At 44.6% G+C, this 72,089-nt stretch overlaps 2 long non-coding RNA genes and 1 pseudogene across 4 annotated transcripts; all 3 read right to left on the reverse strand.

Annotated features, from left to right (window-relative positions):
• Window positions 1-4,882: 4,882 nt before the first annotated feature.
• Window positions 4,883-40,452, reverse strand: LOC115306814. Of its 3 annotated transcripts, none has more exons than XR_003915446.1 (4): window positions 40,282-40,452; window positions 36,367-36,528; window positions 27,454-27,496; window positions 4,883-5,195 (listed from the first exon to the last, which is right to left on the reverse strand). It is a non-coding gene; the product is annotated as an uncharacterized LOC115306814 (long non-coding RNA). The 3 variants fall into 3 exon arrangements; XR_003915445.1 differs by lacking the exon at window positions 4,883-5,195 and adding an exon at window positions 16,035-16,118; XR_003915444.1 differs by lacking the exons at window positions 4,883-5,195; window positions 36,367-36,528; window positions 40,282-40,452 and adding exons at window positions 16,035-16,118; window positions 33,492-33,536.
• A 9,569-nt stretch (window positions 40,453-50,021) lies between these two features.
• Window positions 50,022-55,715, reverse strand: LOC115272782. The gene is made up of 2 exons (XR_003900456.1): window positions 55,500-55,715; window positions 50,022-50,292 (listed from the first exon to the last, which is right to left on the reverse strand). It is a non-coding gene; the product is annotated as an uncharacterized LOC115272782 (long non-coding RNA).
• On the reverse strand, window positions 55,414-55,535 carry LOC115272924 (annotated as a pseudogene).
• Window positions 55,716-72,089: the final 16,374 nt, after the last annotated feature.

The following is a 72,089-nucleotide window of genomic DNA, read 5'->3' on the forward strand; positions in this document are numbered from 1 at the left end:
AAAAATCTATACATCCTTAGTGACATTTTAAAAGATAAAGAGAGCAATACCTATCAAAATAACACCAGCATCCTTCACAGACTAAGAACAAACAATCCTAAAATTCATATGGAACCAGAAGGCCAAGCCAAAGCAATCTTGACAAAGAAAATCAAAGCTGGAGGCATCACAATCCCGGACTTCAAGATGTATTATAAAGCTGTAATCATCAAGACGGTATGGTAGTGGCACAAAAACAGACACTCAGATCAGTGGAACAGAATTGAGAACCCAGAAATGGACCCACAGATCTATGGCCAACTAATCTTTGACAAAGCAGGAAAAATTATCCAGTGGAATAAAGACAGTCTCTTCAGCAAATGATGCTGGAAAAACTGGACAGCGACCTGCAGAAAAGTAAACCTGGACCACTTTCTTACACCATACACAAAAGTAAACTCAAAATGGATGAAAGATCTAAACGTAAGACAGGAAGTCATCAAAATCCTAGAGGGGAAGCAGGTCAAAACCTCTTTGGCCTTGGCCACAGCAACACATCTCCAGAGGCAAGGGACACAAAAGCAAAAATGAACTATTGGGATCTCATCAAGATAAAAATCTTCTCCACAGTGAAAGAAACAATCAGCAAAACTAAAAGGTAAGTGATGGAATGGGAGAAGATATTTGCAAATGACATATCAGATAAAAGGTTAGTTTCCAAAATCTATAAAGAACGTATCAAACTCAACACCCAAAAAAACAAATAATCCAGAGAAGAAATGGGCAAAAGACATGAATAGACTTTTCTCCAAAGAAGACATCCAGATGGTGAACAGACATATGAAAAAATGTTCAACATCACTCATCATCAGGGAAATACAAATCAAAACCACAATGAAATACCACCTCACACCTGTCAGAGTGGCTAACATCAGCAACTCAGGCAACGACAGATGTTGGTGAAGATCTGGAGAAAGAGGATCTCGTTTGCACTGCTTGTGGGAATGCAAACTGTGTAGCCACTCTGGAAAATAGTGTGGAGGGTCCTCAAAAAATTAAAAATAGAACTATCTGTGACCCAGCAATTGCACTACTAGGTATTTATCCAAGGGATACAGGTGTGCTGGTTCGAAGGGGCACATGCACCCCAATGTTTACAGCAGTGCTACTGACAATAGTCAAAGTATGGAAAGACCCCAAATGTCCATTGACAGATGAATAGATGAAGATGTGGTGTATATAAACAATGGAGTATTACTCAGCAATCAAAAAGAATGCAATCTTGCCATTTGCTACTATGTGGATGGAAATAGAGGGTATTATGTTAAGTGAAATTAGTCAGTCAGAGAAAGACAAATATCATATGGTTTCACTCATTTAAGGAATTTAAGATACAAAACGGTGACCATAAGGGAAGGGAAGCAAAAATAATATAAAAACAGGGAGGGGGACAAAGCATAAGAGACTCTTAAATACAGAGAACAAACAGAGGATTGCTGGAGGGGTTATGGGAGGGGAATGGGCTAAATGGGTAAGAAGCTTTAAGGAATCTACTCCTGAAATCACTGTTGCACTGTATGTTAACTTGGATATAAATTTTAGAAATAAATAAATTATTAAAAAATGAATAAAAAATAAAAGATAAAGAGAGAGGAAACGGTAGGGAGAAAGGAGAACCCTGTTCTTCATGAACAATGTCAACAAATAAGTGTAGAAATGATGATAGAAAAGTCTGTATTTTGTAACTTTCAGTGTAATGGCAGATTCAGGTAAGAAAATGAATAGATATTAAAATCATTGATGGAAGGGCCATTACGGAATAGGATATTGACATTATTTCAAGGTATCACTCACAGATTATTTGTTAATTACAGAGGGAGAAACAAGCTGTTACATTGGAGAGACCTGGTAGTTTCCACTTTAACCAGGAGCTCAACATTGGCAGTTGTTGGCGGGGGATGAGGGGTGTCTGACTTGTGACTCCTGAGAGATGGCAGGTCCATATCACAACCAATGAGGTGCTCTTGTCAGGAATGTCACCTGAATCTAAGCCTGAGGAAGTAGACATTTATCCAGAATGTGGGACATTCTGCAGGACCAGTGGCCTAAGCTCATTAAAGGACCCAGTACCATGAATACCATGGATATCAGAATGAGCAAAGGAATGTTCCACATTGGGAAAAGTAGAGAGAGACACTAGTGAAATGCAATGCTAGACTTTGATGGGATCTTAGATCAATAAACAAACAAACACACAAACAAACAAATAAATCTGCCCTAAAGGACATTTTGGGAACAATTTGGGAAAGCTTAGTATGGGCTCAATGGTGGATGTTATTATTGTATTAATGTTGATTTTCTTAGGTGCTGCGATTATGTAAGAGAATGTTCTTGTTCTTGGGAGATGCAAGGGGAAGCTTTAAAGGGTGCAGTGTCATGATATGTTTGAATAGTTTAGATCAAGGGCGGTATATGTATCAACATGTACCATGTGAAGTAAAGGGGTGTGGTGAAAACTTGTCCACTGATGAATCCAGGTAAAGGGACACATGGGTATTTTTTGTATTATTCTTTCAACTTTCCTGTGAGTTTGAAAATTTTCAAATTAAAACAACAACAAAAAAAGAAATGATACATAAACCTAGCAAATTATTTTGAGTTCTCTCCAGCAGTAGCCATACGTCTTCAGGAAAGATGGCAAATGCTAGCAGGGGATGGACCATGGCCTTGAGCAGAGCTAGCACAGCCAGAGATGAAATTGGAGGTACAGATTTTCCTAGTCTAGGCAGCAAGAGCCCAAAGCCTCAGAACCATTCTTGCTGCTTGGCTTCTTGTTCATGGACTTTTTCTCTTTCTTGCCATGATTCACGCTTTTTATATATCCAGATTTAGCTAGTCATCGCTAGTTAAGAGCATCAACATGGTTGGCCTTTGAAATCTAACTGAAGTGGTTTTTCTCCAGGATGTTCATGGACAAAGCAAATTTTTCTATAAGTAAGGGATCTTGAGACCATCTCCAGGGACATGCTATTCCCTGAAACAGGGCTGCCTCACTCCCACACTGACCTTATTAAATACCACCTAACTCTCCCTCATTAAAGCTAGTGTGTTTAAACTTTTCTCTAGAGAAAAGAATGTTCTAGGTATTTGTAATTCTATTTTTGGTCCCCTCTATTTTCAGGAATGTCACCATCCCTCACCTCCTGTGACTAATACATGCTGTCTGTCCCTCAGAGCCGATCCACTTCCCCATTTAGAAAGTGGCTGCTGGTGAACGTCACCAACAAGTGCTTCTTGGAGCACATCTGGTGAAAGTTCTGGGAAGCTGAGTGACGCTTGATGGGATTGCTGAATGGTCACTTCGTAAAGTGGTGCTAGTGTTGTGGCTTGCTTATCTTTTGGTCTCTTTTGAAAAAGAATCACTCATTCACTTGTTTTGGATGAGTAACGATCCATGATGAATGAATAACAACTTGTTGATTTCACTTCCTGTGCATGTCTTCTGCATCGAGGTCTGACTGGTAGAGAGAAGCATCCCAGAAATGGTGTGGGCACACACAGCATAGTCAGAAGAAGTGAGTAGCTTCCCAAGATGCCCTGCTATGTTGGGGGAATGTTTATTCCTGTATGTTGGCTTGCAATATCAATTTTGTTCTTTATTTTATAGTCAAATCTCCTATATGGACTAGTAAAATATACACAAGGATAGTGGAAAGAGACTAAAGTTTACTTATCACCACTTTCACACCAGGTTGTTTACATGGATTGGTTAATTTAATCCTTATACATCCCTGCAAATAAGGGTATACCGTCTTCATTTTACAGATGACAAAATAAGTGCAGAGAGTTAAGGGACTAAACCTAAAATGCATGGTTAGAAAGACCAGTTACTGGAATCCATGCTCTGTCTACTGTCTCCAGTAACTTCTGGTCAACTCTAGTAATAGCCAGCAGGGTGTAAACTGCTAATTTCCTTTCACCCTCAAACACACATCTGAGCATCTTCTCCTCATGACCAACCAGCATCTACTCTTGGTGAAATGATCTTTCGTAAAATCTATAGAGAAGAATAAGAATATGCATTTTCAAGCCAGATATTAATGTTTGTGTCCATATTTGCTGCTTGTCTCCATTACTCTGAAAAGTACATTTGAATAGCTCCATTATTGTACCCATCAATGAAATCACTAATTTCAATAATTCTCAATCCTCCTGAAGTTGATAGATATTAAGATGTCACCACTTTCCTTAAGAAATGTTGTAGAAGTGGGGCGCCTGGGTGGCTTAGTCGGTTGAGTGTCTGACATTGGCTCAGGTTATGATCTCACATTCGTGGGTTTGAGTCCCATGTCGGGCTCTGTGCTGACAGCTTAGAGCCTGGAGCCTGCTTCAGATTCTATATCTCCCTCTCTCTCTGCCCCTCCCCTACTCATGTTCTGCCTCTTTCTCTCTCCCAAAAATAAACATTAAAAATTTTTTAATAAAATATATGTAGACATTACACATTAGTTCTGAGAACTATAATAATAACAAACACCTCTATGCTAAAAACAACCATTGGACATGTTCAGGAGACCACACAGAATTTAAAAGTGTGAACTTTGCAATCAAATATCTGAACTTTTTCTTTATAAGTAGGCTTCACACCCAGCGCAGAACCCAGCACAGAGCCCAACTCGGGGCCTGAACTCAGGACCTTGAGATCAAGACCCGAGCCGAGATCAACAGTCAGATATATGACTCTTCTACTTAGAGTAACTGTGCTATTACTGTTTCAGCTCAGAAAGTAACCTAAACTCCATAAACTCTAGTTTTGTGTGAAAAAACTAGAGATAATAGTATACTAACTTCTTAAGTCTCTTGGGATTGATTATTTTATTCAGGAATGAAGGTCAGAGTGAGCACATAGAATAGTCCACAGACTTAAAAACAATACAGATGATCTCCAACAGCAGTGGTGATGGGGTGAAGAACAGAAGCAGGTGAGTGGGGAAGAGTGAGGTAGGACAGGACACTGGCGGGGTGGGTGGGAAGGCCGTGTGGAAGAGGCGGCATGGATGCTCTGACCTGAAGATTCAGCGGGAGGCAGACACGCCGGCGAGTGGCCGCGGTGCCCACAGCCTCGACGGAGAAGCCCTGAGCCTGAGTCCCCGTTCTGTGACTTCTCGCCTCGTTCATCGTTCAGCGTGGGCAGGTCTGGATCTCACGTTCCTGGGCTGCAAAAGGTAAGCAAAAAACCCCTCAGAGAGCCGTGAAGATTAAAATAAGGCGGTGTGTTCGTGTGTGTTGCAGACTATAAAATCCCACAAAAGGTGAGTTAGCCCATCACTCTTCCTGTACTGGCAAGAATACTATTACTTTCGTGTATTCACTCACTGATACTTTTTAAAAAATATTTATGTATTTATTTTGAGAGAGAGGGTGAAAAAGTGCAGAGAGAGGGAGAGAGAGAATCCTGACATTGACAGTGCCAAGCCTGACACGGGGCTCGATCCCACAAACTGTGAGATCATGACTTGAGCTGAAATCAAGAGTTGGATGCTTAGCTAACTCAGCCACTCAGGTGCCCCTAAAGTTTCATTTTTAGATATGACACTGACCTTTTATACTTATACCTTATCTTTCTTTAAAAAAATTTTTTTTAACATTTATTTACTTTTGAGAGAGACAGAGAGAGACAGAGGTGTGAGCAGGGGAGGGGCAGAGAGAGGGAGATACAGAATTCGAAGCAGACTCCAGATTCTGAGCTGTCAGCACAGAGCCCAAGGCGGGGCTGGAACCCACAGACCACAACATCATGACCTGAGCTGGAGTCAGACTTCCACCCAACTGAGCCACGTAGGCGCCCCTTACCTTTCAAAATAAGATTTTAGCCAGCACTGTCCAACTTAAATACAATATAAGCCATGTACGTAATTTTAAATTCTCTAGTAGCCATATTTATTTATTTAAAAATATTTATTTATTTTGAGAGAGAGAGAGAACGAACAGGGGAGGGGCAGAGGGAGACAGCTCCACGCTGTCAGCACAGAGCCTGACACGGGGCTCAATCCCACAAACCGCGAGATCATGACCTGAGCTGAAATCAAGAGTTGCGGACGCTTATCAGACTGAGCCACCCAGGCACCTCCCCCTCTCGCCCCCCCCCCACTGATTCTTACCATTTCTTTATTTTCTCATCATTGTCATGCTCCCTTCGGCAGCACAGGCCCCCATTCATCGTTTGGGGTCGACGAAGTCGTGCTGCGAGCCGGAAACGAGGCAGGCGTTGGACTAGCTCTCATATCCAAGTGCTTTCCAGTTATCGCATTCATTGTGTCCCCAGAGCCTTGGGAAGTTTGCCACTTGCTGCCGTTGGACAGACGAGGAAGTTGGGGATCACCTTTCCGACACGCTTGGAATGACAGTGTTTACATGTGAGGCAATCGCAGGTCTCCACTGCTGGGTGGGATCCCCTTCAGGGCAAGGATCTGGGCTGTGGATATTCACGGAGGCCTCTTTTATCTTCTTAACCTCTCCTCGGTATTGAGGCCTCTACAAAATTCTCAGGAGATGAGGGTGCGCACTGCAAAAATGAAGGCAAGGCGGACACAGCCAGCCTGGCTTTCTGCAAGAAACGTAGAGTGGCCAATAAGCCCCTCCAGGCCCTGGGGCAAGGTACACAGCCACCTGTAAACGAGGTGACTGAATTTTCTGAACCCAACATCCACTGACGATAAGACATGATACTTAAAGTCAGATTGCCCCTAACAGTCAGACGGTTGGCATATGGTGGCTGTGGAGAGAGGAGTCAAGGCTTTGAGGGGGGATTGGGTCCAGCTGACTTGCTGATGGCCAGGAATACCGGGTCAGACTGGCAGGGAGGACGGGAAAAGAGGAAACAGAACAGACCAGTTCGGGAGAAAACAGAGGCGTTCGACTTCGGCTCAGGTCATGATCTCACGGTTTGTGGGTTTGAGCCCTGTGTCGGATCCTGTGCTGACAGCTCAGAGCCTGGAGCCTGCTTCGGACTGTGTCCCCCTCTCTCTCTGCCTCTCCCCTACTCATTCTCTGCCTCTCTCTCTCTTTCTCTCTCTCTCTCTCTCTCTCTCTCTCTCTCTCTCTCTCAAAAATAAATAAATTAAAAAAAAAACCCTGGGGAGGATGGTTCTCAGTGCATTACCAATCCCCCTGAGGTAACGGCCATGAACGAAAACTGGTGCTGGTTTGGCACGAATGATCTGTAAGAAATGAAAATAAGGAAGTTTCTCGAAATGACTGGCAGCTTCGAATCTCCTGGGCCCATCAGAGGGGACAGAGGTTAGTTCCAGAAGCCCCCTGATTGTTGTCCCTCGCTGTTAGTCTGAGGGGGGTTGAGAAGCCTTGATGTTTTCAGAAGGCAGGGATGGAGGAAACGTGGGAAGGAGAGAAGGAAGGAGATGCAGCAGAATTGGCTCCTTTAACTGCTTCCTTTTGTTGTGGTGGCTCTTGCACTCCTAGAATCTGTGGTAGGATGTGAAGTGGGAAGTGTTTTGTGGTCGCAGAACTGCAGCTGTGGGGGGTGGCGTGGGCCGGTGGACGGTCTGGAGAGACACAGCTAGCAGAGGACAGGAGGAGGCAGGGAAAGAGCCAAGGAGGTGGGAGCCGAAGGCAATCTCCCCTCCCATCAGGTCTGCTTACTTGTCTGTGAGTCCAAGGGTTTCAGATCGGTGCCTACAGTTTGGTGTCCGGAGTGGGGGGGGGGCAGTCACTGGGTTTAGCGTTTGATTTGGGTTCTCTGCTTTCACGCAGGGTGGTCTTGGGTAAGTCATATCACCCCTGGGCCTCAGACTCTTCCCCTATGAAGTAGAGATGATCCCATCTAGAGCATAAAGTTGCTGAAAATACACGAAGTGCTTTGAGGGGCACCTGGGTGGCTCAGTCAGTTGAGCATCCGACTTCCAGCTCAGGCTTGTGAGTTCTAGCCCAGTGTTGAGCTCTGTGACTGCTCAGAGCCTGGAGACTGCTTCTGATTCTGTCTCTCTCTCTCTCTCTCTCTCTCTCTCTCTCTCTGCTCTTCCCCTGCTCATGCTCCATCTCTGTCTCTCAAAAATAAACATTAAAAAATGTTTGAAAATCAAAGAAATGCCTTGCAAACCGAAATACACATGCATGGAAGCTACTCTTGGAGTTTTCTAGAAATGCCTAGAAGGCATGATGGTGCAAGAGGGCTCCAGAAGGGCAGCAGCTGGTGCAACAAACCCAGTAAGGGCACACCGTTCGCTCCTCTGCAGCTTACCAGTGTTTTCTAGCCATTTCCCCTTTAAGGGCATCAGGTTCTCCACTGGGTGTCGCCTATGCCAGCTGGTGACCTGGGTCCTACTCATGTCTCCTCTCATCCCTGCAAGCCCCCTTCCTCCCACTCTCTCCTTACCTGGCTACAGAAATACTGAAGGAAGATGCAATGTCTGCTCTTTGATGGCTTTCTTCAAGGGAGGCTAACTGGGGGAGAAGGGAGGCAGGAGGGAAAAAGGAAGAAACGAAGGAATGGGGGTTGGGTCCCCATTTACTTATGCTGGCTGCAGCCTCTACCCTGCTCACCCTAACAATATCATCCCCAACACCTTCTTGGATCACGGTTCATGGATCGCCCCATGGTTCCGAGTCCCTCGAATCACCTGAGCTATGCAAACAGGGAGGTGATCACAAGGGAGAAGTAATGGCAGCTGCATGAGCGTTTGAACCCCATGGTGCAATTGACAGTCATTCTGTGTTCCTGACATCACCTGAGACCCTAGAAAGCCTCTTACTATCATCACCTCCATCGGGCAGGTGGGAGACTGGGGTCCAGTGAGGTGAGCAGAATGACCTAGAGGCACACAGCTTGTAAGTTCCAGAATGGGGCTCACCCCTGGGGCCCCCTGACTTTCCCCCTCTTCTATGTCTGTCCCAGGAGTGAAGTGGTAAGTGTTGAGGGGGGGGACAGAAGGGGACAATTCCCTGACGAAATTTGTACCTTAACAGAACTGGAATAAGAATGATCTACAAAATAGTGGGAAAGTGGGGCACCTGGGTGGCTCAGCTGGTTGAGCGTCTGACTTTAGCTCAGGGAATGATCTCACGGTTCGTGGGTTCAAGCCCCGCATCAGGCTCTGTGCCGACAGCTAGCTCAGATCTTGGAGCCTGCTTCAGATTCTGTGTCTTCCTCTCCCTCTGCCCCTCCCCTACTCAGTCTCTGTCTCTCTCTCTTTCTCTCTCTCTCTCAAAAATAAAAATAAAGATGTAAAAAAAATTTTTTTAAATAGAAAGTTCTAGACAAACACCCCCTCTCCCAACACCCAACCCAAGCACTGTCTAGTTTCTCAAGGGAATTCAGCATCACACTTTTGGAAACATCATAAGCATTTCTCAGTACTTAGTACATTTAAGGAGATCCCTAAAAACTTAGTATCTTACGGGAATGAAGGTGTCCAGCCTTCCCACTTGGCTCCATTCAGAGTGTGAGGTGTGCAGATGCCCATGGGTCCTGAATGTGGTAGTGCCTTCCATCTCCCAGGGGTAAGGACAGAATGGGAAAATGTCACCATGTGACTTAGAAGCCAATAGAACAAACATGAGCTCAGCCATCCACATGTGTCCACTTAAAATGGGGTTTTTGCACTTGTATCAAGGTAATCATAATATGACCCAAATCTAAGCAAGAGCATAGAGCATTATTAGTGTTAAAAGGGCTGGCATGCTATCAATTAAGTTAGCAATGGACTTGTAAATTAGTGTATTAAGTCAGGGTCTTTTGAGAGTGTGAGCAAAAGGGAGCCAAATGGTAAAAATTAGCGTTCCCTGAGCCCCATGCAGAAGCCAGGACATCTTGATTTCTAGGACAAACACTTGGATCTCTGTCTTAGCCCGTTTCAGCTGCGGACAGATACCATAGACTAGGGGCCTATAAACAACAGAAATGTATTTCTCACAGTTCTGGAGGCCAGGATGTCCAAGATCAAGGTGGTAGCATATTCAGTGTCTGAGGAGAACCCACTTTTTGGTTCCTACATGGCTGTTTTTTTGCTGTGCCCTCATATAGCAGGAGAGGCAAGGGAGCTTTCTGGGGTCTCCTTTAAAAGGGCACTAATTCCATTCATGAGGGCTTCATCCCTATGACCTAATCACCCCAAAGGTCCCACCCCCAGATCTCATCACAGTGAGAATTAGGTTTCAAGATGCAAACTGGGGGAGGAGGTGAAGTACAGATACTCAGTTTATAACAATCTCCAAGCCTGTTTTTGAGATAATAGTTAGATTATTTTCTGTTCCCTGAGAATTAACCCTTAGAAACTCCCCAGTTACTCCAGTTCTAGGCCTTTGCTCAGCTCAAATGGTATTTCAGCCATGAAACATCTCTAATTCTCTTCTCCCCTTTCTGAAAAACAAAAGCAAAAACAACCAACCAAAAAACACACTTTTCCTCTTCTCTGAAACTCAAAGTCACTTTTATTTTATTTTTTTAAGTTTTTATTTTTATTTTTGAAAGAGAGAGAGACAGCATGAACAGGGGAGGGTCAGAGAGAGAGGGAGACACAGAATCTGAAGCAGGTTCCAGGCTGTGAGCTAGCTGTCAGCACAGAGCCTGACATAGGGCTTGAACCCACGAACCATGAGATCATGAGCTGAGCCGAAGCTGGATGCTCAACCAACTGAGCCACCCAGGCGCCCCAAAGTCACTTTGATTTTAATCTTCACAGCAATCTTGTATGGAGGTTAGAGCCGGAAGGATCTCACCCCAGGTCCCACAGCTGCCTGTAGTCGAAGCAGAAATGACCCTCGGGTGTCCTAACCCTGGGTCCTGTTCTCTGCACCATACTTCCTTATCTGGAAGGACCACGGCCCCTATCGCCACATGAGCAGGTTAGTGAAGTGCTGTCCCGGGACCAGTCGGCTTTGGCAAGGGGTCGGGGTTCAGAAGTGATCTGTGGAATGACCCTGAGTAGGGCATGCCTGGTGACAGTGCTGAAGGGGGGTTGGGAAGGGAGTTAGTCTTGGCTGTCATCCATCCTCTAGGTAAAAGCTCTCCCTCTGAGACGTACTCCTGTCCTTCCCAAACTAAAAGACCTTTCATTTTTACTTATTTTTAAATTTATTTGAGAGAAAGAGTATTTAGATGTAGAGAAAGAGAGTATTCTGGAGTATTTGAATGACCACACCGTGTAACAGAATTCTGCCACTCAAGTTCAATGTTCTCGCGTTCATAGACAGTGTTGCCTGAGCATCTCCTATGTCTCAGGAGCACTGGGCATGCGGCAGTGGACAGAACTAAGGTCTTCCTCTGCAAATTTGAACACTAACTGAATATTGAGAAATTATTGGGGTTTTCTTAAGGCATAGTAATGATAGGTGGTTATGTTTTAAAAGTTCTTATCTTTTAGACACACTAAAATATTTATATATGAATCTACCTGGTGTCTAAAAATAGCTTCAGAAGTGACCAGTGTGTGTCGGGGGCAGGGGGAGAGGGGGGTGAGGATGCACAGTGAATAAGATGCTTGAGGATTTGATGGTTGTGGTGGTTGGGCAAAGGGTCAAAAGAGATTTATGATGCTACCCTCCTTACTTTTGTGTGTGCTTAATGTTTTTTTAAGAAAGAAAGAAAGAAAGAAAGAAAGAAAGAAAGAAAGAAAGAAAGAAAGAAAGAAAGAAAGAAAGAAGGAAAGAAAGAAAGAAAGAAAGAGGAAGGAAAGGGAGGAAAAACACCCACACTTAGGGAGTGTACTTTCTAGCATACAAACTTGCGGTTATGTGGTTTGATGCCAGGTTAAGGCAGCCTGTCACCAGGGCATGTTGGAAAGCAGGTTACGTAAAGGGGAGCGAGGAAACAGTCCCCTGGCACAGGGAAGGGCGGGCATCCTGGATTCCAAAGAACCAGCTGGAAACATGGAGCCTCTTGAAAGTAGAAGTTTCCAGAACATCCTGTCTCTCTACATTTTCACTTGCAACTGTGCATTAGTAACTAAATAAGAAAGCATTAATATATTCATTATTGAATTATTGGGTACACTATTAAAAATCATGTAGTGACAGTTTCAGAAGTGATTATTCTTTTAATCTTTCTTAAATGTTTATTTATTTATTTTGAGAGAGAGAGAGAGCATAAGCAAGAAAGAGAGAGTCCCAAACAGGCTCTGTGATGTCAGCACAGGGCCGGACAGAGGGACTCAAGCTCACCATCCTCGAGACGACCTGAGCTGACATCGAGATCCTGACGCCTTACCGACTGAGCCGCCCAGGACACCCCAGAAATGTTTATTCTTAAACAACGTGACAGTAACTCAAAGTTACTTTCAGTAAGACAATACACTGAATTAAGATTAATGTTTCATTAGTTTTGCCTGTCTAATTTAAGGTAAAATGTTTTGGTTTCATGGTAGAAGAACCGTAAACATATTCGTAATTAATTATATGTTGGCTTATACTTAAATAATATCATAATAAAGAAAGAATTACATCAGCACTGAAGGGCCACAGGATTTTTCCCCACTCTGATATAAAGTCAGCATCCTTTCAGGGATATAGAGAGATTGATTATAATGTTACAAAAACTCAGGTGGGCACATTGCCTAGGTTGTTGGTGGTGCAGAAGAAAATGAAAAGTGAAATTCCAGAGCTATTTTGGAGGTAAATCTACACCTTGTAGAAGATCAGAAATGACTTGCATACAGGGAGTGAATGAAAACTGTTTGAGTCTCAGAAACACAGAAAATCCCATTTTCAGAACCCGGAGCCTCAAGAAGAGAAACGTAATTGGGGGCAGGAGGAGAGGGGTTTGTGAAATTAGTTTTGGACGTGTCGCCTTTGAAAAGCCAGCACAGTAGCAAGCTGGAAAGATGAAGTGGAAAGACATGAAGTCCTCTCTTCAGAACTAGAAGACACACCACCCACACTTGATTATGTTTGGGACGCGGTGTCTCTGGACTCCTCACACTGCGGATCAGGTTGAGTGTGAACCCCACAAACAAGGCTGGTTCCCAGTCGGCCCAAACAAAGCCCTGTACTGGAAGGGTACGGGGCCAGCAGGAGCCTGTGACCGAGACCACATGTGGGTGGGGCAGTGCCCCAGGGCTCCCCCTTACCCTGCCCCAAGCCAGAGGGAGTTGCTGGCGCTGACTTCCAGCCATCCGTTCTGTGAGCTGTCACTTGAAGGCAATTCTATCTACCTCCTGTTTTTGGTTCAGATTACAAATGGTAAACAACCAAAAAAAAAAAAAAGTTTCCGGTTTGGAAATCGAAGACCATCTGTTTCTCATTCTATTTTCCCTCTCCTCTGGCTTTCTTTCATTCTCCCCTCTCTCCCTCTCTCGCTCTCCCCCACCCTAGAACACACAGCTCAGCTGGGAGCACAGTGACCTTATTTGACTATCTTTGCTTTAATGCGAGTGTTGGGTTTATCATTGGGATTAAAGCTAGAACATTCCGTGTTCCTACTCAAAATAGGTGTCTTGGATTGTGTACTTATGCATCGTCTTTTTCATTAAAATGAAGTGTCTCTATTTAATCTAAAGAATAAATATGTCTAAACAAAGTAAAATAATAATAATAAAATCAGGTCTGATGAACCAAATGCCATTTGGGTGAAGGCAATGGACACATTCCTTAATGTCCAGTTAACAGACTCCTTTGTATTTTACTCAAGGCTAATAGTTGCCTTTTAAATCAGTTATGGATAAAAATGAAATCTTGAACTGGGTGAATTGGCAGCCACTGTACTGCCTGGATTGCTTCTCTCCTGGGATTCAAGAGCGGGCAGGCGGGTTTTCAGCCAGCTCTGCTTTCCTGTAGTCCGGTGTTACAGGCCCCTCTTGCGTTGGTTATTAACATTGTCTTGTTTCCATCTCTGGAATCATGAGAACATCAGGATTGTGCACTGCAGTTCATCAGGCTATTGCATCCAATGTCGCACCCATCACCACCATCATCTCTGCCACCATCACCATCATCATCTCCACTACACCATCGGCATCATCGCCGTCTGCATAATGGGAAAACGGTGTACGGTAGCTCACAAACCTGTGCTTTGGAACCAGACAAATCTGAATTTGAATTCCTTCCTCCCTGAGGTTCCCTTGGGCGCGTTGCCTCCACCCTTGTGTGACAATTTCTGCCTTGATTAAGTGGAGGTCATGATGATGCTCACATCAGTTTTCAGGAGGAAATTGGATAAAGTATGTAAAGTGTCTGACGTCCAACCTCAAAAAATATTACTCCCTTTCTCACTCATTTTTTTCTTTCTCTAAGGAAGACAGAAATTCTCGCAAGGAAATAGCTACGAGGTAATTGAGACAAATCGGATATAATGCGAACTAATCAAAGGGTTGAGTAATCTTTAGGTTGCTTACACAATAACAAAGCAACCAAACTTAACAAATGGAAGCTTAGTCAGTGATATTGTTTTTGTTCACTCTTATGTCCAGAGGGGGACCTTTTGCTCACTTCCTGTTTTCCCGTCTCCCTGCCTTCAGTGTCACTACATAAGACGTCCCATTTCTCCTGCCTGTTTTTCTGTCCTACAGCCTTGCTCATAGCAAGGCCTCACGTCAGAATACAAACACATTTTCTTGAGATTAGTCAGGAGAGTTGTGTGCACAAAATATTCACCAAGGCATTACTGCTTATACATAATTATGCTCCTGCTCAAAGAAAGGATTGCTCCTTCTTCCAAATGCGTGGGGAACTCGTGCAAAGAACTCAGCCCTCAGTGTACACCGTTTTGTTGTTTTATACTGTTTGCTCGAATGTATGCACCTCCAGGACCCTTGGGGCTGTCTCAGTTCCTCCTTGAATTCCTACTGACAAGCATGGGCTTCACCTCAAAGTCAGCTTTAATAAATATTTATTGAATTAAGTTGAATTGCATATCTTGTTTGCCCAAGGATACTGCAAGTATTTGAAAAGCAAATATTTCAAATATTATTCTCTGCTTCTTTGTACCCCCTTTCTTCTCCTCTTACCCCACCGTGATACTCAAAAAATAAACAATAAAAAATGATCAATACTATTTGGTAATATTTATGATAAGTGACAGAACATAGCTGAATCCTCATACTGCAAGGAACCTTCACAAACATCCAGTTCCAGGCCTGAATTCTGTGACAACAGTCCTGCCAAAGATCATCTCTTTTTTTTTTTTTTTTTTTTTTTTTTTTTTGGTCAGGGCAATTCTCATGCCTGGGAATGTCAGAAAGAAAGTTTTCTGTCTGTTGATCTACAATTTGTCTCCCTTTACCTTTCATCATTGATCTAAAATTCATCCATTGGAAGAAAGCAAAAATACTTTTTTTTAATGTATATTTCTTTTTGAGAGAGAGAGAGAGAGAGAGAGATAACGTGAGTGGGTTGGATGGGCAGGGGTGGGGGGAACAGAGGATCCGAAGAGGGCTCTGTGCTGACAGCAGAGAGCTGGATGTGAGGTTCCAACCCATGAACCATGAGCTCATGACCTGGGCCAAAGTTGGATGCTTGGCCCGCTGAGTCACCCAGGCACCCAGAAAGCAAAACACTTTTGTTGTTGTTGTTGTTGTTTGTTTGTTTGTTTTTGAGAGATAGAGAGAGACAGCACAAGCAGGGGAGGGTCAGAGACAGAGGGAGACACAGAATCAGAAGACAGGCTCCAGGCTTTGGGCTAGCTGACAGCACAGAGCCCGATGCGGGGCTTGAACCCATGAACTGTGAGATCATGACTTGAGCTGAAGCCAGACACTCAACCGACTGAACCACCCAGGCGCCCCAGCAAAACACTTTTAAGCCCCCTTTCCACATGACAGTCCATCACATATTCAAAGAGAGCTCTTGAATCTGTTTTTCTATGACGAAAACTTCAGTCCATTACATGACTTAATGTTTTTTTCCAGTTTAAGACCATTTCCTTTTATGGTCTCCAGCTTAAAAAAAAAATTCCATTTTTAGGAATGCAGGGGACGTGTCTAATGTATCAAAGTCATGTCCAGACCTGTTACAGTCACCGTCATGTGGTACACCAGGCATATGCATGTCTACATGTTAACTGTCCACAGGCATGCACCTAAGATTCGTGGGGCTGATGTTCCAGTTACCTTGGCAACATGGCCGGAGAAATGGAAGAAGTGAGCAGGTGTCTGGTGGGCTGGGGGAGTCTCTGGGACACCACTCACGAGTTCCTGAAAGAAGTGCAGATTCGAGGTCACGGTGGCCAAAGGCCAGGGGTGGGGGGTAGGGTGGGAAATCAAACCAAACCAAGGCAGTGCCAAAGCCATAGGTGATGCCAAGGGTTATTACCCAGTGATGAGGTGAGAAGATGAGACTCAAGTTCTAAATTCAGGAAGATTGGGAACGGAACACACAGTGGGACAGGGTGAGAGGTTCCAAGAGGAGACTATGGACAAGGAAAGGGGCTCATTTCTGGGGCAGAGGGGGCCTCAGAGTCAGATCTCATCGTCTGAAGGCAGTAGGGATGTCCACACAGCAATAGGGAACCAACGCTGTTTTGTTTTTACTGGTTTGACCTGTTTTTAGTCGTAGACTTTTTTTTCTTTCTCCAGGGCTATCCTGAAATGCCTACTGAAACAATTCATGTTCTCAACCAACTGCTTCATCTAGCAGAAATGGTACCATGTGGGCCGGGATGTAGGCTGAACTCTGTGACCTCTTCGCTGGGAAGGACGGTGGTGACAAAGTTCATCCCTGGGTCACTCCTTCTGAAACACTGGGAAGGAGTAAGCCTTACTTTTTCCTGCTTTTATTTTTAAAATTTATTCATTTATTTTGAGAGAGGCAGAGCTAGCACAAACAGGGGAGGTGCAGAGAAGGGCGGGGGTGGGGAGAGAGAGAAGCCCAAGCAGGCTCCCTGATGCAAGGGCAGAGCCTGATGCAGGGCTCGAACTCACCAAGCTGCGAGATTATAACCTGAGCTGAAAGCAAGAGTCAGATGCTTAACTGACTGAGCCACTCAGGTGCCTTTTTTCTTGCTTTTAAAAATTATGACATCTTAGACTCACACTGACGTATTTTAGGTGACACATATGTGCCAAACATTCATACTCAATGGAGAATTTGAGATGAAGCAGAGGAAAAGAATAAGTTGGGGGAGGGAGAGAAAGATTTTTTTTTTTATGTCTGTTTTTGAGAGAGAGAGAGTGCGAGCAGGGAAGCAGCAGAGCGGAGAGTGGACAGGGGATCTGAAGTGGGTCCTGCCCTGACAGCAGAAAGAGGCCGATGTGGGGCTCGAACTCACGAACTGTGAAATCCTGACCTGAGCCAAAGTCAGTTGCTTAACCAACTGCACCACGCAGGCGCCCCGAGAAAGATTTTCTAATTCATAAAATTATCAGATAAATATAATATTTTTAACATGGTAAAATATACGTAACATGAAAGATACATGACATAAAAATTTCAGAAGTTTTTAACCATTTTAAAGTGTACAGTTCAGGGGCACCGGGTGGTTCAGTCTGTTGAGCTTCTGACTCAGGTCATGATCTTGAGGTTTCCTGAGTTTAAGCCCCACATCTGGCTCTGTGGTGACAGTGTGGAGTCTGCTTGGGATTCTCTCTCTGCCCCGCCCCCACTTGCGCTGTCTCTGTCTCTCTCAAAATAAATAAACTTAAAAAAAAATTAAGCCTACAGTTTAGTGATATTAAACAGTCATATTGTTGGGGTGCCTGGGTCACTCAGTTGGTCATGTGTCCGACTTTGGCTCAGGTCATGAGCTCGCCGTTCATGAGTTCGAGTCCCATATAGGGCTCTATGCTGAAAACATGGAGCCTGGAGCCTGCTTTGGATTCTGTGTTTCCCTCGCTCTCTACCCCTCCCCCACTCATGGTCTGTCTCTCTCTTTCTGTCTCTCTGTCTCTCTGAAAAATAAATAAACATGAAAAAAAAATAGTCACATTGATGTGTAACAACCACTACCCCCACCTTGAGAATTGTTTTCATCTTCCCAAGTGAACCTCTGTGTCCATGAACATGAACAATAGCCCCCTGCCCCAGCCCCTGGCAACCACATGTTCTACTTCCTGTCTCTCTGAATTTGACATTCTCTGTTCCTCATATGAACGCCTCCAGACTGTTGGAGGCAGGAATCAAAAAGAACAGTCTGTTTGCCAAGGGAATGTGTCTGTGCAGAAACACAGAACTCTGCACAACTGCTGCAGTGAGAGAAAATCCTAGCACCTGCCAACCCACCAAGCCCGCTCCCAGCTTTCCCCCTGCATTGCCTTCCGCTGCCGAGAATAGCCCATGGTTATTCCAGATCACAGGTAAACGATTATTTGGGAAAAGGAGAGGATGGGCCCGTAACTGCTGTCTGATCTAAGAGCTAATTTGTACTTGAGCAGAAGATGCAAAGTACTGGCTCTAGTGACCTCAGGGAGTTGAAAGCCACAGGGTGAAATTTTAATGATGTTTACATTCTCTAAGATATTTTATCCAGGACTTTTAACTGAGGAAATCTGCCATTAAGTATAAACCTAGATAAAGAAATTTCAAAGCTAAGGAAAACTAATGAAGCCCAGAGCAAATTTTTATTGCTTATCTATTATGTTCCAAGGGCTGTGCTAGGTGATGTAGGGAAGTTAGAGCTGGCTTTACTGGGACCTGATTTTTCTTTTTAGCCTCTACTGAGTTTAGAAAACAAACACAGCTGGGGGGCCTGGGTGGCTCAGTCGGTTAAGCTTCCGACTTCGGGTCATGTCATGATCTCACGGTTTGTGGGTTTGAGCTCAGAGCCTTGAGTCTGCTTCAGATTCTGTGTCTTCCTCTCTCTCTGCCCCTCCCCTGTTCACACTCTCTCAAAAATAAACTTTAGGGGCACCTGGGTGCCTCGATCAGTTAGGCATCCAACTTCGGCTCAGGTTATGATCTCACAGTCAGTGAGTTCAAGCCCCATGTCAGGGCTTCTTCTCTCTCTGCCCCTCCCCTGTTTATGCTCTTTCTCTCTTTCTCTCAAAGGTAAATAAAACATTTTAAAAAACCCCCACAAATATGGGTGTTTCATTTGGGTTCTTTATGGATCCTGGTGCTATGGCCTGTTATTGCGCTCAGAATTAGAACCAGCTGATGTGTATAGGACTAAAATTTTAAGAAAATTTTTTAATGTTTATTTATTTTTGAGACAGAGAGACAGATCATGAGCAGGGGAAGGGCAGAGAGAGAGAGAGGGAGACAGAACCCGAAGCAGGCTCCAGGCTCTGAGCTGTCAGCACAGAGCCTGACGCAGGGCTCAAACTGTGGACCGTGAGATCATGACCTGAGCCAAAGTCAGACGCTTAACTGACTGAGCCACCCAGGGGCCTCTGAATTTTTTAAATAAATGCATTTGTGTATATATGTACTTACTCATATGCATTCATCAACCATATTTTGGTCTCCAGCTGCAATGTTTTTATTGTGGCAAGAATACTGAACATGAGATCTACCCTCTTAAATTTTTAAATGTATTGTACAGTGCCGTTGACTGTAGGCACAATGTTGTACAGCCATTTCTAGACTGTATTCATCTTGCATGATTGAAGCTATACCTCTGGACAGGGACTTCCCATTTCCCACTCTCCCCAGTCCCTGCACCTACGATTCTACTCCTTGTTTCTATGGGTTTGACTATATTTATTCTTTATTTATCTTTGAGAGAGAGAGAGAGAGAGAGAGAGAGATAGGGAGACTGTGTGAACACGAGTCAGAGAAGGGCAGAGAGAGAGAGAGAGAGAGAGAGAGAGAGAGAGAGACTGTGTGAACACGAGTCAGAGAAGGGCAAAGAGAGAGAGAGAGAGAGAGAGAGAGAGAGAGAGAGAGAGAGAGAATCCTAAGCAGGCTCCATGCTGTCAGCACAGAGCCTGATTTGGGGCTCAAGCTCACAAACCAGGAGATCCTGACCTGAGCCAAAATCAACAGATGGACGCTTAACTGACTGAGCCACCCAGGCACCCTTGGACTGGACTATTTAAATACTCCATATAAGTGGAATCGCAGTATTTGTTTTTCTGTGTCTGGCCTATTTCACTTACATGTCCTTCAGGGTCATTCATGTTGTTGCATGTGGCAGGATTCTATGTATCTATGTATCTATCATCTATCTATCTATCTATCTATCTATCTATCTATCTATCTATCTATCTATCTATCTATCCATCTGTTCATCCATCCATCCATTCATCTACCTACCTATCTATCTTAAAAGTTTTTATTTTAATTTATTAACATACAGTGTTATATTAGTTTCAGATGTATAATATAGTGACTCAACAGTTTCATACAACACCCAGTGCTCATCACGTGCCCTCCTTTATCCCCATCCCTTATTTCACCCACCCCCCACCCACCTCCCCACTGGTAACCATCGGATTGTTCTCTAAAACTAAGAGTCTGTTTCTTGACTTGTGTCTCTATTTTTTCCCCTTTGCTTTTTGTCTTGTTTCTTAAATTCCATATATGAGTGAAATACGGTGTTTGTCCTTCTCTGACTTATTTCACTTAGCATTATACTCTCTAGCTCCATCCATGTTGTTGCAATTAGCAAGATTTCATTCTTTTTTTTATGGCTCAATAATACTCCTTTGTATACATATACCACATCTTCCTTTTCCATTCATTAATTGATGGACACTTGGGCTTCTGTATCTTGGGTATTCTAAATAATGCTGTGATTAATATAGGGGTGTATGTGTCTCTTTTGAATTAGTGCACTTGTATTCTTTGGGTGAATATCCAGTAATGCAATTTCTGGATTGTAGGATAGCTCTGTTTTTAATTTGTTGAAGCAGGATCTACAAAAGCCACTGTCCTGAGATCCATTAGGGAAGCCCCACTTCATTCCAGAGGAGAAGGTCTCACTTCTGGCTCCTTCCTTAGTCCTGTGATCTTTCTGTCACTCTGCGCTTTAGCCAGCTGGGCAGCGAGCTGGAGTCTGCCCAGTGTTGCATATCTTAGGGAAAGGAAGAGCTTGGGTGCTGTGGTTCATAGTGCATATTGGTGTTCGCTTCATTTTCAGTCTTCCCACCAGTGAGAATTGCTATAGTCCGTTCCTTCACTGGTTGACCAGTTAAACAAGAGCATTCCTTGAAGACAAACACAAGATTTTTCCTGAAGGCAGTACCATCAAAACTCACACATGGAAAATTATTTCCCCCAGGAAGCAAGGCTATGTGTTTGTTCTTTTTGTTCTAAAACCCTTGTCCTTGTTATGACACCAAAAACATTTGGATTTTTTTCTACTTCAGTGGAGAGGCCTGGCCAGATCACAGAAGGATGACACTAGCTTTTAATGGTTCTCTGTTTCTACTTCTCAGGGAACAACCCTTAAAAAGTCCTCCGGCTTCAGAGTCTCTCTTTGATGGAGGTGTGTGGCCACGGGGGATGCCGCCAATTCCTCCTCCCCTCCCTGTTCCAGGAAGTGGTAGAAATGGGGCATAGGGCAGGATCTCCTCCAACAAGTTTTTATTAGGGGTTCCCTCGGGGAAGTGTTTTGAGGGATTTACAAAAAGCCGGAACAGCCTCTTGCTTCCTGCGGCAAAATAAGAATAAATGGTCTAGGATACTGACACGTAGGGACAGGGCTGGAGCACTAGGGGTTGATCTCTAAGGGGCTGGTCTGTGAGAACGGCTGAGGGACCTCCTAAGAAAGGACTTACCCTGAGGGAGATAGGTAGAAGGCTCGAAGACAGAAGTCAACACTATGTCCCCCGGGGCAGAGAAGAGAGTGTGCCACTCAAATTGTCCTCACCCTGCCCTTGGATTCTACATCCATGAAGGGGGGTCAGGGGAAGGCAGGGCCTGCAGATGAAGTGACACAGAAGTAACAGTTTTATCAAAGACTGAAAAGATCTACAGCATAAGTGTGTTGGAGTCTTGCAAAGACTAACCAGGCGAGCAAAGTTTTCCATCTTGTCATGGCGTCTTCTACAGAACCTTCTGCCGACTGTCAAACCAGTGGGCTTTCCATCACCCCACGCCGCCTCTTCACACCACCCTTCAACCTCAGATCCTCTTCATTGTCTTTGTCAGGGGGACACATATGGAAGGGAAAGGCTTTGCTTCCTTACGCACTTTGTTCCTCCCCCAGACACCCTCCCAGGCCCTTCCCCTAGCAGCCGGGACATTGTTCTTGCAGCAGTCATCCACAGGCTCCTGGAGACTTACTCCAGAGCAGCGTGACAGCCTGGGCCTCCAGCTGCTCGATCTTGAAATCCCATCACCATATCCATGCAGGGGCTGCTCCAGCCCGTGACAAGTGGCAGGGGCACTAAGGCGGCTCTCTTCCTGAAAGATCTAGAATTCTTGCATCTTCTGACGTTGGCTCAAGGCCTCCCAGATGGTCTTCTTGAAACATCTGTTAACTGCATGGCAGTTTAGAGGGTGAGTGGGTGGCTCAGTAGGTTAAGCGTCTGACTCTGGCTCAGATCATGATCTCATAGTTCATGGGTTCAAGCCCTGCATCAGGTTCTGTGCTAACACCTCTGAACCTGCTTTGGATCCTTTATCTCCCTCTCTTTCTGGCCCTAACCCACTGGCTCTCATGCTCCCTCTCTCTCAAAAATAAGTAAATAAACATTTATTTAAAACACACACACACACAAAACTGCCTAGTAATTTAGGATGCTTCTATCCAACTTTTTCTCCCTCTCTCTTCCTTCACTCATGGTCTGACAGCGTTCCCAGCCTCCTCCGACTCCATCCCTATTTCCTTCACCAGTGTCGGACTAACACAGTTCTGTTCTACTTGGACTTGAGATCATTAGCTTAGGTCAGCTATGATTATCAGACCGTAGACTGAGATATCTATTGTTTCTCTCTCTGGACCCAAGGCCCATGATGAGAAACAATCTCTTGGGGAGAGGACACATTCTCTGCTGATAGCGATTCTCTACCTTATAGATGCATCCAGAGTATATGTTGAGGTGGCAATTTCATTTTTCCCAGAAATGTTGACTTTCTCCAATCTAAGCAGAGGGACAGGCCCTCCATACTCATTTGCCTAAAGAGAGGTGGGTGTTGAAGAATCGGCTTTCAGAGGTTGCTTGAAAATATCTTCTCATCCTGTCCTTTGGGAAAATCTTAACACATTATGCTAGGTGTCTCTGAGGGAGAGAAGCAATATTTTGGAGAAGGGAGAACAGAACAGAGATTTCTCAAGCTCAAGGAGGGGACAGTGGTCCATGGGTTCTGCTCGAGTGGGGCCATGAGATTTGGTTTATTTAGAGAGGAGCTGTAAAGAACTCAGAGTTGAGTGGGGATGGCTCTGTGGGCTCTGAGAGGCCCCAGGGTTCCAAGATGGTCTTAGATTCCCATGCCTCACATGTGGCGTGTAAGTAATAGAGTCAGGAGACTTCGAGGTACCTTGTTGGGCAGGACAATGAGGAGATTAGCAGCCATTGTTAGAAAATGAATAACAGGTGGCTCCTTCAGTTAAGCTTCTGACTTCGGATCAGGTCATGATCTCACGGTTCATGGGTTCCAACCCCGTGTAGGGCTCTGCCCTGACAGCTCAGAGCCTGGAGCTTGCTTCAGAGTCTGTGTCTCCCTCTCTGCCCCTCCCCATCTTGTGCTTTGTCTCTGTCTCTCAAAAATAAATAAACATTAAAAAAAAAAAGAAAATGAATACAAGGGTTCTTTCTAGGTCCCTGTCAGCCTCAAGGACTCTTGTGTACTTTGAGGGACGCTTAATCATCATGGAGCCTTAAGAATGCCTGAGATGGAATTCCCACCAGCCTGGTAAGATGGGAGTTCAGGGTCAGATATGATATGATGTTTGTCTCAGACAATTTTGAGATGAAATTCATGTGTCCTAAAACTCATGCTTTTAAAGTATGTGATTCAGTGGTTTTTAGTGTATTCACAGAATTGTGCAAACCACCACCAGTAATTCCAGAACATTTTCATCAGTCCAAAAAAAAACCCCACCCCAAATTGTACACATTTTATCCATCACTTCTCCCAGCCCCTGGCAACCACTAATCTATTTTCTGTTTCGATTTTCATTTTTGCCTATTCAGACAAATGATATAAAGGAATCATACAACAGGTAGCCTTTGTGTCTGACTTCTTCCATTTGACATCATGTTTTCAAGGTTCATCAACATTGTACAGTGTGTCAGGATTTTACTCCTTTTTATGGCTGAAAGATAGTCCATAGTGTTTGAGAAGGAAAGCTGGGAAAGAGCAGATAAAAACAGGCAGCCAGATGTCCTTGCGGGATACTCCCCTTGCATGCTTTTGGCTTCTTCAAATCTTGCTTGCCTCTTGCACCAGCCTGTAGCCAGGAACCAGACGCTTGACTGTACTGGCCCCGCCCAGCCCAGAAGCACATATGTATAAAAGACCAGTAAAACCCAAATAGGATGCTTGGGGGTGACTCCACTGGGCCGGCACCGATGCGAAATAAACAGTCTTCTGATTCCCGAGTGCTTGTTGCTTGTCTCTTCCTGGGTGCTCGTATTTGCTGTGACACATTAACATCCCACTTCTTGTTTGTCCGTCAGTTGATGGACATTTGCATGGTTTCCACAGTTTGGTTTTTATCATGATGTTGTGATGAACATTCCAGTCCATTTTTTTGGTTTTTTTTTAAAGTTTATTTATTATTTTGAGAGAGAAAGAGAGAGAGAGAGAGAGACACAGTGTGAGTGGGGGAGGGGCAGAGAGAGAGGGAGAGGGGACTGTAAGCCGGCTCCACACTGGCAGCACAGAGCCCAAAGTGGGGCTTGATCCCACAAGATGGTGAGTCGAAATCAAGAGTTGGATGCTTAACCAATGAGCCACCCACTCTATGTTTTGCTTTTTGAGGAACTGCAAAACTGGTTTTCAAAGAGGCTGCACCACGTTAAATTCTGACCAGAAGTGGATAAGCACTCCAGTTTCTCCATATCATCACCAGCACTGACTATCCTTTGTCTTTCTTTGATTGTAACCATCTTAGTGGATATGAAGTTGTACCTTGTAGTGCTTTTGATTTACATTTCTCTAATGACCATGGGTGTCTTTCCATGTAATTTTTAGCTAATTGCATAGAGTCTTTGAAGAAATGTCTTTTTTTTAAGAAACATCTGTTCAAAATTTTAGCCATTAAAAATTTTTTAACTTTATTTATTTTTGAGAGAGAGAGAGAGAGAGAGAGCAAGTGGGGTAGGGTCAGAGAGAGAGGAGACATAGAATCTGAAGCAAGCTCCAGGCTCTAAGTTGTCAGGCAGGGCTCGAACTCATGAGCCTGAGCAACCAAAGTCTGACACTCAACCAATTGAGCCACTCAGGTGCCCTGAGTTTGTTTGTTTGTTTGTTTATTTATTTATTTATTTAGAGGCAGAGAGAGTGTGAGTGGGGGAGGGGCAGAAGCAGAGGGAGACTGAATCCCAAGCAGGCTTCATGCTGCCAGAGCAGAGCCCAGTTTGGGGCTTGAACTCATGAAACCTGGAGATCATGACTTGAGCCAGAATCAAGAGTCAGATGCTTAACTGACTGAGCCACCCAGGCACCTCCAAATTTTGGCCATTTAAAAAAAAGTTTGCCATTTTAAAAATTAAATTATTTGTCTCTTTATTGTTGAGTTAGAAGAGTTTTTATATATTCTGGCTATTAGTCTTAATTTGATTTTGATAAAATAAGGAAATCTAAAATTGCCTGTACTTGCAAGTAATGCAGATCGAGAGTTATACCTCTTATACTATCTATTCACTCATAGCACACTTTGTGTGATATATTTTACAATTATTTGCTTTATATTGATTCTTCTACTTAGACTATATGCTACATGAAGGCACGACTTATGTTTTTCTCTTTATCATTGATTCTCCAGCCCCTTGAATATAGCCGACACTCAATATTTCCTGAAATGGGGACGCCTGGGTGACTCAGTCAGTTAAGTTTATGACTTCAGCTCAGGTCATGATCTCACAGTTCATGGGTTTGAGCCCCGCATCGGGCTCTGTGCTGACAGCTAACTCAGAGCCTGGAGATTATCTTTGGCTTCTGTGTCTCCCTCCCTCTCTGACCTTCCCCTGCTCATGTTGTCTCTCTCTCTCTAAAAAATAAATAAAACATTAAAAAACTTAAAAAATATCTCCTGAAATGAAAGGAAAGACTAATGAATAATTGAATGAATGGATAGATGAATGAATGTGCCTGATCAGGCTTTCACTATTAGCACAGGACCTGTATATTCCCTTTCCTTTGTTCTAGGTCCCCTGGGTAATGGCCTTTCTGCAGTCCTACCCTCCCAGCCCCGCACTCCACCCCCATTCACCCAGAAGCAGTGCCAGACTCCCCCCCACCGCCTCCACCGCTCTCAGACCTGGGAGGCTCATTATGGCACGTACATTAGGCTCTCTCTGGGACAGGCCGCTAGGCTGCATTCTGAAGTCAGCCGATGCCTGTGGCTCAGGTGAACTCAAATTTATGTATATTTCTATCAATTCTCTCATCTTCTGAACATAGTTTAACTTCACCTCCTCTAGAGGAGCCTTAAAACCCATCCAGACCAGGGGTGCCTGGGTGGCTCAGTCAGTTAAAAGTCTGACTTCGGTTCAGGTCATGATCTCTTGGTTTGTGAGTTTGAGTCCTGTGCTGGGCTCTGTGCTGACAGCTCTGAGCTTGCTTCAGATTCTGTGTCTCCCATTCTCTCTCTGCCCCTCCCTCACTCATACTCTGTCTCAATCTCTCTCAAAAATAAATAAACATTAAGAATTAAAAAAAAATCCAGACAACAATTTGACAATAAAATATGGGGAAAAAAAATAATAAAAAAAATCCAGAATGTAAGAAGTCCATCCCCACCCCTGTAATTTCTCTGTCTCTCCTAAATAATAAAAGCAAATCTGTGATAAGCCAGAGGTGAGTCTTTCCGCATTTACTCCTGGCCCATCATTTCTTAGAGATGGTCACTGTTAACATTTTCTTTTCTGCCCTTCCAGAAATACCATTTTATAAATATACCAGAGCATATTTGTGTATCTCCATCTTTTAAAAAATGTTTATTTATTTTTGATAAGAGAGAGCATGCATGCAAGCAAGTGGAGGAGGGTCAGGTTCCAGGCTCTGGGCTGTCAGCACAGAGCCTGGCAGAGGGTTCAAACCCATGAACCACGAGATCATGACCTGAGCTGAAGTTGGACACTCGACTGGCTGAGCCACCCAGACGTCCCTTAACCTTTTTTGACATAAATAGTTGCAGTCTTTTTCTGTATTTTTCCCCCTTAATATTACATCATCAAAATCTCTCCATGGCCATGCTATAGCCCCACCTTATTCTTTTTTAAAGAGTTCTACAGTATTTCATTATATTGCTATATCATGTTGTATGTGTGTTTCTGGATTTTTATACTACTAAAGGTTTTGCAATTAATATTCTTCTACCCACATATCCGGGCACAGATAGATCTCAGAGGTCAATCCTAGATTGAAATTGCTAGATCAGGGATATATATCTTTTAAATTTTGATAGATACTGCTAATTTCTTTCTAAACAAATTATATCAAATTACAGTCTCAGCAATAGTGTAGAAATGTTCATACCTTTGCCAATAGATGTTATCCAGTTTTTTAAATCTTTGCCAATCTGAAAAACAAAAATTGAAATCTAACAGATTTGCTTTGCATTTATTTTATTTGAAAAGGTAATAATAACAATAAAAATAACAGGTAGCAGTTAAATAAGCACTTTCTAAATACTTTGTATACATTTAAACATCTTTTAAATACTTAAAAGGTGTTTGTGTTTCTTTTTTAAACTGTATTCTTGTCATCTGTCCATTTTCTATTAAGGAAATTGGACATTGTTTAGACTGTGAATTGAAAATACTTTCCCTCCACTTGTAATTTGTTTTTCAACTTTATGGCACTTTTTTTTTAATGTTTTATTTATTTTTGATACAGAGAGAGACAGAGCATGAGACGGGGAGGAGCAGAGAGGGGAGACACAGAACCGGAAGCAGGCTCCAGGCTCTGAGCTAGCTGTCAGCACAGAGCCTGACACGGGGCTCGAACCCACGAATGTGAGATCTGACCTGAGCCGAAATCGGAGGCTTAACCGACTGAGTCACCCAGGCGCCCCTATGGCACTTTTAAAGTGTAGGTTTTACATTTACTTATCTATGGCTTTAAAATTTATTCCTTAAAAAAAGGTAAGGACTGCTGGTTTCTGGTTCTGCATGTACCAGTAAAAAGCTGAACAGACTGAAAAATCAACCGCTTCTCTCGGATCTGTAAGAGAGCTGAGGACACACGGCCAACCACGGCCCCCAAGTTGGTAGAGACAGATGAATACAGAGAGTCATAGCTTCCCAGGGCAGACACTCCGGAGTGGAAACCAACTTTGAAACCAGCACTGGGCTACGAAATCCTGAGCTGCAACTGACAAACTGTTGAAGGTTCCGTGTGGGCAGGTCTGAGAATGAAGACTTCAGGGAGACCCAGTCATAGGGGGACCCCCACAATATTGTGAGATTTACCTCCAAGGGCTTGATCAGGTTCCCAAAGTAAATTTTGGAGAAAAACTCCTAAATGCTCCTTGCAGTTGGAAGGGAGGAGGAACTATTTTGAAATAACCCAGAGCCTTATATTCTCAGCAATGCCCACCCTGAGGGAAAACTGGTTAATAAGAGTCTAACTTGCTGGGGTATTCTGAGAGCCTAACTGACCTGGGGGAGAGAAATGTCCAACTCTAGCCCACCCCGGCCTTCCTCTCCCCACTACGGGGGAAGGAAAATCTTAGAAACACTTGTGAAGCTCACATCCAAGGGCTCAGGCTCAAGTAAAAACTGGACCTAATCACAGGACTATAGAATGCCTCCCCCTCCCACACCTCAGCACCACATTACCAGAGGCCTATCATGCCCCACTATCAAGAAAAAAAATTACCAGACAAACCAAAAGGCAAAACCTACAATTTCGACAGAACAAGCCTCACAACCAGATATGGAAGGGATGTTGAAATTATCGGACTGGGAATTTAAAACAAAAATGATTACTATGTTAAGGGCTTTAAAATATACCATGCTAACACTAATAAAGAGGAAGTAAAAGGGGCGCCCTGGTGGCTTAGTAGGTTAAGCATCCGACCTTTGCTCAGACCAGGATCTTGTGGTTCCTGAGTTCAGGCCCCATGTTGGGCTCTGCCCAGTTCAGAGCCTGGAGCCTGCTTTGGATTCTGTCTGTGTCTGTCTCTCTGTGCCTCCCCAACTTCTGCTCTGTCTCCCTCTCTCTCTCAAAAATGAATAAAAATTAAAAAGACAGTAAGGGTAGCTATATTTCAGACAAAGCAACTTCAGAATAAGGAAAGTTGTTGGGGATTTTTACATATCATTACAAAATGATAAAGGAGTCATATCTTTTAATATTTTTTTTAACATTTATTTACTTTTGAGGGAGAGAGAGAGAGCATATGCACCTAAACATGCTTGAGAGGGGAGGGACAGACAGAAACGGACAGAGGATTCAAACCAGGCTCTGTGCTGACAGCAAAGAGTTCGATATGGGGCTTGAACTCATGAACCACGAGATCATGATCTGAGCCAAAGTCGGACGCTTAATCAACTGAGCTTACCCAGGTTGCCCAAGGGGTCACATCTTTACTGTGTATGTGCCTAATAACAGGATGTCAAACTACACGAAGCAAAAACTGATAGAACTGCAAGAAGAAATAGATGGATTCACCATCACAGTGGGAGATGTCAACACCCGCCTCTCTGAAATGGACAGATCCAGCAGGGAGAAGATGACTAAGGACAGAGTTGAAATCAACAACACCATCAGTCATCTGGATACAATTGACGTTAATAGAGGACTTCATCCAACAACAACGAGTCACAAGCTCACATGAACATTCACCAGCATAGACCACACTCTGGGCCATAAAACAGATCGTAACAAATTTAAAACAATAGAAATCATGTAGTGTCTGCTCTCAGGCCTTAATGGGTTTAAACTAGAAATCAGTACCTGAAAGATAACTAGAAAATGCCGAAATATGTGAACATCATACAACACCCTTCTAAATAATACATGAGTCAAATAAGAACTTTCAAAAGAAATTTAAGTGTATGTTTAAATCAAAAGTTGTGAGATGCAATAAAAGGAGTGTTTAGAAGGAAATATATAGCACTGAACACATTTATTAAAAGAGAAGATCTAACATCAATAAGTTTTCACCCTGGATCAAGAGCAAAAATGAACTATGGGGACCTCATCAAGATAAAAATCTTCTGCACGGCAAAAGAAAAAATCAAGAAAATGAATAGGCAACCGATGAAATGGGAAAAGATAGTTGCAAATGACATATCAGATAAAGGGCTAGTTCAAAATCTACAAGGAACTCACCAAACTCCACACCCAAAAAACAAATAATCCAGTGAAGAAATGGGCAGAAGACATGAACAGAAACTTCTCCAAAAAGGACATCCAGATGGCCAACAGACACATGAAATGATGCTCAGTGTCACTGATCACCAGGGAAATACCAATCAAAACCACACTGAGATACCACCTCACGCTAGTCAGAGTGGCTAAAATGAACAAATCAGGAGACTATAGATGCTGGTGAGGGTGTGGAGAAACGGGTACCCTCCTACACTGTTGGTGGGAATATAAACTGGTACAGCCTCTCTGGAAAACAACTGGAGGTTCCTCAAAAAATTAACACTAGAACTCCCCTATGACCCAGCAATAGCACTGCCTGGGATTTACCCAAGGGATACAGAAGTGCTGATACTTAGGGGCACATGTGCCCCAATGTTCATAGTGGCACTTTCAAGAATAGCCAAATCATGGAAAGAGCCTAAATGTCCATCAACTGATGAGTGGATCAAGAAGATGTGGTTTGTATACACAATGGAGTACTACATGGCAATGAGAAAGGATGAAATCTGGCCATGCGTAGCAACGTGGATGAAACTCGAGGATGTCATGCAGCAGAGAAGGACAGATACCATATGTTTTCACTCATAAGTCTAACAGGAGAAACTTAACAGAGGATTATGGGGAGGGGAAGCGGGGAAAAAGAGTTAGGGACAGGGAGGGAGGCAAATCATGAGAGACTCTTGAATTCTGAAAACAAACTGAGGGCTGAAGGGGGAGGGGGAAAGGGAAAGGGGGATGATGGATATGGAGGAGGGCACTTGTGGGGAAGAGCACTGGTGTTATATAGAAACCAACTTGACAATAAACTACAAATTAGAAAAAACAAGTTTTCACCTTGGGAAACTAGACAAAGAAGAGCAAATTAAATCCAAAAGTAAGCAGAAGAAAAGAAAAAAATGAAAAGAACTAAAGCAAAAGTTAATGAAATTGAAAACTGGAAATCAATAGAGAAGTCAATGACACTCAAAGCTGATCCCTTGAGGAAAGATAGTGGCAAATGACATATCAGATAAAGGGCTGGTATCCAAAATCTATAAGGAACTCACCAAATTCCACACCCAAAAAACAAATAATCCAGTGATGAAATGGGCAGAAGACATGAACATGAACAGACTTCTCCAAAGAGGACATCCAGATGGCCAACAGACACATGAAATGATGCTCAGCATCATTCATCATCTGGGAAATACAAATAAAAACCACACTGAGATACTACCTCACGCTAGTCAGAGTGGCTAAAATGAACAAATCAGGAGACTACAGATGCTGGTGAGGGTGTGGAGAAACGGGCACCCTCCTACACTGTTGGTGGGAATGTAAACTGGTACAGCCGCTCTGGAAAACAAGTGGAGGTTCCTCAAAAATTAACACTAGAACTCCCCTATGACCCAGCAATATCATTGCCTGGGATTTACCCAAGGGATACAGGAGTGCTGATGCTTAGGCGCACATGTACCCCAATGTTCATAGCAGTACTTTCAAGAATAGCCAAATCATGGAAAGAGCCTAAATGTCCATCGACTGATGAATGGGTCAAGAAGATGTGGTTTATTTATACAATGGAATACCACATGGCAGTGAGAAAGAATGAAATCTGGCCATTTATAGTAACATGGATGGAACTCGAGGGTGTCATGCTAAGTGAAATAAGTCAGGCAGAGAAGGACAGATACTATGTTTTCTCTCACAAGTAGAACAGGAGAAACTTAACAGAGGACCATGTGGGAGGGGGAGGGGGAAATAGTTGGGGGGAGGGAGGGGGGCAAATCATGAGAGGCTCTTGAATACTGAGAACAAACTGAGGGCTGATGGGGGAGGGGGAGAGGGGAAAGGGGATGCTGGGCATGGAGGAGGGCACTTGCTGGGATGAGCACTGGGTGTTATATGGAAACTAACTTGACAATAAACTATAAAAGAAAGAAAAAACAACTGGTACCTTGAAAATATCAATAAAATCAGCAAGCCTCTAGTCAGGCTGACTAAGAAAGAAAGAGAATGTAAGTTACTAGCATTAGGAATGACAGAGGAGACAGCATTACGGAGACCATGGGCATTAAAAGGACAATAAAGGAATACTATATAAACAGCTGCATGCCCACAAATTTGAAAATCTAGATGAAATGGACCAATTCTTTGAAAGACACAGGCACCAAATCTCACATAAGAAGGAACAGATGAACTGAATAGTCCTGTATCCTTTCAAGAAATTGACTCAATAATTAATAACCTCCCCAAACGGTATATGCCAGGTCCAGACAGGTTCACTTCTGAATTCTACCACACATTTAAGGAGGAAATGACACCAAATCTCTAATTTCATTCCGAGGATAGAAACTGAACTCTTCTCATGCCACGAGGCCAGCATTACCCTAATATCAACCCAGACAAAGATATTACCAGAACACTACAGACCAGCATCTTTCATGAACATAGATGCAAAAATCCTCAGTAAAATATTAGCAAGTCAAAACCCACAATGTATAAAAAAAGGTATAAAAAAAGGTATAAAAAAAAGACCCAACAGGATTTATCCCAGGTGTGCAAAGCTAACTGAACATTCATAAATCAATTAATGTCGACATTCATAATCAATTAAATTAATGTACTCCATCCCAGCTAAAAAAGAAAAATCACACGATCATACCGATAGATACAGAAAAAAAGCATTTGACAAAACCCAAGGCCCATTCGTGATGAAAGCTGTCAGGAAACCAGGAGAGAGGGGGACTTCCTTAGCTCAATAAAGACCATCTAGGGGCATGTGGGTGGCTCCGCAGGTTAAGTGTCCGACTCTTGATTTTGGCTCAGGTCACTATCTCATTGTCCGTGAGCTCTGTGCACACAGGGCGAAGCCTGCTTGGGATGCTCTCTCTCCCTCTCTCTCCGCTCTCCCTCCCCTGCTCACTCTCTACCTCTCTCTCCAAAAAATAAATTAAAATAAACTAAAAAAAAAAAAAAACAGAATATCTACGAAACACCCATAGCTGTCATACTTCATAGTAAGAAACCTGAAGTTTTCCGTGGAGATCAAGGACAAGGCAAGTCCCCCCTCACTACTTCCTGTTCTCGTGCTGCAGAACATCCCATAACCTAGGACCTGCAGAGACGCTCAGAGAGCAGCCTACAGTAAGCACACGGTATTTTTACATTTATGTTTCCAGAAAGCTTCCCTCTGGCCCCCGCCAAGAGTGACTCACATGTTCTGTAGCAGCTCTGCTCAGAGAGTATTTTGTAGGTTTTTAGGAATTTCGTGTTTCAAGTAAATTGTTTCTCTTGTATGTTACACAATTATCAGCCTGTCATTGGTTGGAAATTTAAAAACAATGTCACAACACAGTTCAAGGAGCACTACTCTGTCACATGCTCTGCGACACGCTGCGTGGACACGGCACACGCCTTGCGCATCTCTTCTGACGCCTCTGCGCAACTTACATTCCTTTTCTGTAACTTAAAAGTGGGGGACAGTTAACTCCCCATGGGGTGACCTCTGACCAATGGGAGACCAGAGGCTGGGGGAGGCAGGGCAGACTGGCCCCTCACTATCTTCTTCAGACAGATTTCCTGGAGATTTCCCACATGCCAAATAAACACCTCCTCAAAGGTCTGCTCCTCCTCATTGTGGTGGTCATGATGGACACATTGCCTTAAACTTTTCCTTGTCCTGTTTTCCTTTGACTGCAGCTTGCCTGCCCTGCATTTGAATCTCACAAAGTATCCGGCCCCTAACTAAACACAGCTGTGCAGAGATCATAGTGACTCCGCAGCTTTCAGAATGATTGTCCCATATGTAAATATAAACCTAGAGATATAAGACTATATATCTTATTAAGTAATTAGTTCATTTTTTACAGAGAGAGAGTAAGAGCATGGGGTGGGGGAAAGGGGCAGAGGGAGAGAAAGAATCTTAAGCAGGCTCCACACTCAGCATGGAGCCCGATGTGGGGCTTTATTTCAAGCCCATGAGATCATGACTCGAGCTGAAATCAAGAGTCGATGCTTACCTGACCGAGCCACCCACGTCCCCCACCTTTTTTTTCAGTTCAGTGCAGGACTTGAACTCATGACCCTGAGGTGAAGACCTGAGCTGATATCAAGAGTCAGACACTTAACCAAGCCACCCAGGCACCCCAAGACCATAGATCTTTATAAATATATCCTTATATAAGTGTATGTAAAGATAGAGATCTTTAGGATATATAATCTGAATTCTAAGCACCATGGTAGGACTTTTGAGAACTGTTGACCTTCATTCATTCATTAGTCATGTTGTGAGGGCCTCCCCTAGGCTGGGTTTGATGGGAGATGACAGATGTCAGACTAAGACCTCATTCGTGTGCTTAAGGAGGCTGCCGTGTTGTGGAGGACACAGGCAAGCACAAGGCAGAAACACTGTTGGCAAGTAAGTGTGGGTACAAATACACACGTGTGTGACGGGGCACCTGATGGGCACCAGACCCACAGGATGGGGTGGTGGCCAGAGGGCGCCTCTCAGAGCTGCGTTGTAAATGATTTCAAGTAAGTCATGGGGGGTGTGCACAGGAGATGGGGGCGCTCCAGGCAAAGGGGCATCCAGGTGCAGAAGTGTGGGAAGTGGGCCAGGTCATGGCACATTCAGACAGGGACCCAAGAGTCATTTGGTGTGACCGACGCTCAGGTGTGAGGTGGCGAGGAGTAGAGGTGAGGAGCAGAGGCAAGGAGGCCTGAGGCTGAGATCCAGCCAGCCAGTGGGCAGGTCAGGGAGGGCCCTGAAAGCCTGCTGAGGAAGCCTGAATTTCTTCTGAAGGTGACAGGGACAACCGATGGATGTTACATTAGGGATGGTGTTTTAAACTATGTGTTCAAGGTCTGTGACAGTGTTGTGACTTCATAAAATTAATATATGTCAAGTAGAATCCCAGGATCTTGGATGGGTCAAAGAAAGACCACAAGGGAACCTGACATATTTATCACTGACAGGTCCTGGAAAAAGCGTGCAGGCAGAGCGAACGGCAGGACCTGGAGGCACGCCTCTGGTAGGGTCTGTTAAGGGAGTGCTTAGGGCTCCTGAGCTATGGCCGGAGTGGACGATTCAAAATAGTGTGGGGCTTTGGGTAAGCTTTGGGGGTACACAAAGGGAGGGCCCTGGGGGGCTGGGCAGACTTGCTCACCAGGGCCGCTGGACAGCTCACATCAAACACTTACACTTGTTGGGCACCTGGGTGGCTCAGTCAGGTAAATATCTGACTCTTGATTTCACCTCAGGTCTTGATCTCACGTTTCATGAGATTGAACAGCGAGTTGGGCTCTGTGCTGATAGCAGGGAGCCTGCTTGGGACTCTGTCTGTCTCTCTCTCCCTCTCTCTTCTTTTTTAGTGTTTATTTATTATTGAGAGACAGAGAGAGACAGAGCATGAGCATGCGAGGGGCAGAGAGAGGGGGAGACATAGAACGTGAAGCAGGCTCCAGGCTCTGAGCGCTCAGCACAGAGCCTCATGCGGGGCTTGAACCCACAAACCGTGAGGTCATGACCTGCGCTGAAGTTGGTCGCTTAACCGACTGAGCCACCCAGGCACCCCTTTCTCTCTCTCTCTTTCAAAATAAATAAACTTGGAAAACAAAACACCTTACACCTGCTTGTATCCCTGAGGGCTCCTGTCCAGGACATGCACTTGTGCGAGGGGCTAGTGTCAGTTAAAGGCCCTACAGGCCACTGGGCCAAACAAAATGGAAGCTGAGGCAGCAACATTGCTGAGTAGTTCAGCTCAACTCCTTTTTTTTTTTTTTAAATGTCTTTTAATGTTTATTTACTTTTTGAGAGAGAGAGACTGAGCGCATGAGTGGGGGAGGGGCAGAGAGTGAGAGGGAGACACAGAATTTGAAGCCTACTCCAGGCTCTGAGCTGTCAGCACGAAGCCTGACGTGGGGCTCGAACTCATGAGCCACAAGATGGTGACCTAAGCCAAAGCAGGACACATAACCGACTGAGCCACCCAAGCACCCCAGCTCAGCTCAGCTCTTGATCGATGCTCTTCCTTTCAAAACATGAAGTCGAATTCTCCTCCTTGTGAATGTGGACCCAGCTTAGTGACTCACTTGTACTGAAGAGAAAGTGGTGGGGATGACACCAAATGGCTTTCAAGGCTCCGTTAGAAGAGACAAGACAGCTTCCAATGGCTGTCTCTCAGGCTCTTGACCTTGGAGCTCTGCGCGACCATGCAGGAAGTCTGGCTGCTCACAGCTGGCACACTGGAGAACCTGCAAGTGGAGACCGTGTGAAAATGGAGAGCACTGCTCAGGAGCCCCAGCGGCTGGGACCTTCCCAGTCGTGGGAGTCAGCAAGGCTTCGGGTGATATCCTGGCTGCAGCTATTGTCTGACTGCAACCCCGGAGGGACCCTGAGTGACATCCATGGAGCTGAGCCCGGTCCGACTCCAGGACCATGAGAAATAATAATCATGGGTCGGAGCACCCGGGTGGCTTAGTCGGTTAATCATCCAACTTTGACTCAAGTCATGATCTCACGGTTCGTGAGTTCGAGTCCTACATCGGGCTCTGTGCTGACAGCTCAGAGCCTGGAGCCTGCTTCAGACTCTGCGTCTCTCTCTCTCCGTGCCCCTTCCCTTCTCGAACTCTCCCTCTCTCTTTCTCTCTCTCAAAAATAACAAACATTGAAAATATAAAAATAATAATCATGGATCATTGTGATTATTTTTAGCCACTCCGTTAGGTTGCGTGGTGCCTGGGAACGGATAAGAAATACAAGCTGTGTGGCAGGGATTGCATTCTAGAAGCCCATTCTGGCTGGAGGCTGAAGAATGAAGGCAGAGAAGAGGACAGCCTGTGGGAGAGAAACGCTGAACCAAGAGACGCCAGAAACGACCTGTGGGCTCCTCCTGGCTTGGGAGTCCTCCGGAGACAGCAGGACTGCCTGATCCGCCCTGTATCTATGGGGTTACAGAACACCTATTCTGACCCAAGAAAAATCGGCCACTGATGGCCCCAGGGTCCAAATCAGCTTGGCAAGTTGGAATGGATTGTAGTTTTGTGATTGGCGCCACCTGCTCACCTCCAGTTTAGAAATCTGGTCTCCTCCTGATAGCTCAGGGCCCCTCAGCATTGGTGACAATGCGGAGTTAGCCCAGACTGGCAGATGCCTGGGCACAGGCTTGCTGTTTGTCTCTCTCAGCCTCCCTCTTTCCCTTGGACCATAGGTTCGACCTACAAGCCATAGCCCCAGGTAGTGGCCACAGCTGCTGCCGCTCCCCTTTCCGCTGGTCCTGGCTCTGGCTTCCCTCCCCCGCTGTTTTCCTACAGCGCTCGGACACCCTCTGTCTCTTCCCAAACTAGGAACGGATGCCTGTGGCTTCAGAACCTACTCACTGCTCCATTTCTGGTCTTGGGCGTGTCAAGAGTAATTTTTTGTTGTTGTGTCCAATTCTTGGTTTTGGCTCAGGTTGTGATCTGATGGTTCCTGAAATCGAGCCCCACGTCAGGCTCTGAGCTGACAGCGTGAAACTTGCTTAGGACTCTCTATCCCACACTCTCTGCCCCTTCCCCACTCACACGTGCACTCTTTCTGTCTCCATCTCTTTTTAAAAAAATTTTTTAACATTATTTATTTTTGAGAGACAGGGAGAGACAGATCATGAGCAGGGGAGGGTCAGAGAAAGAGGGACACACAGAATCCGAAGCAGGCTCCAGGCTCTGAGCCATCAGCACAGAGCCCGACACGGGGCTCAAACCTATGAACTGTGAGATCATGACCTGAGCCGAAGTTGGCCACTTAACCTGAGCCACCCAGGCCGCCCCTCTCTCTCTCCCTCTCAAAATAAACAAATAAACTTAGAAAAAAGTTTTTTATTGTTGAATTTGGAAAACAAAAGGATATTTGAAGATGCACGTACCTTGACAACAGGTTGAACATCAGTTGTCTGCAGCTCCACTGAAATACAACTGCTTTTTCTTTGCTGACACTTGATAAGGTAACTGTTACTTAACCGTTAAGGGGAGGGGATGATGAGCTTAACATATCAGATGAGGACACCGCGATTCAGGAAAACTTCCCATGATGCATTAGTCCTATTGAAATCCATACTGAAAGTCGTAAGATCATATGAGTTGTGAAAAAACATAGATCAGAGGTGCCTGGGTGGCTCAGTTGGTTAAGCACCTGACTCTTGGTTTCAGCTCAGGTCATGATCTCACGGTTTGTGAGTTTGAGTCCTGAGTCGGGCTCTGTGCTGAGCGCATGGATCCTGCTTGGGATTTTGTCTCCCTCCCTGTCTCTGCCTCTCCCCCACTTGTTCTCTCTCTCTCTCAAGAAAAAAAAAAGGAAAACAGAAAGAAACATATTAGAATAAACTATGACTAATGGATACTTCCCTGCCTATCTGAGTGCTTTTGGTGATGGCGTGCTAATAATCCTACAAGTTAACTCATAAGCATTAGAAACAGAATGCTTTTGGGGTTGGGCAAAAAGAAATCACCCCCAAAACATGTCCACCTATGGGTTTGCAAATAAATCCACTTCTATGTGATGTGAAATATATGTCCTTGAGTTTTCTAATTTGGGTGAAATGCTCCCTGTTTCTTTGACAGCATAGAGTAATGATTTAGAGCAGGGTGTCTGTAATTAGGCTTATGGCCAATAATTTATTTAGCCCAGTGGCTGGCAGTCTTTTTCTATAAAGAGTCAGAATAGTAAACACTTGAGACTTTGCAGGCCATACAATCTCTGTTGGGATGACTTAGTCTTGCAATTGTAGTGTGAAAGGAGCCACTGGCAACATGACTGTGTTCCAATAAAACTTTATTAACAAAAACAGGGGCAGGCTGGAATTTGGTCGGTCGTCTGTTGATCCCTGACTTAGCCGGTTCTCTCATGCCCATGTTTGATCAACTCTCTTTCCCTCTACTCCCTCTTAAATGTGGCCTCCAGATTTGAGGAGGACACTGCAGATGAGGGTGACAAGCACACAGTCTGACAGGCTTCTTGCCTCTCCTGTGCACATCGATACGGGAGGAGAGCACCATGCTGTCGGTTAACGCACAGAGAATACTATGCCCGCCACGCGCTGGCTGTGTGCCCTTGAGCTGCTCTTCAGCTCGTCCTGAACCTTGGCCTTCTGCATTCTTAAAATCAAGACCCATACCTATCCCGCAGAACTGCTTTGAAGAACTGGAATAAAGCATGTCATGTCCACAGCATAGTGCCGGGCACTTAGAGAGCAGCTATAAATATGAATGGTTAGAAATGCTGGCGCACTGGTAAATTCTGTTGTGACTGAGATTCTCGGCCCAAACCGAAGGAAGGAGCAGGAAAATTCCACTCTGTTTAAAATTAGGTTACGGCAGTCAGCTCCTGCCCTGCTCGCTCTGCTGCTCAGTCCACCCTCTGCTCTTCCACCTGTTACCCAATTAACACCCTAGGATGCTGAACACCTGTGCGGAAGCCATTAGCGGGCTCTTGTCCAGCCCTTCCCTGCCACCTCGCTAACCCAGAGCCCCTGCATCCACCGTCAGGGCTCGTAGGTGTTAGCCTGCAGCAAGGCTTCGGGGTTTGCAGAGTTTTCTCCGGGATGAGAAATTAATATGGTAATTAATGCAAATGTCTTTGCAGTAGCTACTCTCCTGGGTCCTAATCAGAAGAGAAGGTCTTCACATTTCTTTAACTTTGAGATTCCGTGTGTGTGTGTGTGTGTGTGTGTGTGTGTGTGTGTGTGTGTGTTTATGTGCGCGCCCGTGCATGCGCACAGGTGCGTGTGTGTGTTATTGGGGGTGGGCAGGGCAGGAGCACGTTGGGTGAGGGAAGGGGACAGGAGAGGGGCCAATAAGAAACACAGAAATGACAAGGAGAGGGCAGAGGGAAGGAGCCAGCTTCCTAATCTGTACCAGGTGGTGAGAAGCTCAGTGATACCAGCTTTTGAAATCCCCGCTCTCCCCGTGGTAAGGTCACACTGCTCCCATAACGTGGGGTAACCAGCCACTTCCTAAGGAGCACCCACATACCTCATTCGGCGCTGGACCCGCCATAGTTGAGGTACTTGTCTTTGTTGATCCGCGTCTGTATAATCTCGGTGTCCAAGACTTGCACGGACTCCCCCACTTGCTCGCATGCTGCCTAAAGTCTGCCGAACAAGATGTACTCACATGGTCATTGTCTGGAGAACCTCATGGGTGGAGGGGAGCTCCGAGAAGGCTCCTTTTTCTTTTTTAGTTTTTTTAAATTTATGTTTGTGTGTGAGAGAGAGAGGGAGACAGCATGAGTAGGGGAGGGTCAGAGAGAGAGGGAGATACAGAATCCTAAGATAGGCTCCAGGCTCTGAGCTAGCTGTCAGCACAGAGCCCGACACGGGGCTCGAACCCAGGAACCATGAGATCATGAACTGAGCTGACGTTGGACACGTAATCGACTGAGCCACCCAGGCGCCCCAGGGCTTCTTAAGTAGAGTGTGCAGATGATTCACTGGAACCCTGGTTAAAATGTAAATTCTGGGGGAGCCTGGGTGTCTCAGTCAGTTAAGCTTCTGACTTCAGCTCAGGTCATGATCTCACAGTTCGTGGGTTCGAGCCCCGTGTTGGGTCTGTGCTGACAGCTAGCTCAGAGCCTGCCCTCGGATTCTGTGTCTCCCTCTCTCTCTTTCTGATCCTCCCCTGCTCATGCTGTCTCTGTCTCTGTCTCTCTCAAAAATAAATAAAACATTAAAACAAATGTCTTAATGTAGATTCTGATTCAGTGCCTCCAGGGAGAAGCCGAGCTTCCCGGCCAATATCCATGCTGCCGGGCCACACTTGAATCCCAAGATTATAGACCATTCTGAGTCAGTCTGAAGGATTGCTGCTTCTAGTTTTAAAAGACTGTAAAGATCAGTATCAGTAGGCTCAGGGCTTATATATGTGTGTTGAGCACTGAGTCCCGAGTCCAACCCTGATCCTTCCACACTCGTCTATAATCATTGACTCTGACTACGGACCTGCTTTTGATCTATGTCTCATTTTAGAAAGTCTACTTTAAATCTGACAACCCTGAGACCCCAAGGTAAGGGGCAGCTAAGTTTCCTAAAGGCAGAAACGGCAATTGTTCTGAATTAAACTTGAAGAGGAAATGAAGTCAAAAGACCAGAATTGAGTCCACAGAGACTCTGCTATTAACTAGCAAAACCAGACCTTTCCTGGATCTCAATTTTATCCTCTGTGAAATAGGATAACATACAACATCACCTACCTTGTGAAGGCTTACAGACAAAGAAAAAAATCCCTAAGACCATGAATTGGGATACGACATGTGAGAGAGCCCTACAAATAGTATTATTTTGAGACAAAATGCATGGATGTCTCATCTCTGCAGAATTAAACCAGAGAATAAGAATTCATGTGACGTATTGCTCTTTCAAGGGAAGGATGAGGATGCAGTTCGGGCACCCCATGCAAGTCTAAGAGATTTATGTCAACCGAGATTGTACTCTCTGATCTAACTACCTGGACTGTAGTCTGACCAGAAAGATGTATTTATGGGGACACTGGGACAGAACAATTAGCCTAAGCTATGTCTTGGAAAACCTGAACTTTCGATTTCTCCATAACCACACCACCTCTGCTCGTGTGCTGTTTTCCCTGTCATGTGAGACGTACAATTCCCACTACTTCTGCATCCTCTCCAAGAAACTCACTCAGACGAGGTTATGGAACTCCAGGGAGCTGCCAATTTCTGAGGCTGCCTGGCTCCACGTGGCTTTTCTGTGAGTCAGATCATGGAATCCGTGAATCTGAGAGCTGGAAGGATCCTTCGAGATGGTCCCGTCCAAGCTCCTCACTTTCCAGATGAGGAGTGGGCATGGCCGGCCAAGACCACACCGCTCCCTGGCTCCCTGGGGGACAGCCAGGGCTGGGATCCATGGCCTGAGCGGGACGCCTTCCTCCGCACCAGGTTGTCAGTCATTGTTTAGGAACTTAGGGAAACCCAGCAGGACCACCCAGGCGCTCAGGGCAGTGCGTCACTTTGTACTGAAAAGTTCGGGTATCCTCATCAGGAAGGCCAATCAATCGGGTGCTCTGGGGAGCGAGCTGGGGATGGAAGAAGGTTAATGCAAGAATTTCTCTCTTGCGAGGGGCCCTCCACAAGCCCACATTGTTTTCTTGTCTGCGGGCAGTGCTGCGGCCATCTATCTCCCTACCTATATTGTAAATGTTAGCGGTAGTAGTGAGTTCTTTGTCACATGATAATAATGTTTAGAGAATTGTGATGGCCCTTTTGTAAAAAAGTTTATTTATTTACTGAGAGGGAGAGAGAGAACAGGCATGCAGGGAAGGAGCAGAGAGAGAGGGAGAGAAGGGTCCCAAGCAGGTCCCACGCTGTCAGCACAGAGCCCGATGTGGGGCTGAAACTCACGACCCATGAGATCATAGCCTGAGCTGAAACCAAGAGTCCACTGACTCAGGCAATTGACGAAGCCACCCAGGCACCCAGCACTTTTAACTTTCCTGAACATTCCATAGGATTCCTGAGTTTTTACAGTTCTGGGTCTGCTGTGAACTGAACGTATGATCTTAGGACAGTGATTTCACTTTCTCGAGCTTCAGGTTTTTTACAGTGTAGACCTCACCTCTATTGCCAGGATCATGAAGTAGGTCCCCCCTCCCTTTCCCTCTCTGCGTCACCCCCTCCCCAGTGGTTTTTTTTTTTTTCTCCCGAGCAGCTCAAGTTACTTTTTAGCTTTGCTGTTTGCTTTTATATTCATGTCAGAATGGCAATCTGAATTTGAGGCCACAGAAAGAGGAAGAGGCTCAGTTCTGTGGGGTTTTTGCCTGGCTGTGAATTCAAAATTGGACCCCCACTGCCTCCAAATTTTTCAGATTCTGCCATTCAGACAGAAGGTCATGTTCAGTATGGACACCGTGGCTCCTGCTGGAGGACAGCCACGCAGTCAGGTAGCCCCAACATTTGCTGCTCATGAGAGTCTCTTCAGGCGTTTTCGGAAGTCCTGAGTCCCAGCCTTCACTCCGTCTCAGTAGATCAGCATGGCTGGGCCGGAAGCCCTGGCACCAGGGTTTGCTGAAGACTCAGAGTGGTCTCAACATGCATCAAGTCTGTGACTCACCGAGATGGGCGACACACCCTTGCCCAGGAAGCAAAGCCCAACAGGATCTTCGGCCTTGTTTGGATTGATTTTCTGATTGATTTTTACAAAGGATGGAGAGGAGGGGGAAGTGCTGCACACAGTACCCATTGCAGAAATTGGAGTGAGGAAGATGGTCAGATTAGAGAAGGTATAAAGGAGGAGGGAGGGAAGGGGAAGCAGCAGGAGGGAAAAAGCGGGGGAGGACTCCAAAGTTTGTAAGAAGAACTTGGGATGAGAAGAAGGTGTAGGAGGGTGCGGAGAAGAGCGTCTCTGAGGGATAAGGTGCAATGTGGGTGTGGAGAGAAAACAGCTGGTACATGGCAGGGCTCTTCTGGGGATATTGGCGTGTCTGGGTACTCATCCTCCGGGACAAATTCAAAGGAGGGAATCCTTTCTGAAACACTTAGGTCCCCCAGAAGGAATTTATACACCAGGTATGACGTATCCACTTACTGGCAGACAAGTGAGGTGGTCAGCTTTCAGTCGGCTGGGCGATGCCCTCCCTGGGGCTGTATGGTCCACGCCTGGAGAGCAGATCAGGAGGCCCGGGCTTGGGGGCCCGTGCAGCGTGAGCTCTTCCGTGGGGGACATCAGAGAGGGGGCCGTTAGGTGCTCTGGGGAGAGTACGTGAGGTTGCACAGGCTCTCTTCCCAGATGGTTCGGCATCAGTGAGAATGACAGGCTGTGGAGCTGGGCAGGCAGCCCCCTTGTACGGGTTAGTTGGCTCTCTGATGGCTCCCAAGACCCTCAGTTGTCATTGTTCACCTGTCTGTGTCCTCCATGGACAGCACGCCCTGTGCGGGGGTGGGGGTGGGAGGTATGGGGTGGGGGGTTCCATAATGCCTATCTGTTGAATGAATGAATACCTGCTTCTGCAGATTACAGCTGAGTACGCTTGGTTGGGTGACTCACCCTCTCTGAGCTCTAGTTGTCTTTATCTGAAAAATGAGGATAATAATACATGCCTCAGGGTGGGGAGTGTGTGTGTGTGTGTGTGTGTGTGTGTGTGTGTGTGTATGAATTCGATACACTTCACATAAAGGGCCTTTTGCGAGTGTGGCCTCGAGCAGGTCCTGTGCGGGATGGTTGTCCCAGGTCTTGTCCCACTAGCAGGCACAGAATTTCTCTGCAACCCCATCCCTGCAACCCCCAGGTTTGCACGAACCCTACTTGCACTGGGCTTCGGAACATTTGCCCTATAACATGGATCGGTCACAGTGCACGTGTGGACTAAGCTTGGGTGTGAGTTTTCCACACGTGGCATGGAAGGTCAGTGGTCTGCCACGGTCTTTACGATGTTCTCATTCAAGGTGGGCCATTGGGCTCACTGCCACCTTGGTTCTGGAGCTCTGGGGTCAATAGGACCCAGATCAGCAGCCCAGCCTTGTAAACACACTTTCTCCAGCTCCTTGTACATACCAGTTTCCTGCTTGTTTCTAGGGTCTGATGTAATCTTGTGTTTTAGGGCAGACATCTTCCGGGTTCATCTTCCCATCCTAGCTACCCGAAGGAGGACAATTTCTCTCTCCAAGTCTCGGACTTGGGGCCAGAAGATCTGAGCTCTGGTTCTTTCTCTGCACAAGTGGCTACCCTACAAGGGACCTTAGTTCCTGCCTCTGTTAAAGGGAAAGATGGGGCTAGAGTGATTGTATACACGCTGTCCTTCAGAAGACTGAGATGTTCTATAGAACTTTCGGGGCCTTTCCAGAGAAAAAGATGGAAGCTTAGTGTTTCTTCAGGCTCAGCTGTAATCTTTTTTCTGCTTTACCCATTAAGTAATGATTCCTTTTTCTTTCATATCTTTTTTGCCTTCTATTCCTTTCTCCTTTTTTTTTAAAATGTGAGATTTATAGATAAATAAAGATTGAAAACACTGGACTAGGAGAATCTTTGCATTTCTAACATTCTGTGGTTCATTTTTTAAAATGTTTTTTTTTTTTTAATTTATTCTTGAGAGACAGAGAGAGGCAGCACGAGTAGGGTAGGGTCAGAGAGAGAGGGAGACACAGAATCTGAAGACATGCTCCAGGCTCTGAGCTATCAGCACAGAGCCCGATGTGGGGCTTGAACCCACGAGCTGTGAGATCATGACCTGAGCCAAAGCCAGACGCTTAACCGACTGAGCCACCCAGGCACCCCTAACATTCTGTGATTCTGATCACCCCTCATGTTAGTGTCAAGCAGTAGTAAAAACCCTAAGAGATTTGACAATTCATAGAGCCCTGATAATGCAAGGGAAAACGGCAGGCAACTTACACTTTCCTTCAGACCCTGCTTCCTACAGAGCTCCTCCAGGAAGGATATAGATGGTCAGACACTAGCATTATAACCTTTCTATTGTTCTTCTTGTATATTTTCTTCTTCTTGTATATTACTTTTTTCCCTCCAATGTCATCTCCTTGAAAATAACCAGCTTCACCTGTAATTACATAGAGGAACTTGCTTCCCTCCCCCCACCCCCTACAAAAGACTGAACTTAACGGTATCTTCATACACCAAGAGCAAGACAAGTCCCCTCTAGATTAAGGGGTAACAAGAACCTGTTTCTGCGTCTGTCTTATGTGGCCATGTTTCACAGTCTGCTAAAACTTGGGAGTCCTGTGTTTAGCCCAAATCATAATTTGATTATTTTCATTGCAACGAGGACATCAAAACGTAGTGTCAAGAAATGCCTCTACATTCTGTACTCCATTCCTGCCCCCTTTCTGAAGGTGGAGGTCTTCGATCACCCAAATGGCCCAGGGCCCCAGAATAGGTACAATTTACTTGGTCTTTGAAGGCAGATGACAGAGGAGAGGGCTGTTACATTTGCAGCCATGTCCTTGTCACATAACCCATAGCCAGGGTCCACCTCGAAGGAGGGAAGTGTGATGACCCCTTTCATTGTGCGTCTCAGTGCAGAAAGTGCAGGCTAATTGTGTTATTCGAACGTAAGTCTCTTACATAACTCGAAGCAGATTTTATAGAGACATCACATCCCTGCTTGCTTTTTAAAAACGTCGTTTGGACACTGAGAGATTTTCCTTCCCAACTCTTTAACGAAAGCTTCAGAAAACACATTCGTATAATTTCTGGGCAAAGATGTACTCTTCACAGAAAATTTGCAAACATGATATGCTCTTGTCTTTGCTGCAAATCTATGGCTTCCCTTCTGGGAAGGCATTCGCAGATCTTTCTAGTACTTTACTTGCGAACAATAGACCATTGTTAGAGTCTGTTAACCTGGGCTGATTCCCATAAGAATGAAGAACTGTCATATGATGCTATCAGTGGGTCTTCAAGGCTTCCTTCTAATTGGTTTTTCATGGTAATAGAGGGTGTGATCATGTAGGGTGCTGGGGAGTGCACATAAAATCTTTTGAAAACCCTCCTAAGTGATTCAGACTGAAATGGAAACATTACCTAATTTCCATGGTGTGTTGTACTAACATGATCTCATAAATCATCTGACCAGAATCCTGATCCCAGGATTCCCCAGAAGTCAGAGTGACCAAAACTTTGAGGACAGGTCTTGGTAGCCAAGATGGTGGGCAAAATCTGTCAATCAGTCTATGAAATATAAGGTTCTTTTTAGAATGTGACTTATGGTCTCTGTTATGGATGAATTCTGTCCCCCCTCCCCAAATTCATATGTTGAAGCCCTGACTTCCAATATCTAAGAATGTAACCATATTGGGAAATAAGATCTTTAGGGAGGTAATTAAGTTAAAATGAGGCCATGAGAGTGGTTCTTCATTCAACATGACTGGTATCCTTAAAGAAGATGACATTTGGATATAGACATGTCAGTCCAGGGAGGAAAGGCCATGCGAGGACAAAGCGGGAAGACCGTCAGTCATCCGCAAGCCAAGGAGACGGGCCTTGGAAGAGACTAACCCCAATGATACTCTGGTCTCTACAACTGTGAGAAATCCATTTCTGTTGTCCATGCCACCCAGTTTGTGGTCTTTTGTCATGGGGGTCCCAGCCAACAGAGACAGTCTCTAGTACGTTCTTATGCTGTTAGAGTTTTTAAATTATAAAAATTAAGTGATCATATAGTAACGTGTTAAAAACTAGATTGAAATGAATTCACTGGGTGGTTCATATCTATTCAACAAACTACAAATAAGAAAATGTGATTAACAGAGATCTCCTGCAGTGTAGTGATCAGAGGTGGCCCCATGGTGGAGTAGAAAATGCTCAGGTCTTGTAGACATGCACATTTTGGTCAGAATCCTTTATCTACCCTTACCACCCAAGTGGTTTTGGTCAAATGTCTAAATCTTTCCGAATGTTATGCTTTTCATTTGTGTATCAGGGAAAAATAGTATTTATTATGTGCAAAGGCTCCATGAAAATAAAGATCACATAGGTGAAATGTGTAATTCTTTTTCTGGCCATAGAATGCACTCAAGAGTTATTGGACGTAGCAATAATCGCAAAGATAGCATCCTCAACTGATTCTGATCTCGCTAGGGTGCTCATGAAGCCCTGGTCAGGGGAATGGCGGGAAAGGTCTGGTTTGCTTTTTTGGTCAGAGTTCTCTCATCCTTCCCCCCCTCATTCTCGGATTTTCCTCTGCATGCCCCCCAACAGTGCCCATCACACTTCTAGCATCACGTCTGGACACACCAGTCGCTAAGGCTCTGGCTTATTCACCCTGGAACTGCTTCAAGTTCACCATCAGGATTTGCGTTTCTTTAGACGTTTCTGCTCTTCTCATTGCATCCCAAGCCTCTGAGGTTGTTAAGTCAGGGGATTTTTAGAATGTCTGAATTTTGGCAGGGGCAGAACTCCCAGCTCCATTATTCCTGAGAGATTTTCATCCTACAACTGTAAACTCTTTACCCCACAACTGCTGCCTATGTTTCCCTCTTAAATATCTGTCCCTCTGAAGCAGCTGGGCTTGAGAACTTTAATTTCTCATTGCTGTTTTGTGGCTTAACCTTTTCACGAGCGCATCTGTGTAGAGGACACGTGAGCGTGAATTGTCTTTCCAGGAGTCAGGGTGGATTTCTGCTGTCCCTTGCATACTGCCTGCTGCAGAACCTAGTGTTTGCATGCTCAACAGCCACTCACTTCTTACCTGCTGATAAATCCCAGTTCTGTTTCAGGCAGAAATGTGCACAGCCTCAGATCAGATAATCACTTTTCCAACCTCTCCTCCAGATACTAGTGGCCAACACACAGTTCTGGGCATCCAATTATGTAAGTGGAAATCTTTCCTACAAAGTATTTGCTTTCTAGGAGGAGAAAAGGATAGATGTGACTGGCAGCTGCAGTCTGTTATTTGTCTCCTTCCCAACTTGAAAATTGCTAGCATGCTGCAGCTGGGCGTCCATCTTGCTTCCCGGAAGCACCGGGCATGAGAGAGAAGGGTCTCAAGGAATTTGACCCTGACATCGCTAAGCTGCTGAACTAGTGCTGCTGACAACTACTCTCCTTCAGATTTTTGAGAAGTCAGGAAATTGAACATGAACCTACGTTTTTATTTAACCATTAAAATGTGAGTTTTCTGTTATTTGTAGGTGAATCCTTCCTGCACAAGAGTCCTCCTCTCTTCTGGTCCCCAAAATGATTTACTAAGTCATAAGGAATTTACAAGTTGGATGTAAATGGCATACATATATATATTTACCCAATTATGTTTCTTGGAATAGCTTTATATTATGAAATGTTGGGGCACCTGGGTGGCTCTGTCAGTTAAGCATTCAACTCCTTTTTAAAAATTTTTTATATTAAAAAAAATTTTTTTAGTGTTTTTATTTATTTTTGAGAGAGAGACAGTGTGAGTAGGGGAAGGTCAGAGAGAGAGGGAGACACAGAACCTGAAGACAGGCCCCAGGCTCTGAGCTGTCAGCACAGAGCCTGATGTGGGGCTCGAACCCACAAACCATGAGCTCATGACCTGGGCTGAAGTCAGATGCTTAATGACTGAGCCACCCAGATTCCCAGCATCTGGCTCTTGATTTCGGCTCAGTTTATGATCTCAGCCACAGTTTGTGAGTTCGAGTCCTGCACCTGCTTCATGCTGACAGTGTGGAGCTTGCTTGGGATTCTCTCTCTTCTTCTCTCTCTGCCCTTCTCCTGCTCTTGCACACACTCGCTCTCTCTCTCAAAACAAATAAACTTAAAATATATATATTATGAAATATTAGGAGGTGTTCCATAATGAAAGGGTTTGATTGTCAAGTAAGTCTGAGTTACACTGAGATCAACAAAGTTTAATGGGTTTTCTTGACAAAAAGTCTTCTTTTCTTTAAAATTAATACCTTGGAGTGCTTGGGTGGCTCAGTTGGTTAAGCATCTGACTTGGGCTCAGCTCAGGTCATGATCTTGCAGTTTGTGAGTTCAAGCCCCATGTCGGGCTCTGTGCTGACAGCTCAGAGCCTGGAGCCTGTTTCGGACTCTGTGTCTCCCTCTCTCTCTGTGCCTCTTCCATTCGTGCTCTGTCTCTAACTCTGTCTCTGTCTTTCTCTCAAAAATAAACATTAAAAAAATAAAAACACCTCAGTGTTCTTTTTGAATCTACAAAAAAAGTTTGGAATATTTAGAATAGAGTTTAGAATATTTCCCGAATTTATTTGGCCACGCAGCCTGCATGGGTGACATATTGCTGGGCAACAAATCACCCCACGACATCACAGCTGAAAACGGTGAACCTTTATTATCTAGCACTTTCTGTGGGTCAGGGCCCCGAGAGGGGCGTGGTCATGCTGTCCTGTCCCAAGGTCTCTCGCGGGACATGGCCAGGGCCAGGGCCGCAGCCATCCTGGGCTTCATCTGGGAACGTCCATGGTGAGGTGGCTGGCTTGTTCGTGTGGCCGGCGACAGGCCCGTGGACTTCCGCATCTCAGCCCACTCACGTGATTGCTGGCAGGTGTTGATTTTTTGCTACATGAACCTCTGCACAGAGCAGCTGGCTTCCCCAGGATGAGCAATGAGAATGAGAGGGACAGAGATCAAGATGGAAGACTCAGCGGTTTCTTTTTTTTAAGATACTTTTTTACTGTGGTAAAATATACATACTGTAAATTTACTATTTTAAATATGTAGAGTTCAGTGGCTTTAAGAAATTTTTTTTAACGTTTATTTATTTTTGAGAGAGAGAGAGGGGCAGAGCATGAGTTGTGGAGGGGCAGAGGGAGACACAGAATCTGAAGCAGACTCCAGGCTCTGGGCTGTCAGCACAGAGCCAGACACGGGACTCGAACTCATGAACTGTGGAACCATGACCAGAGCTGAAGTTGGACGCTTAACTGACTGAGCCTCCCAGGCGCCCCTGGTTCAGTGGCTTTAAGCGCATTCACACTGGTGTGCAACGGTCACTACCCTCCATCTCCAGAATACTTCTTCCTCTTTCAAAATGCAAACTCTGTATCCATTAAACAATATGTCCCCTCTTCTCCCTCCTCTCAGCTCCTGGTGACCACTATTCTACTTTCTATATTAATGAGTTTAACTCCTTTAGGTACTGCACATCAGTGGAATCATAGTTTTGAAACCAAGAAAGTGTGAGTTCTCTGACTTTGTTCTTTTAAAGTATTTTATAACCTAATCTTGAAGTGACATCCTACATACCATATTTTAAAAAAAAATTTTAAATATTTATTCTTGAGAGAGAGAGAGAGAGAGAGAGAGAGAGCGAGCGAGCGAGCAGGGAATAGGCAGAGAGAAAGAGAGACACAGAATCTGAAGCAAGCTCCAGGATCTAAGCTCTCAGCATAGAGCCTGACGTGGGGCTTGAACTCACAAACTGTGAGATCATGACCTGAGCCAAAGTCAGAAGCTTAACCGACTGAGCCACCCAGGCACACCACCATATTCTACCTAATAGATGCCAGCCAATACGTTAAGCCTGCTTTCGGGGGAGGGGATTACATAGGATGTGAATACCCAACGTAGCAATCATTGGGGTCATTCTGGAGACTGTCTACCACAAAACACCTTTCTTTTGTTACATTTCCGGAGAAATGTGTGTGTGTGTGTTGTCACTCACAATTGGAGAAACCATGAAGCAAGGACATGCTAGGCAGCCCCAGAAGGACCATAGCATTAGCGTTTAGATTCCCTCATTGCCCTCCCCAAATGAGCCAGCCAGGGTGACCGGAAATGGTGGACAACGGACAAAAAGAATGACAGTCTTATTGGAGGGACAAAATGCAAACAAAACATAAGAAGAGTATTAATTGAAAAACAACAACAATAACAACCCAACAAATAGTCACCAAATGCCAGCTAGCAGCCTAGCGTTTCGCCAGGTGCCAAAGTTACCAAGGACACCTCAATCCACCTGTAAGCAAGCCTCAGTATGCTGAGAAGCCCAATAAAGGAGGTGAGGCCACACAGAGACGTCACCTTGCTGAAGTGGCTCATGGAGACTGTTCTAACAGAAAGGTGTGGGGGAAATGTCACAGGCATGGAAAGTATTTCAGCAAGAGGCATTGTTCCAACACCCTGGGGTAGGAAGTGATTTGTGTGCAGAAAAGAGCCTGTTAACCTGGCCAAAGCAGGGAGCCTAGAGAAGAATGGAGGCTGTGTTGGGGTCCTCAGAGGGCCTTGAAAGCCTCACACAATTGATATTCTAAGCAAAGGGAGCCGACTCAGTCCAAGGCACCAGGGACCTGACCTCTCCAGGCACGGAGCGGGACATTTCCTTTGGCTGCTAGAATAGCAGACCACCAGGGCCACCTGTCCTGTTTCAAATGAACGCTTGAAACCTTGCATTAGTTTCTATATTTAGCAAAGTGATACAGGTCTGTAGTTAAAATCAAATGATACGAAAAAGCTAATGTCAAGAGACCAGCTCTGACTCGAAAGAAAGAAAGAAAGAAACACAGAAACACAAAAAGAAAGCAAAAAACACCAGCTACTCCCTGCAAGCAGCTCATTGTATTTGGTCAGCTGATTCATAGGTTACCTACATCCCTATTTCTAAGTAATGTGTTTATACAGCTATTTCTTGATATGTCACTTTTATGTAGCATCCGTTGACTCCTCTAAATGTTTGACAGAATCTCCCTGGACATTCACTACAGTCAGCTTCATCCCTAAGATATTTTTGCTGGACATGGAACTCTGGGTTTACTAGTTCCTTTTGAAGTATTTACATAGTTTGTGCTGTCTTACAGCTATTGGTGTGAATCTCTCTTCCAGAAATTTCTTCTGCTTGTTCTTACAGGATGACTCCATTTTTAATTATCTTGAATGGGGATACTGGAGCCATTCTCTAAAGAATTTTAAACACTGAAGTCTGGAAAATGTGAATGAGGTCTTCGAGCCACCTACGTGAGATGGACAGGGGGAGGGGTGGGAGCCTGGGTGGCTCAGTCGGTTAGGCATGGACTTCAGCGCAGGTCATGATCTCACGTCTCATGAGTTTGAGCCCCACGTGGGGCTCTGTGCTGACAGCTCAGAGCCTGGAGCCTGCTTTGGATTCTGTGTCTCTATCTCTGTCTGCCCCTTCCCCGCTTGTGCTCTGTCTCTCTCTCTCAAAAATAAATAAGCATTAAAAAAGTAGAAAAGAAGAGAGGAGAAGGGAATGGTACTTGGGAAGTGGACAATGGGGAGAAGCCAAGGAAAATATTCAGGATTAGAACCCCAGAACTGGTGTAGAATCCTGGAAGGAATCTAGGCAGAGGTCAGCATGTTCCTGTCTGGGCTCTTCTGTGAAATACTTTGGCTGTCCACCCACTTGATGTTTTCAGGATTCAGTAGCGTCATTTGGAGAATATGGGATTTGGACCAGATGACCTTTAGGCATCGTCCCTTTTCCACCTCTCTGCAGTTCTATACTTCCAACAGTGCACTAGATAACTCTAGAAGGGGAAGGCTATGATTGGTCATTTTCACATTATTATAAATTAATTCAATGAGCTTTCTCAGAAACTGGCATATCCCAACTCGGAAGAGGAAGGAGTTTTAATTAGGCGGAACAGAGCCTGTGATTTGGAAGCATGGGGGGTGGGGGGTGGTAATAGGAGAGGTTAGACTGTGGATGAAGCCCCACAAGAGGGCGCTGGTGAGGTTCCATTAGAATCCTCTGACGCAAGAGAAGGTCAAGAACCATGGATAATGTCACCCAGCTAGCAAGGGAGGTAGTCTGAATTTTAACCCCAGTTTGCCAAATTCCAAAGTGTGGTAGAGAGGGGCTTTGGGAAGTGAAAGAAGAAGGCAGAAGGAGGAAAGGAGGAGGAACATTTCTTTTGTCCAAATTGAAGTAGCAGGAAGCACAGTGCCTTGTTTTCTCCTTCTTGCGCACCCAGAGAGGCCCCTGGGTCCTTTCCTGGGCTCTGCTATCCCGGCTTAGAACAAGGAAGTGATTTCCCAAGATGCTCTCAGGACAACCTGGGACTTTTTATGCAGGTAATCATTTCCTGCTAAGACAAAGCTTTTGAGGAGAACCACATATGATGGCTAGGAGTCTCTTGCCCTGGGGTAGTGTGCATGGACAGACAGCTGTGGTATTACCTGAAACTGCAAGGTGCTAAGTCTAGAGACTGAGTAAGTCCTCACCAGCCCCACATTCAGACAAGCCTGCAACTGGATGGTCAAGGGCTACAAATATACAGACCACTGGGTTCAGGCCAAACACCTGCATCAGGTACTGGTGGTGACAAAGAGTGGTGGGGACCGTGGCCTTGGACACCCATCCCCAGATAAACAGGAAGATCTTTGCATCAATGTGGAAAGAAACAGTTTACACCACTGGGTGGCAGTATAGCGTGCCTCTTTGTTTCTCTTAAGTAGCTGAATTTTCCGGGACCTAAGTAATTCTATTCCTTCCGATCACCCCAACTGCCATTCCTTCCTTCATCCACCTCTTGCCTTATGTCCATGTCTCTACACGTTCTTAGCCTCAGCTGTGTGTGTGTGTGTGTGTGTGTGTGTGTGTGTGTGTGTGTGGTAGTAGTGGATCAGGAGAATAAACGTTTAGCATCCATCCGGTCCCGTTCCTCTCCTGATTCACATGGTCTTTTATACCTCTGCAAATGCTCCATTAGGTCTTTGTTTTATTAACAGAGACTTATAATAAATTTAAAAAGAAAGAGAGAAAGAGGGCAAGCCTAAACATAATAGCGTGGGGGAAATTCATTTCTGGGCTGAGATGGAAAATGTTTCTGGGCAAAATATTTGTCGGGGGCAAATATTAAAAATAGGAAATAAGGTACTATTCAAAAGATAAGCTGGCGATGTTTGCCAAGGGCCAGCAGGGAGAGGCAGCAGAGGTGGAGCCTCAGGAAGTTATGTGTGGAGCTGCTCTGCCATCTGGTGGACAGAGTTGCAACTGCAGTTTGTAATCCGTAGTCGAGGGTTCTCAGACTTTAAGATTTTTATGAATTATAAAACAAGAAAAAAAAAGCAAAAAAAATCCCTACCCACGAAAAATCCTGAATAAATAAATAAAACCAATACATGGTTGCCAACTTTTTATTTTGCCAAGTAATATTTTTAAAACCCTAGCATACTTGGTTACTATCATTGTACATAAATTTTTTTTAAGTTTATTTATTTTGAGAGAGATAGGGGAGAGAAGGCGTGAGCAGGGGGCAGGCAGAGAGAAAGGGAGAGAAAGAGAATCCCAAGCAGGTTCCACACTGTCAGCACAGAGCCTGACGTGGGGCTTGAACCCGTGAACTGTGACATCATGACCTGAGCTAAAATCAAGAGTTGCATGCTTAACCGAATGAGCCCCCCACTATCATCCTACTTTCAAAGGGGAATACCCTCTCCCACCCTCTCTAAAAGGTGTTTTCACTTTCTCAAAAACAAATGACCGCCCTTTACTTGAATACTTAGATTAAAAGAAAGATCATTACATTTTTTTGGCTTTGTTCTAGAATTCTGTTACAAAGGGGTGAAAATTTTATCAAGCTTCAGCACCGGTCTAAGGATTGATGGTTAGTTATCATCGGTCTAAAACATGTCATACATTCACGTTAAATCATTTATAATAAGTAAATATTATGTCACTGAAATATTTTCACATAGACACTTGGAGTTCACCACCGTGCTCGACATTGTCTTTAGTGGCTATTTGGTGGGGGGAGCACGAACGCAGTCCCCCACTTCCACAAATCCCACAGTCGAGTTTCCCGCCTTTGGGGAGATCCCCCGGGAACCCACCTTCGGGATCACGGCATCTCCCTGCCAGGTAAGAATTTCAGTGGCTGTCTTTCACCAAATAAAAATTGTTTTCATCATTTTAGTGTCCGAGTCTTTTAGATTCCTGTGGGTTTCTTCCATTAGTTCCATCTTTTCACTGTTTGGGAATAAGCTGCCTCAATGGAATATTATCGCGATTGTTTACTGGGGGTCGCATGTCGCTTCTCTCCGGCTCTTGTCTCTAAAATTTGCTTGCGAAAATCATGTCTGAGTACCTACCAATTGTTACGTGTGTATGTAGATTATGAGGTTCATAATCTGCTGTTATGCACAGCGCATGTTATAAAGCATCCACAACACACAAGATGCTTTTTAAAAAAAAAAAACACTAAATTAAAAACACAAGCAGAAGTTCCCATTTTACCCCCAAACCCTCCTGCGCTCCTTGATCTGCTCCATCCGCTTGGCGTGTGCTGTGATCTTGTCTCTTTTCTGCTCAGAACACGTCCATAGCTCGCTCCCCTGCCTGGAGATCTGATTCTGCAACGGGGCATTTCAAACCTTCTACAACCTTCTATGGAAATCAGCATGACCTAAAGTAGCATCTGTCCAGCGCCCTCAGGTCCAGTCCCGATCCACCTCCCCTCTCCGATCCCACATGGCCACATCTTCAGATTCAGTTCATCGGCTCCCTCTGCTGGGAAGGGACTTTGGAGTCCCCGCAACACCTCTTGAGACCTTTGAATCTCAATGGGGTTTTTGGTCAATGCTGTTGTTTGAGGAAAAGCAGGCAGAAGTAGGGAAGAAATATGAAGCATAACAGTGGGAGAAGAGGCGATAAAATAATCCTCATTGGGGTAGAAAACATTTGTTCACTTTGAAATTTCAAAAAAATCCATGGAAAAATTGTTAGAGATCATGAGAACAGGTAGTAAAGGGGCTGTATATTGAATATATATAATCCAGTGATTTTCATATATACCTGTGATGATTATTTAAAAATATAAGATAATCTCAATCACACAACAATGCCCAAACTGAGCTATCTCATAATAAAGTTGATAAGCCGTGTGTTACACCCATTTGAAAACAGCTGGAACATTTTCACTGAAAGAGAGTATTGACGATGTGGGCTCTGTACTGTACGTCTTGGGTCTGAGACCGTCTCACCCGTTTACGTACTCTGTGACCTTGGGCAAGAGATAGCGTTCATGTACCTGGTGTACAATGAAGAATTTGACTGGGGGCATCTGGGTGGCTCAGTCAGTTAAGCGTCCAACTTCAGCTTCGGGTCAGGATCTCATGGTTTATGAGTTCAAGCCCCGCATCGGGCTCTGTACTGACAGCTCAGAGCCTAGAGCCTGCTTCGGATTGTGTGACTCCCCCTCTTTCTCTGCCTCTCTCCTGCTCATGCTCACTTGCTCTCTGTCTGTGTCTCTCAAAAATAAATAAACATAGAAACATAAAAAAAAGATTTTGACTTACTTATGTTCTTGGTTCCTGAGAAGAAGACTCTAAATGTTTGGAATAAGACTCTAAATGTTTGGAATTCTCTCTCTCTCTTTAAGTTTATTTATTTTGAGAGAGAGAGAAAGTGAGTGCCCGAGTGGTGTGGGTGGCAGAGAGAGAATCTCAAGCAGGCGCCACACCCAGCCCAGCATGGAGCCCAACGTGGCTCATGAAACCATGACTTGAGTTGAGATCAAGAGGCAGATGCTCAACCGACTGAGCCACCCACCTGACCCAATGCTTGGAAGAATTTTCTAAGCTTTGTTATTCTTGGTGGTCCCTTGGACCACACCTGAATTTATGCTAATGAATGGCTCAGGAAGGGGGCTAGTCCTGCCAGAAAGACCAGCCATGTGATGAGTCCAATGACTTCTTCTGGGGAGGAAAGGGGGCTGAAGATTTAGCTCAGTCTTATTACCAGTGATTCGGTAAGTCACGCCCACACAGTGAAACCCCAGTGAAAAGCTCAGTGTCCACGTGGTTGGTGGACACACTGTCGTGCCAGGAGGGTGATAGGACTTGACACTACGGGGAAAGCCCTATATTCAAGACCCTTCCCTCCCAAAGGGCGGGGGAGACCCTCTGGTCTTTATTTGACTGGTCCTGATCCTTTGTCATGAAACTGCAATCCTAGATACAGTGTGCTCCTGAGTTCTGAGAGTCCCTCTAGTAATTAACAGACCTAAAGAGATCATGAGACCCCTGAATTTGTATCCAGTTGGTCAGAAGTGCAGGTGACCTACCTGGGCACCCCCTACTTGGGGCTGACATTTGAAGTTAGGGTGGTCTTTCTGGGGGCTGGGTCTGTGGGGTCTTTGATAACTCAGGGTTCTCCATATTAGAATTGAATGGGAGTACCTTAGTACCCATCTGTAGGATGGGCATGAATAATCACACTCAATCTAATATGCTTACTGGGGCATTGAGTGTACTTGAAGAAGCTAATGATCGTTGGGTTGGCATTTCTTCCAAAATTCATGCATTCTCAAAGTCACAAAGCAGTTGCTCTGCACTTCTGAACTTCACCTAGGAAAAGAAGTAGGAGAGAATATGAAGAAAAATGCGAAAAGAGGAGTGATAAAGGAAATTCCCTGGCAGGTAGTAAAACACAGAATGCTACAGCACCACCGGAAACAGTGCCAAAATACAACAGTGGCCTGTGAGGGAGGGCCAGAGACAGGTGAGCCTCTCAGGATGTGGTGGTGGTGGTGGTGTTTCTAAGTGAGGTGCTGGTAAGGCGCACCTGGGTGACTCCATCGGTTGGCACAGGTCATGATCTCGTGGTTTGTGAGTTCGAGCCCCGAATCGGGATCTGTGCTGATGGCTTGGAGCCTGGAGCCTGTGTTGGATTTATATACAGGAACCTGACTCAGGGACTAGGCACATAGAGCCTGCTATTTGAGTGGAAGAAGAGGGAGGAATCATTTGACAATGATGCTCAAGATGGAAAAATAAGGTTAATTAATTCTCCAGCGCTGTTGGAAACAGGCAAGATACTGTGCTGTGTGGCACTCTGGCTTGGTTGGTGCCCAGTGTGGCGGTAAGCCTTGGAAGGGAAGGGTCAGGGAAGCCTATTGTGTACCACTCCACTGTGTTCATATTACCCGAAATGAGATAATCGGGCAATGAGGCCAGTAGAGCAGGCTGGGCGCACGCCCAAACCGGCCACAGGGAAGACAGTACCGGATTTAGATAGAAAGACCACAGGCACAGGTTCATCTCCAGGTTCAAACTTCTTCAGGAGAAACTCCACCGATGACAGTGGGAATGGAGCTAGGACACAAGCCCAGGTGTGCAGAGCATATCAGATTTCTTAATTTCCTTCAAATCAAATGGCCTCTGGCTCAAGACTCTCCAATCAACTTGCTGGCAGGAAATTAACCCCCAGTCATTATTGGAGTTCCTCTCTCCAGGAACATGCAAAGGTCCCAAGGTCAGCCGGTGCTCAACACTGGGGAGGCCCTGCTGGTCCATGGCTGTCTGCTGCATGGCTGGAGTCTCTGTGAGTTCGTCCTTTGCTGCCCTTCGCCCTGCTGTCGCCACACTGCAGGGAGAACACAGGATCAGCTTCCAAGACTGACCTCCCTGCCTGAAGTCCCGCTGCCTTAGATATTCTGCGGCGGAAGCACATTACGAAGCATCCGACACAGACGAGGAGACCAAAGGAGGCTTCTTGGAGGAAAAGGTCTTTCTGCCAAAGCGTTCTCAGTCATTTGGTCTTCTTCTCGAGAACCTTCTAGTTAGGTAATTTTGTCACTTTTGGCCTCCTCATCCTGCCACGCCTGTTCTGGTACCTCTAGAATGGCCTTGCTGGTCATCCTGATGTTTTTCCTGCAGCAATATGATAATTACGCAAGCGAGGCAAAACAAGACAATTTCCAACCGTAAGAGGTGTTAGGAAGGGCTTAGGAAGAAACAGAAGTACGGGTTCTTTCTTGTAAGGCTCTCTGAGTATACGACCTTCTTCTTATTGGTCATGGGTATCCATCTGCCTAGAAGTAGATCAGGATTCTTCTACAAGGAACACAAAGAAGAAAAAGGGAATGAGGGAGGAAGAAGAGAAAGGCTGGCTCCTTCTTTTCATTTTCTCCCTCTGTTCGGAGGCTGAGACACTCATGAATTCCAGTCTTTGCTTCCTCCATGGGGTCCCGCACATCACTCCCTGCCTCCCCACATTCAGTTAGGTGCTGCTGCAGAGCGGAGCTGGGCGGGAGGCAGGGGACAGAGCCATCTGTGGGCACAGGCATTCCGTTTTTCATATAGAGATGAAACATTCCCCAGAGGGTTCATTTAGCTTGAGCAGTACTGAGTTCCACTAACTCTAGGTAGACCCTTCTTCCTTCTTCACCATTGGGTTGGGGCTGATGAAGGACACTGGATCCAGTAAGACACGAAATAAGCTTCATCTTCTCTCACATGTGACTGTATTGTGAGTAGATTTCCAACCTTGTATGCCATACAGAGGAGGGGTGTGGGATAGCGCGAGGGAAGGTTAGAGGCTCTGGCACAAAGGCAGACACAAGTTTGGGGGATGTTCGGAGCATAGCGTGCAATCCAGTGTGGCTGACATGTTGGGGATCTATTGGGCAATGATGGAATGTAGATCCAGAGCTTTGGGGCTGATTTGCACACTGGAGTGAGAATTTGTAGCTGTGTCAGTAAGCAATGAGCATTAATTATCAAAGACATTTAGAAGAGGGGACAAAGGGCGCCTGGGTGGCTCAGTTGCTTGAGTGTCCAGCTTTGACTTAGGTCATGATCTTGCAGTTCATGGGTTCGAGCCCCGTGGTGGGCTCTGTGCTGACAGCTCAGAGCCTGGAGTCTGTCTTCAGATTCCGTGTCTCCCTCTCTCTCTCTCTGACCCTCCCCTGCTCATGATTTCTCTCTCTCTCTCTCTCTCTCTCGAAAATAAATAAAAAATGTTAAAAAATTTTAGAAGAGGGGATGTTATTATGAGACAATTGCCCACCTATTAGGCCGAATATTTGGACATTTTCAGTGTATAAAAATGTGTTCTTAAATTGAAGGCAACTACCTTGAGTTCCATGACATTCAGGCGAATCTTCATTTGTTGGTTCAGGATCCACCAGCAGGAACCTCCTGATGGACAAGTCTTTATTACACTGATTCTTTTTTTTTAGTATTTATTTTTTGTGAGTGGGGGAGGGGCAGAGAGACAAGGAGACACAGAATCCGAAGCAGGCTCCAGGCTCTGCGCTGTCAGCACAGAGCCTGACACGGGGCTAGAACTCACGAACTGTGAGATCATGACCTGAGGGGGTCAGAGGCTTAACCCACTGAGCCACCTAGGCACCCTGTTAAGCTGATTCTTTGATGATTTCTCATACCATTTGTTAGTACCCTTAGTTATCTTCTCACAGTCATATATTTCTTCATTTGTTTTTCTGTATGGGATATCACTGAAAGTCACTGTCAAATGCCTTGATAAAAATCTGTTTCAGGGCAGGTACCCTGTCAGTGCAAAGAACAGGTTAATCTGGTACGACACTCTCTTGGGTGAACTTATTCTATTTCTGAGTGACCACCATTTCTCAATAGCTCTGACAGTACTCATTGTTTAGTCTTGCTCAGGTATAGCATCGAGCCAGCCAGAATATTTTCAGACTATATCTGAGTTTCTAAAAATTCTCCCACAACAGAAATATTTCCCCATGTTTAAATATATTATGTATCTTTATATACTTATATATGGAAAACATTTATTTAAATTTTTTTTTAATGTTTATTATTGAGATAGAAACAGAGCATGAGTAGGGAAGGGGCAGAGAGAGGGACACAGAATCCAAAGCAGGCTCCAGGCTCTGAGCTGTCAGCACAGAGCACGATGCAGGGCTCGAACCCACAAACTGTGAGATCATGACCTGAGCTGAAGTTGGATGCTTAACCGACTGAGCCACCCAGACACCCCAATAAAGAGAACATTTAAATGGAGCCTTAAAACTTCTCAGAGTTCATGATTCCGTACTATGAAGTTTGAGAACTTATGTGATTTTCAGATACTCGATTTCAAGAAGAAAGATACATATTATTTAAGTAAGAAATTTTTAAGTAAGGAATTGGTCATGTAGGGGCTAAGGGTAGGCTGCCTCAAAATGTATCACTTCGGCATAGTGATTATTTTAAATAAAAATTACTTAGGAAAAGCCTGTGCAGAACCCTCCTCCGTCTCCCTGCTTCCCTGAAAGAGGAAATGCATCTCCCATTTCAAAGCTACCCTCCCCTACTAGGAAGTTGAAGACATCCTGATCACCAGACAGGGACTTTAAAGCTAAGAAAGGTGTAGAAACAAACAGTGTTACTTTTTTTCTAATTTACTGTCTCAGCCCAATTCCACTTTGGAATTTCTTGCTAATTAAAGCTTCCAAACATCTATTTTCTTTATCCTGCCAATGACTCACCAATTAATTATCTCTTTGTCCAAAAAGTATAAAAACTGCTTTGGTGTTTCTTTAGGTCTCAATTGCAGGATCAAGCCTCCAAGTGCATTTAATAAAACCTAGGGGTTTTTTTTTTCCCCTCCTGTTCATGTGTCTCCTGTTAATTTAATTCTCAGCCCAGCTGGAAAACCTCATCTGAGTTGCATTCCAGCCGAATATTGGAACTGTGGTATACTGTGTGCTTGTAATGATTACAATCTCTGGGTGATGATGTTGTGAAAGAAGATTCCAAAATGAGGTGAGCGCTGCAAAGAGAGTCATTCACAACAGGGTCTGGAGGATTCGGAAGCTGCACCTGCCCGGTTTCCATTCTCAGAACGAGGTGAACTTTTGATTGTAAACAATTACATCTTGTCAATTGCACCACAGCCACCTCCTGGAATACAGATTCCGGTTCAGGTTCTGGCTTCAGTCATTTCTGAGGGGAGGATTCTGTCTTCACCCATCCCGAGTGGGAGAGTCGGGTTTCAGGTTCTCGGTGAGTACTCAGTTATGGGAAATAATTCTTCTAAGGGGACTTCTGATAGTTAGCTTCCTGCTGGAACTCCCCCCGGATTTAGGTTTGAGGAATATGGCCCTTCATGCTGTAAAATTTTGGTCCCGTTGGGCATATTATCTGGGATGAGTTAAAACTCCATTTGCCAAAATGGATATTTTGATATCCCCCCTCCCATTTTTGATATCCCCAAATTAGTTAACTTGTGCGCATAATTGGAAAAGCGCGGTAGAAGGCCAAACAAAATGAGGGGGGAGCTTATGTCAATTGGTATCTGGAGGCCTCCGAAAGAATCATATCGAAGTTTTACTTTCCTTTGGATGGTTAATTCTAAACTTGAAGAAGCGGATTTAGACCTTTCCAAAAGCCTCTCAAATTTAGAAACATTGGCTGAAGCCTCTCACCCTCTTCCTCCTCCTTCTATCCACCTCCCACCACTGTTCCTACCTGCTTCCCTACCACTTTCTTCGTAGCCTTCCTACGCGAACACCCCTTCTCCTCCTGAGACCCTGATAGCCTTCCGATTGGACCTGAAGCTCCGCTTCACGCCCCATTTAAGGTTAAGCCCGAGGAGGCAGGGGATGCCCAAACTTCTTTCACTCCCTGCTCAAAAGCTGAATTATGTGCCATAGCCATACAATTTCCCAGAGTTACCCTGGATGCAACAAACTGGTATAACCAACTAATAGACTTCTCCAAGCAGAGAGCCACGGACAGAAGAGACGCCCTTAAACTGGGGAAAATATTGCAAAACTATTCCCAAGACTCTCCCCAAATCTATTGATTGAAAGATTCAACAAGGTATACAAAGGCCTGATGAATCTGATTGACTAGAAACAGTTCTTGCCAAAACCTCTGACCTTAACGTCATCCGTCCAGCTAGGTAGAGTTTGATTTTTGCGAGAGAGCGTGAGCCGGACAGGGGCGAAGGGAGAGTGAATCTCAAGCAGGAGCCCCACTTAGGGCTCCATGCAACGACTCTAGGATCATGACTCGAGCCAGAATCAATAGTTGGCACTTAACCAACGAGCCACCCAGGCGCCCCTGTATTATTTTTAATTCTACCTTTGTTGACAACTATTATTTGTTAAGCAGACTACGCAAACTCCGGATCTCATTAATCTACCGAATCCACTAGTATTTTCTTAAAATTTTTTTGCATTTATTTATTTTTGAGAGACAGAGAGAGACAGAGCATGAACATGGGAGGGGCAGAGAAAGATACACAGAATCTGAAGCAGGCTCCAGGCTCTGAGCTAGCGTTTTGCATAGAGCCCGATGTGGGGCTCGAACCCACGAACCGTGAGATTATGCCCTGAGCCGAAGTCAGACGCTCGACCGACTGAGCCACCCAGGCGCCCCTCCACTAGTATTTCTGTAGTTGGGTACTTGCACCTGACAACAAAGACGACACTGGACCCCAAAGTTAACAGCATAAGCAAGGCTTTATTGGGGCTACAACTAGAGCTGAAAGGAGAAACCGCGCAGACAAGAAACTAGCCTCCACAAACACAGGAGAGGCGCTGCTTAAATAAAGTCTCCACTCAGGTTCCTACAGCGATTTCCACTTGGTTCAATATGCTAATGAGGGAAAGAAAAAAAAAAAGGTGCTCCATCTTGATTGGTTGAAAGAGCTTTGTCCTGATTGGTCGAGTTGGCAGGCAACTCTGGCAGCTCATTGGTGCTTTTTGGAGCCCGCATCCTCTGTTTTAAGTCCAGCTTGTAGAGGGGCCCACGTTGGTTTCGCGCTCTCTCTCTTTCTCTCTCTTTTTTTAAACGTTTTTTAATGTTTATTTTTGAGAGAGACAGAGTGTGAGTGGGGGAGGGGCAGAGAGAGGGGAAGGCACAGAATCTGAAGCAGGCTCCAGGCTCCAAGCTATCAGCACAGAGCCTAATGTAGGACTAGAACTCACAAACCGGTGAGATCATCAAAACCGGTGGCCACTTAACTGAGTCACCCAGGTGCCCCCGTTCCATCTCTTAATGAAAGGGGTTCAGCAGAGAACAGCCAGCACGGGGCACGCTGGGTGCATAATGTGTTTCCCTCGCGCGTTGTTCCCATGGTTCCTGCCTCACTGGCTTGAAATAACCAAAATAACCAAAGCAATACAAAGAAAGCCACGCACATCATTGACCTTCAACTTCCAGTAGCTAACTGTAAACCAAAGCAAACCCGTATTGCAAGGCTCTGCTGCTGCTCCGAAGGGTACCTGTTATTATCGCAAAAAGTCTGGGCATTTAAAAAAATTTAAAAGGACACTCTTAAGAAGATTGACCTAAGGCAAGGATAGTCAATCTCCTCAATCTCTCTTTTTTGCTTGCGAGAGGGGGAGGCGCAGAATTCGAAGCAGGCTCCAGGCTCCAGCTGTCAGCACAGGGCCTGAAGTGGGGCTGGAATCCAACTGGATATCGTGAGGTGATCCGATTAATCCAGGCACCCCAGTCTCCTCAATCTCGTAAGGAAAGGGCCCCTGTATTCTCCCCAATAGGGCTGCTCTGAGGACTTACAGGGGATTTTCTTTTTCCTCCAGACCAATACTTTGGGGCAAACTGACCTAACGTTAGGAGGACGGATGGGTAACATGATCAGTTTAAAGCCTAACCAGATTCTCCCCTCCCTTTTTCAGAGCACTCAAAGTCTGTACATGGTTTGGGTTCCTATCCCTGAAAGGTTTCCCCATCCCATTCCGACTGGAACCCAGTCAGGGACATCACCTCTTCCTGCTGGTCCCTTTGGCTCCTATGCATATATTGGTTTGAAGTTTTCTTAAAGCCGGTCAGGATGTTCTTCTTTTCCCAAAAGGGGTAAATATTTTTGAATATCGACCCCCCCCATCCAAAACTTCTTGGCACCCTAATATCGATCCCTGTTCTTTCTATAAAACACTGTAACACTGAACCCGTCTTGGCTTTGATTCCTGACTCATTAGACTAAGAAATGCCACTGATACTGGGTGTTTATTGGGTATTTGTTCTGTAATGCCCATTAAAATCCAAATAGATGAAGGAACACCTCTGCCCAGTATCAAGCAATACCCTTTCAATGCTGAGGTAATCCAAGGAATCAAGCCCTTCAGTGACGGTTATTCACAGAGAATTAACTGCCTTCCAACCTCCCAGTCCATGGAGACACGTGGAGGAGGAATCTGATTTGTACAGACTCTTAGGGCAATAATACTGTATTTTCTTAAAAAGATGCAGTACCACAAAATTAATTACTGAGCATGGGCTTGCCTTACCCACTTTGGGCTTCTTAGTTTAGAGAAATTAAAATTTTTTGGGTCTTTTAGTAAGCATAGTGAACATTTTATGCCACATTGAGAAAGTATATTTATACATTTGCCAGTTCATAATTGCTTACTTATTTAAAAAAATTTTAACGTTTATTTTTGAGAGAGAGAGAGAGCATGAATAGGGGAGGGGCAGAGAGAGAGAGAGAGAGAGAGAGAGAGAGAGAGAGAGACAGAATCCAAAGCAGGTTTCAGGCTCTGAGCTGTCAGCATGAGCCTGAAGCAGGGCTCGAGCCCACGGACCATGAGATCATGACCTGAGCTGAAGTCGGACTCAGCCACCCAGGCACCCTGCAATTGCTTACTTCTTAGTTTTTGCTGGGAATTAAGGATTTCAAAGGTAAAGAATTCTAATTAACATGTGTAAAAATAAAACTACTAAAAACAGCAAGGATGAAAGGAAATGACTATATATGAAAATATACAAGGAAACAGGATGTGTGTTTTTGGGAAAGGAAGATACGAGGAGTTGAAATGCACTTTGCTGGCGGAAAATGAAAATGATTTTGTCCTGAAGTCCTATTTTGGAAGTGAAAAGAACAACGGACAAACTAAAAATGGACATAAGAAGTTGTCGAAAGTTTGGGGAAAAGGAATTTTATGTTGTAAGGCCAAAGCTGGCTAAGATTGAATGGATTTCTTTATAAGTTAAAAAAAAATTAGCTCAATAGTGTACTGATACCGAATTAGAGTTTGGTTTCTCTCTGTTAAAACAACAACATTTTCTTAGATTAGGGATCTGCTCTTAATAAGAAATTGTAAACAAAATTTCTTTTCCATGAATGTGATCTGCCTGGGAAACAAAGGTTCTGTGTTTTGTCTTCTGTGTTTTTGTTTTTATCACGTCTTTAATTACTTAGAAAAACTGAGACTTCTCTATTCAAAAAGAGCCGAGGCTTTTGGAGCTACACAGTTTTATATATAAGTTATATATGTATATATATATATATGTCCTTGAAATCTTTTTTTTTTTAAAGTTTGTTTTATTTTGAGAGAGACAGAGACAGCATGAGTTGGGGAGGGGCAGAGAGAGAGAGAGGAAGACAGAGAATCTCAAGCAGGTTCTGCACTGTCAGTGCAGAGCCTGATGTGGAGCTCGAACTCATGGACCCGTGAGATCATGAGCTGAGCTGAAACCAAGAGTCAGACGCTTAACAGACTGAGCTATGTAGGTGCCCCTGTCCTTGAAATCTTTTTGTCACTTTGACTAAATAAATAAGTATTGTTTCAAAACAATTTTTCGTGATCCTATAAAGCATCCAAACCTTTGATATTTTTGACAGACTTCCCCACATCAGATTCGACATGAAGTCATTTCGATCTGGAAGAAACTTCGGGATTTTTTTTCCAGGGGGTCCTTGGAACATTTCAAAGGATCTAATGAATTACTTAGGCCTATTTAATATGTTAAATCACATAGGGAGCATTGCAAAATAAGTAATACTAAACCTTGTTTATGTTGTCTGTACATAGACATATGTTAATAAGTGTTCCAAAATTTATATGAAATTCCTACAACTCTGATAGACATTCAATAAGAATCTGTTCTCCTTGTAGCAGGATGCCCAAAATGCACCTAGTCCCCGCTCCCTTGCTCACCCGTCCTTCTCAGAACTTTGGTGGATTACAGTTTGTCAGTGCAGTTCTGCCCCCTGCTGGGAGAGTACAGCTTTGGACTGAAATAATGTGACACCTGTTAGCTAAATAGCCAGCCCTGAATTAGATAGTCAGCATAACTGCCAGCACCAATCATAATTCTTCTCAAACAACCTATGTAACCTTTGGCTTTTGGCTTTACAAACTTGCACAACCCGCTGGCAATTCCAAACACCTTTTTGATTGGTTGACTCTCTGTCTCCCAGACAGCAATCCCTAAGACCACCCCCCCCAACATATTTTTGGTTGCTTTACAACCCCATGGTCTCTTGGGTCAACGATATATTTTTAAAATGAATTGTTACTGTTTGAAATGAATCGTGGTGATAACAATTCATTCTTCAGGCAAAAACAATTCCAGGACTGAGGGCTTTAAAATGCAGGGAAATTTATCCTGAGTCTTATACTGAATACACTTTTTCATGTCATCAATACTTGGGGGGTGAGGGTGGATTGGTAGTACATTAGATGTCAAGGTTTGGAGTGACGGTTGGAAAATCAACCCTAATAGGAGTTCAGGCTCAATTATACACATTTCTGACTGTGAGGTATGAAACAGTAAGAGCTAAAACATCGAGCTGGGGGAAATGGAGTAACGTCTATAGGAGTGAATAGATAGATAACTGAATACTTTTCTCATAAGTTAGTGGGGCTTAATGTAGACAGCCCAGGCTGGGGGGTCAGAAGTCTCAGGCTTAAGTTCTGGCTCTGGTACTTACTAGCTCTGTGTTCTTGCACAAATTGTTTAATCGCTGTGTGCCACGGGTCTTCACCAGTAACATTCAGACACAGAGTTTTCCCCCTGTCTACCTTCCAAGTGGGCGATTATTAATACCACATGGAATACTGTATTCTCAAGCATTTGTAAACATCAGAACACTGATGAATAAAATGAAGCTTTATATTTTAAGTTATGTGTTTGAAAAAGTATCAACCTGCACTTTCCTTGGTTTCTTTTCTTAGATGCCCAGGAAACGTAAATCCAAAAGGTTGAAGGTATATAATTAGGAAATTAAATCTTTTCCAAAGAATGACACTGTATCACAAAGTTCCATCAGTGGTACTGTGGTGAGGCACTGTGCATCAAGGTAGTCTTTTCCAGAAATGTATATGGTTTCTCGCATGTTTTTTCTCTTCTGTAGCAGTAGGGTTCTTTAAAATTTTTTTTTTTAATTTTTAATGTTTATTTATTTTGAGGGAGAGAGAGAGAAACAGAGTGTGAGGAGGGGAGAGGCAGAGAGAGGGAGACACAGAATCCGAATAAGGCTCCAGGCTCCAATGTGGGGCTCGAACTCACGAACCATGAGATCATGACCTGAGCCAAAGTCAGACGCTCAACTGACTGAGCCACCCAGGTGCCCCTTAAAATTTTTAAAAAGTTTATTTATTTTGAGAGAGAGAGAAAGAGAGAGAGAGAGGGAGACACAGAATTGGAAGCAGGCTCCAGGCTCTGAGCTGTTAGCACAGAGCCCGACACGAGGCTCAAACTCACGAACCTCAAGATCATATTGCAACCAATGTCCAATGCTCAACCAATTGAGCCACTCAGGTGCACCTTAACAGTAGGGTTCTTAAAGTGTAGGCCCTGGGGTGACAGCATCACCCAGGAGTTTGTTAGAAATGCAAATTCTTGGATCCAGGCTAACCATTTTAGACACTTTGAGAGTTTCTTTCTGTGTTTTAACAAGCTCTCTAGGTAATTTGGCTGCATGCTAAAATTTGAGAATAATTATTTCAGAAATCTGAAATTACATGATATGGGCCCCTAAGCAAATGTAAACTTTAATGATTTCAAGTAAAAATTAATGTGTTTACTAACTACTAAATGCCAGAAATTTGTTTGATGCTTTCTTTTTAGTTTTCTGACAATGTGTACTACCCTCATTTTACAGATGAAGAAATTAAAGTTCAGAAAGTATGTAACTTAGGGCTCTGTCCACGATCCTAAGCTTTATGAAATACAAAGAATATCTAATTAACAAGGGGCGTGCTAATGTTGTTTAAAAATAACATTTGTTATTGTTGATGTTTTCATTTGAAGCAAAATGTATGCACTGTTGTAAGTTTTGGAGTCTGTCACTAGTGTTGAGGTTGGTTGAGTTTGTTATTGATTTTTGTTTCTTGTGGTTTTTAAAATATTTTTTAATTTTTAATTTTTTAATTTTAATTTTAATTTTTTTTGCCTTGACTGCATAATAAGCTGACTGGCATGTTTAATCAACAAAACTTATCCTGTGAAAGGTGCAGGTGCAATTAAACACAGGTTGACAAGTCAGTGCACTTGGATAATGGAAAGACAAATGAGACCTTGTGTAGGAATAATTCTACAGAAATACGGTATGCCTCAGCATTTTGAGAGCTGCTTCTAGGAAACCTTGCTAATGAACCTGTGGTCTGTGGACCAGCTGCATTGGAATCACCTGGGAAATAGTTAGACACGAAACCTCTTGGGTCCTATCCCAGACCTCCTGAATCAGAATCTATGCGTTAAGAATAACTCCAGATGATCCACGTGGGTATTAAAGTTTGGAAAGCTATGTTCTTTTTAGGGGGTGGGCTGGGGGATCTCTGTTCTGAATAGTAGTTTCCTGAGAGAGAATAATAGTTTTCTGTAGGTCGAGAGCACCATGGTCAAGGAAGCTGAAGAACACCTGCACTTAACAGGTGGATTTAATCGGAGTCCAGCCTATATCCTATCCTGTGCTATTAAGCTCCAACAGAAGGTTATGGTAGGGAGTGGTGTTTCTCAAATATAGGGTCGCTTTTAGGTCTAAGACTTTCTGTGGTTCCCTAACCTATAAGATAAATATTCCCAAGAACAAGTCTATCTTTCCAATTCCATCTTTAGTTTGTTTTGCTAGACACTGCAGCATAATTTTATTACACAGTCACTCCATCAAGGCACTGGATGGAACACTGGACAGAGACCACACCGTTTATTGGACAAAGAAGTTACAAGTACTATTCTTGTACAGGTGTGTACGTGGGGCGCAGAGATGTTAATTAACTGGCTCAAGATCACACAGACTTTAACTGGCAGGGCTGGGCTTCACATCCAGGCAGCCCAGAGCTTTGGAGTCTGGGGTCATAACCACTATTCTTTTTCTTTTTTTTTTTTTTAATGTTTATTTATTTTGAGAGAGAGAAAGAGATGGAGGGATGGAGATAGGAGCAAAGAGAGAGGAGGGAGAGAATCCCAAGCTGCCAGCACGGTGCCCAATGTGGGGCTTGAGCTTACGAACCGTGAGATCATGACCTGCGCTAAAATCAAGAGGCGTAGACTCTTGGCTCTGACTGAGCCACCCCAATCACTATTTTGTGTGCTGTTCAGATTTGCATGCCTCCAAAGCCAGGGCATGTGGTAACTGGTAAAGAAAAGTAAATAATAACAAAAGTTCTTAAAAGATTGAAAAGCATTTGATTTTTTTAAAAAATATTTTTTAATGTTTATTTATTTTGGAGAGAGAGAGAGAGGCAGAGCATGAGCAGGGGAGGGGCAGAGAGAGCGGGCGACACGGAATCTGAAGCAGGCTTCAGGCTCTGCGCTGTTAGCGCAGAGCCCTATGTGGGGTTCAAACTAACGAACTGCGAGATCATGACCTGAGCTGAAGTCAGATGCTCAACTGACTGAGCCACCCAGCTGCCCCGAAAAGCATTTGACTTTTATATAGCAGATAAACCGTATTTTAAAAGCAGTATGTACTTTTTGAGTGGTTAATGCACTCCTATGGTTCAAGAATCCAAATGCAGAGTATGCTGCAAAGTCTTTTTCCACCTCTGTTCCCTAGCCATCCTGTTCCCCTTTCTGGAAGCGAACAATGTTATCCGTCTCTTGGGTATTGTTCCTCAGCCATCTTAGCAAATGCCTATATGTGTATGTTTATATGTATTTCCTCTTCCTACTTTTGAGACAAGTAGTGGAAGGCTACGAGTAGATTTGTGTTTAATTTGTGTGTTTAATGTGTGTTTAATTTTGACAATATGTCTTGAAAGCACGGCCCGCACCCATGCACAGAGGGCTTCCTCACTCTCTGGTGAATGCTTAGTATTATGTTGGATGTGCGGGCGATAGTTTACCCACCTCTCTTGCTGGCCTGGTCCTTTGCAATATTTTGCTATTTCAAAGCCACTGTAACATGTGTGTGTATATTTCACGTGTTCAGAAGTAAGTATGTAGAATGAATTGTGTTCTTCAGGAGTATTTTAACATTTGCCCCCTCAGTTATACCAATTCTTGTTTCTTGGGTATTTGCGCTCTGCTTCCCAAGTATTTTAGCTTTCAGTTGCTACTCCTTCTATAAAACTTCTGATGCTTGTATTTCTGAGTGTGAATCTGACCTATTTTTCCATCTGAAACCAAATATGTGGGTTGTTTTTCACACCTAAAACCAATTCTTGAACTCTCCAGATACAACTGAGTGAATGATTCGAATCAATTTTTAAAGATTTATGTATTTTTATTTGGTTCTAGAGAGAGCATGTGTAAGCAGCGGAGAGGAGCAGAGGGAGAGAGAGAGAGGGAGGGAGGGGTCTCCAGCAGGCTCCACACTCAGGCCCAGCCCCAGACCTGTCTGACCGCATCCCGAGCAGACTTTGGCAAGAGCTGCCTAGGTCAGCCCGGGGAACCCTCAGGTTTGTGAGCAAAATAAGTAATTGTTATGGTGCTAAGGCTACTGTTTTTGACTGATTTATTACACAGCTA

Source organism: Suricata suricatta, chromosome 11 (assembly GCF_006229205.1).
Source record: "Suricata suricatta isolate VVHF042 chromosome 11, meerkat_22Aug2017_6uvM2_HiC, whole genome shotgun sequence".
Lineage (NCBI taxonomy): Eukaryota > Metazoa > Chordata > Mammalia > Carnivora > Herpestidae > Suricata > Suricata suricatta.